The sequence below is a fragment of the Parambassis ranga genome, chromosome 5 (assembly GCF_900634625.1).
Source record: "Parambassis ranga chromosome 5, fParRan2.1, whole genome shotgun sequence".
NCBI classification, from domain to species: domain Eukaryota; kingdom Metazoa; phylum Chordata; class Actinopteri; family Ambassidae; genus Parambassis; species Parambassis ranga.
Window position 1 is genome coordinate 28,953,872 of NC_041026.1, and position 72,089 is coordinate 29,025,960.

The window sequence follows — 72,089 nt, forward strand, 5'->3', positions numbered from 1 at the left end:
AGGTGTAATATTTTTTGTCTCATTGCATCTCATTGTCTTAGAATGGATCTTCTATAATTCAGAGGCCCAGATAAGATGTCCAAGCTCTGCATAGGTTAATATTGTTTTCCTCAATATACTTAAAAAATAGAAAAGAATGGCTCTGACATTAGGCCATCAAATGTTAATTGTACAGCTCTTCTAAAATCTCACCTTCTAATATGGTTAAAGGATTATTATGCTACTCACTCTCACTCACTCAGCATATCATTATCTTGTGCCATCACAGTCAGCTAGCTGTAGAATATTAATGCAGTATGCGTAGCCAGTCATAGAGTGGCTGATACTCATGTAAGAGACTTCAGCAAAGACATAACATTAAGATAGCGAATGTATACAGTGAAGCTTCAGTAGCCACAGGGTCTTTTGCTGTGGGATGTGTTCAGGTTTTATGAGGACATTCCTGCTACAACAACCCAACAGGTTTCATTTTTAGTGTCATGCTACGATCAATTTGAAGGACTTTTTCAAATCTACAAAAATGTGATGTGAAGCAGCTAATTTCCAATGTGTAACAGCAGCAACGATAGAGCAATGGTGAGGTTTGTAAAGACCAGATCAGAAACCACCCCCTACTCCTCACATAGGGCACTGCGCAGAGTGCGCACCATTATGTAGTGTTGTCGGAATGGGTAGTGAAAATCATTACACCTCATGTAGTACACCCACGTCACGAAACACCTTGTACGACTGATGGTGGCTACATTAGTATTATGTATGTGTTTTGAATTGAGCTCAATATTTGTTTAGCTGGCATGTTTTACTTGTGTAACAGCTAGCAGATTAACAGTGTCCAAAATGTTATTTATTGATTTTACATCAAAATCTCTATATAATGAGTAGACAGTAGTGAGTGAGTGGGTAGCCACTGACTATTTGTCCAAACTAGTGAACATTAGCCAACATAGGCTACCGGTTTTACCAGAAATTATGTGTGTGTATAATGTTTATTCTATTACCCCATAGTCACCAAACTAAATGTTGGACACATTTGTTGAAAGCTACACATCTTACATTGTGTTTTTCAGAAAAATAATTTAGGAGGAAATTCACTTATAGTCTCGTGAGCATCTAGCATTTGAAAGCATCCAAGCTACCTTAGCTAGTAATCGCTGCTAACTGTAATATTTTGGCAAAAGAAAATAAAAATAATACATTTAAATTCAGACCTTTATTTTGATGATGTTCTGATCCAGGAGACAGGAGTTGTGTACCATTCTATTAGCATAACACATCATTTTGTATCTTTTTGGTAAACTCACCATAAAACATACATTTCAAATAAGCACAGGGGGCAAAGGGGCAGTTTTTAGCTTGTCAATATGTCAATATGGATGCTAGGTATTAACCCGAAATATCAGCTATGATTACTTGTAACATATTTGTATCCAGTCCACACACATACATACACAAAGTGGTGAAACTACCCTTTCTACCCCGTCACAACCACAAGTACCATTGGAGTTCTCTGATTGTACAGACATTCCCAATCAGCATGGCTGCCACCACCCACCTCATCTACAGGCCATCACAGTGGCTTAATGAAGGACAGATCCCTGCCGTCACATGGTTAGAGTTACTGTGGGAGGGGGGTCCAGACTGTACCCAGCGTTAAGTCAAAGATATTGCAGGAGAAAGTCTAAGTCTAAGTGGAAGGGTTGGGGGGGGCGCAGAGTGATGTTGATAGAGACAGAAGGAGGAGGCGGGGGGGGGGGGGGGGGGGGGGCGCAGCGTGATGTTGATAGAGACAGAAGGAGGAGGCGGGGGGGGGGGGGGGGGGGGATCTTGTGCCATGTGTTCTGCATTTTGCCGTAATCCCCATTCTAGCCCGGTGTTCCTGCCTCTGCTCCATCTTCAGACCCAATCAGACGATCACTGAAACCTGAGCGGCTGCTCTGGTTCTTCCCGAAAACGACCACGGGAAACACATCCATCTATTCCTGGTTGACACAATGTATGTGTTGAAATATTACACATAAATTGTTTTGTATAGGTGTCAAGGGGTGTAGAAAAGGACCTCTGGGTGTAATGAACCACACAAACACACACATATACACACACACACAAACAGTCAAAATCCTGCACGGTGCACACTGTGGCCACATAATAATGCAGCTGAAAGACACGGGAAATGGACGATTTTATTGAAATATGCGTATGTCTGTCAGCAGGGCTGTGTGTGTGGTGGAATAAGATCCTCACTCTTTCACTTTCCATCTTTCTGTCCTTTCATAATCTTTTCTTTTTCCCTTTTGGGCAGCGATGTATTTGTGCCATTCTCTCTCTCTCACACACACACACACAACACATTTCATATGAAAGAAGCCACAAAAGTCATTTTTCACACAGCATATATTCAGTATTAACATACATTCATAGGCAGTATAGTCTTCAGTGTATAGGGCTTTACAGATCTACAGTATGTCTCTATAATGATAGCACGTTATTATAGGAAAGCTTGGCTTTATGTTGGTGGTACAAGACAACAGTACAGTCCTGACAGTGGCATGGGAAACCATGTATGTGTGTGTGTATGTGTGTGGTTAGGTGTGTGTAACCGTGGGGCAAAAGGGCTCTATGTGCGCTTGGAGAGAAAGTGCTTCAGTCATCATGCGTGATGAACATGCTCGGCAACCCTCTGGCAGACCCCTTTGTGTTTGTGTGTTTACATTGTGTGTGTGTTTTTGCCTGTGCATGCATGTCACTGTGTGTTTACTCGTGTTTGCATTCAGCCAGCAAACATTTGGCAGATGGAGACGTGCAGGAGGCCAATATCAATCCAAATGAGCGCAGAAGATTTTCACAATAAGATGTTCTGAGATAGTTACAGATCTTATTAATTTTGATGTTGAACCTTTATTTTGAAATTTCTAAGTTCCTGTTGTAGATAGCAGCTGTGGTTGAATACAGGTGTTGTGTTTGCTGTGTTTGTTAGTCTGATGCCCATCAGCTGCCAGTGCTAAGGGTCTACAAAAAAAGACAGGAAGGCACTGACAGTGGCTTTCACCTGTCCATCATCGTGCTGCCTCTGACAGGAAGACGGTGAGCGTGTGTGAGCGGAGCAGCATCAGGGCATTGCAGGGAGGCAAAGTATATGACTCAACGGCATCTGAACCTCAGCGCAGCCATGTATGCTTGAAAAGCAAATCACAGAAAGTCTGCCTTCCTCATTGTTGTTGGAGCCTGTGCTATGACTGACTCTTCCCTTTTTTGACATCCAGCACTCCCATGTGAGTCCCCGAAGCAGCAGCAGCGGCAGCAGCAGCAAGGCCAGAGGGTGAGAGACCCTCCTCCTGACCCCATTTCAACCCTTTAACCCCAACCCCAGCCATGGGTCAACTTTGTCCCTTATTAGCTCCACTCTTCTTTTCTCCTCCTTCAAGGACCGCCCCTGTCAATCTCCTCAGTCTCAACAAATAAGTTAAACATTACAAAAATATGAAGCATCAATGACAAACCAAATAATAGGGAGGGAGACAGGAAGTGAAAGACACTCTCTACTTGAGGAGCCTCTGTAGCTTTGAGGGCCTAATCTACTGTTCCATTATGGTGGCATGATATGAAAAGGATGACACACAGCCACTCAGTTTGTTTCTATTGACCAGTAGTAGGAGGGTTGGGGTGGTTTCAAGCAGGAAAAGAGGGAGCAACACAATGTCTCCTTGCTCCTTTTGGCTTTGTTTGAGCAGGAGTGTGGGGCATTTGTTTTGTTCATCTGAAGTGTCCTCTGTGCCCTCACATCCATCACCGACAAGTGTGTATCTCCACCTTTTTGCGGCACTGTTTGCATTTGACGTAACAGCACCAGTGGAACTTACAGCTGCACCTGTCCACCACTTCCACCTCCTCTGTCTGGAAGCCACGGCCACAGCACATCAACTCGCAGCCATCAATGGCCTTCGAGGTTCTGTTACACTGGCGGCCCACTGTGCCCAGCATACCTGGAGTGCGTGGGTCATAGTCACAGAAATCTGGGCTAGGGTCAAGGTAAACAAGATCTTCATCCGTATGAGGTTTGAATTGGGAATTGCGAGGTACCAGGACTTTGGTTGAGCCCATCTTGCGCTGCTCCACCTCAGTCGCACCATCAAACTTCTCCTTGATGATGTTCCCCACTTTGCGAAAGGGTGGCATGGCTTTCCAGCAGGTCTTCACCTCACAGGAGCCTGACACACCATGACATTTGCACTCCACTCGCATGTGGGATAGGATGGCCTACAGAGACGCAAAACCATATATACTTTGGTCAACTGACAGAACATTAATGACGGACAAACAGATCAATGTTTGGGGAGGCCTTATTCTTAGACTGGAGGCTTGCCTTAACTGACTTGTGACTTCACATTGAACTTGTCTACATAGGGCTTGTTTTAGATATGTAAGGCTAGACCCAGAGTCCTTCAAATGACTAATGACCTGTCAGTACCTAATACTGAAGGAGTGACTTGTCTCTCTGTAAAGGCTTGACTTTATCTTCCTGGCTTTGCTTTTCTTCTTGACTTGCATTTGTCTTAAAACTTTGGAGGCTTGATTTTTACTTGTGTTTCTTGACTTGATGTTGGATTTGCATGTAGTTTGACTAAAACTTATCTTCAATGATTTTGAAAACTAGACATAAGACGTTTTTAATGATGTGATGTTAAATAAGGTCTTAATAAGACTTGAGTTGTTTCCGATTACCAAAGATTTGAGTTGAGTCCTTCTTGAATGGCTTGACTAGTTTTAAACCAGAAGAGACTTGATTTTGGCTTTTTCAAATGATTGAAGACTTTACTTTTATTTGTCTTTAAACTCTTGAGGCTTGGACGTGTCTCTTACCACTTGGAGTTTGCTTTGATGGACTTTTGAATTGGTGTGAGATTTGTTGTCCCCAGTAAAAGTTGAAGCTTGTTTGGGGCTTATCTTAAATAATATTAGACCTGATCAGGAGTTATTTCAAATAACTAAAGATCTTCTTGGCCCTCCAAGGACTTAAGATGTGATTTGATGATTTGAACTGGACCTGTCTTCTTTGACTTAAAACTTGATTGGGATTTATCTCAAAGACTGAGAGACTTTAGCTAGAATTCGGCAGATGACCAGATGCACACATCAAAGGACGTGAGTAGGGTCTCTCTTTGATTATCTGACTTGGGCTTGTCTCCAAATACTTAAAAGTTAGTTTGGACTTATCTCAAAGAATACAATCCTTGACATAGAGTTCCTCTGTGTGACTAGAGGTTTGCCTGGACTTTGAAAGACTTGAGACTTGACTTAGGCCTGTCTTTAAAATATCAACTTTGGCTTGTGACTGCAGAAGACTTGGTCGTGGCTTTTCCCTGATGATCAAAAACCTAAATTTGTCATGTCAGTCTTGATCCTTACATGTCTTGAATGGTTTTGAGACTTGGACCTTTCTCCACTCAAATGAAACATGAATTTATTTCCAGTGACCTGACACTTCAGTTGGACTAGTCTCAACAGATTTTAAACTAGACCTGTCTGGATTGTTTAAAGGCTTGATTTGACCTACTGTAATCTGCACTTTAAACCAAAGAGAAGCAAGTTACCTTTCTCCCAGCCTCATTGTTGTGCAGGTTCATGAGAGCCCGACTGGAGGACTGGCCTTTGCTCCTTTCCCTCACATCCACAAAGGACTGTGAGAAGGCCACTCCATACGCAATGTTATCACTGCAGCCAGACCACTGGAACCCTAAGACCAGACATGAAGATAGAGACAGGAAGTAGTTATCTGCAGTGGACATAACACAATAAAATAATGGGACATTATATAGTTTTTAATTTTGAATTAAGAGGTGCTGGATCCATTGGCTCTTGTGTTTCCTTTCCATGTGTGTGTTTGTGTGAACGAGAGAGAGAGAGAGAGAGAGAGGGAGACCTACCCTCTGGACTGACTCCATGTACGTTGTGGTCACAGCCACATTTTTCCAGCTCTCCGCTGCTGCAGGCCCTTGTGACCGCAAACGCCACACTGGCTGCTGAGATGGCATACACAAAGGCAGCCTCACGAGTGCCTAACACACATACACAAACACACAACACAGTCACATTGTTTCATTGTGTAAATGAAAAGAGCTTCTTATTCTGAATTGTAAAAGAAGCATGTGTATAAGCAGAAAAAGCCTAAAGGAAGGAGCCCAGACTTTAACACATAAGCGCCAATACAAATGGAAACAAGCTCCAACATTTCACTGTATATTAAAAGTGATATCGACAATATTTAGGAGTCATATTTGATATATAAATGCAGGCAGAATGGCTTACCTTGGGTGACCACTTTGCCAAACACAGGCATGGTCTCCAGAGTGGAGCAGTTCCATCGACGGTTCCGAAACTGGTACTGACACTCATCAATGGCTAGCTGGGCTCCACGACGCACCGCATCCATCACCTCCACGCTGCGCTTACAGATCTGAACCTGAAGCAGACATGATAGCTGTGTTAGCCACATTGTACAAAACAACAGTGTCTACGGCTCTCATTTCAGAATGGTTGCCTGCTTGGAAATAGAGCAGTGTAAGGACGGGGTCCCACTGTGCCACTGTATTTGTGCTGCACCACATCTTTGTTCTGTCTTCAGCATGATTTAGGTCCCACTGGGACAACTTGGTGTTGTGTATAGCAGGGTTAGCATGCTAATAATTGCTAGATTTTGTAATGTACAGTAAGTGGACAGGAACCATTAATCCTCATAGTGGTGCAAGTTAGCCTGTTGTACAATTGTGTGTACCAGATTGATTTACCAATCTATCCAAAAGTCATAGTCATAAACTTTCAGTCAGAACCACCCGCCAGATAACAAAGACTGAAAGATGTTATGTCCCCATGTACTCAGTAAATGTTTCACTTGATAAGTCTTATAAGCCCAAATGTAAACAATCAATATGGCTGTGATTTCCATATAAGCATCCTCAGAAGTACCTGTCTCTGGATGAGGCCTCGTAACCTCTCGCACGTCTCCTCATCCCTGATGCTCCCCACTGACGACAGCTTGGCCAGGTACCTGACAGAAAGACACAACAAAGCTTTTTTAGCACTGTTCTCCAAAGGAACACAAATCTGACACAAGAAGAAGAAGCAGTGGACTATAAAGTGGTTCAGGCATGATCATCACAAAACAGAGTCAAATTGTAGTCATTAATTATCAGGTGAAGCAGGTCTGCTGTGGGAAGAGTTCACTCTGGTGACGTTGTGGGAATGTTTTGGATTAAGCGGGGACATTGAGAGGAGGGAAAGTGGCTTATCAAACATACCACCTCCAGGCCAGACAGGTCAGGGAGATATACAATACACACACACACACAAACACACGTAGTCGAAGATGTGTGAGAAAATGGCAGTCTGAATGCCCTGTGACAGCCACTTCTACCCTGGGTCTCATATCTCAAGTCCCAGCTGCAGGGCACAGGAATAGGCTTTTCTCATAACAAGCCCCCGATGTGTACTGTCAGGTGTTGTAAGACGTCACTTAAACACATGTTGAGTCTAAAATCATTTGTTTTTTTAAAACAAAATGGTGGCATTGATCTAAAGTTCCACAGAAGCATTACACCAAAAGCACCTCAAAACACAGACTAAAACAAAAAAAGTTTAGAAAAGTTTCTTTACACTGTAAAAGAAATGGAAAACTTTTTTTAATATGTTTTTTCAGACCTTATGCTAAGCTAGGCTAACTGGCATATGCCCTTTTACAAATCTTATGATCTTATGACATCTACCTATAAAAGAAAGCAAACATTTCTGCAAAGATGAACTGGTTCACTCAAGGATGTTAGCTAAACATGATATCATTAAACAGGCTAACAGATATTAAGCATATTGATATTTTAAACTTTGTATTGTATTGTGAATTCTAAGGGTGACATGTAAGGACTTTGCTCTGAGAGGAGTAAATGTCAAACGGCCCTTAATGCAGCTAAATTCCAACAGGAATAGTAGGTTATTATTGTGTATCAGTTCACATGTATTTCCTTAACGTTGCTGGAGCTTGTTTTATGAGGCTTGTGTTATGAGTTCCCAAGATCACACATACCTCCCTAAAGCCCTGTTTGCCCATCTCAATCAAGCCATGGTACACCACCAGACTGCAGAGACATCTGCTGTCAGATCACTGGCAGGCGTCTGATACACACACACACACCCACGCTACTAAAACCTTATAACACTCTGATTATTTATGTTAATAGCTGCCTTTAAGCTTTTTCAAAAGTCTAGGAATGTGTTGAATATATTGTGTAATAGCTGTAATATAATTAGGATCCTGGTCTCCCTTCACCCTTTTATCTTCACCTCTTTAGCAGTTCAGATAACATCCCTCTCTTCCTCTTTGCATCTTTAATGGACCTTCCTCTTGTCTTTCCATCCAGACAGTGTCCATATTAAACACTCATCGCCCTGATAACCCTGCTCCGTGCCACTCCGCCACAACTCAGCCACATCCGCTCACATCCACTCCTCACAGCTGACCTCACTCTCAGAAAGTCAGCAGTCCCATCCTTCGTCTGAGCCTCTCCAGAGGTGTGGTGTGGGTAATGTTGTTCAGCATCTTTGATCTAATTACAAAAGGATCAACCTTTGATGAGCCTATTATGTCTCGACAAGTTAGTGAATTGAATGTGGAGCGTGCTTAGCATTTAGCAGCTACAGCGCTACAGGAGGAGCCTAAAATAGAGCAAAGGAAAGTGAATAAAAGACTTAAGCAAACATATCTATCCTGTTGTTTGCTAATATGATCTCCATGAACACATTTCCAGGTTTTCCTGAAGCCACCAAGTGGCCTGAAACTGTAATAAAGCTGTTTATTATTATAATATTTATTATATATTTTAGCCAGTAAGAGAGCCAGAAAGGAATAGAGATATAAGATATGAAGAGTCATTTTAGATATGAATTTCTGAATTAAACTAAACAGCTGGACCAGTTTTCTGTGAAGTTAATTCTCTTTCCAAACACTATACAGGTTCGACCCCGTTCCACAGTGTGGATAGAGTCCAGCTCAGCTCTGCCCTGCTCTGATTTGCTGGAGTGCATTTGTGGGTCTTTCATCAAAGCCATGTGCGGTGTTTGATCCCCTTTTTGTTCCTTAGCGTAGCCTTGGGCAGGGTGCTACGTTTAGATCGAGGCTTCCAGCTGGGAGACTATCAGACAGCAATAATAGTAATAATAAAAATAAAAACAACCAACGGAGAAAACACGAGACGCCAGTGGGAAGCTGCTCCTCTGACAAGCAGTGCCACACACACAACACAAACAGCTGGATGGCATCACAGTGGCCTGACATTCACCCTGGAAACGTTTAATAAACACTGGATAAGCTGTTATTCAGGTAATTTTTTTGGAGATGTGTGTTTGTGAGAGAGAAAAGTTCATCACTGGCCTTGAGAGAGTGTGTGTTTTCATCGCTGTTTCTATCTGTTCGTTCTGCTGTACCCTCTGCTTCCCACAGATGAGGTTAACAAAACACCTCTACAGAGAAGGCAACCCATAGGACAGAGTAGCACACACACACACACACCGTGGTCCCACATCCTCTCCCTCTCTTCCCTCTCTGTCTGTTCGGCCTCTGGTGGTTGCGTGCTTAAATCCCAGTGGCCTAAGCCCAGTGGAGCCAGTGATGTTGTGAAGGCTGCGACATGTAATGCAACACAAACACACAGCGGCCTGTGAACGCAGCGCTGTCCAGGTGGAATGCTGGACAGCATGGACCTTATTAACAGCCTCATGTAAGGCTGAAGATAAGAGACACACTTGTTTATGAAAATATAATGCACAAATGACCTTTCATACACTTTCACAATACAAAACAAACATATTGTATAAGCGGATTTTATGCAATAAATATTAAATAATCAAAATGTGTAATGAATTAAGCCAAAAATCATGATGCTCTTTTTATAGAGCATGCATTTGGCTACATTTGCTAGTGTAACAGTAGTTAATGGACCTCTGAAATGATGCTAGAATGATGATGTAAGATGAGCATGTTAACTTCCTGACAGGTACTGATACCAGTACTACTAGTAGTTTCTGGACTTTGATACTCAGTGGTACCATTTTTGGAGTTAGTACCCTCTAGGCGCCGTGTTTGCTATCACAAGCAAAAATGTTGAGCTAACATTAAGCAAATTGTGAGAAAAGTAAGTTACCAGTGACAGTTAGTTATAGATGTTGATGAAGTTGTAAAATTCAATTCTGAAGCAGGACAATCAGTCCACACATACACACACAAGCTGAATGTTCTCAGTCACAACAAGAACAAGGCCTCTTGGTGTACTTTTACTTCTTAAAAACATTGGCACAGCATTGCATATTCCATTGTTAATGAAGAAATGATAAGTTGGATTTAAAAAAAGAGCTACAGATGTCTCTCGCTGCCGTCTGTTCTTTCATTCATAGCTGTTAAAACCACCGTCTGTCACTTGAGTGGAGTCAGCTAAAATAAGGGGCAGAGGCAGAGACAGCAGAGAACTGCAGGGTGGAGTTAGGGATTTTAAAGCTGTGTGACAGTGCTGCACTTCACACAAACACAAGTGACACAAACTCTCTGCACCTCCCATACTCCAATGTGTATTTATATGAAAATATCCCAGTGTTTGCCTTTCCAGTGCTGAGCACACAGTGACAGGTAAATATAGCATGAATGGGAAATGCAAGGAGGAGCCAGAAGAAGAGAAGACTCTTCTCCACCGAGGCTCGGCGTGCTGCTCTCAGCGTGCTGCTCTCGACGTGGCCGAAGCAGCGCTGCAGTTGGTTACAGCTTTAACACATGGAAACATTTTCCTTGCAGTGTTGAAGTGAGATAGAGCAATTAACCTGTGCACTGCCAGTGGAGTGTGTGCTATTCACCTGAGCTAACCCCTCTGCAGTGGACACACACAGTTTGTAAAGCAGATAGTGACCTGTGGAGGGCACTGTTCTCTCAGTTTGCCCTCATTCACTGAAGTACAGTTCATCACTACACTCCCCCCATCCACACTTCTAAACGTGCCTGTAAACAATATCACTAATACCTACAATCCATTTGTATAAGGTGAACACAGACCTATATATATGGGATGATTAGTGCCAAAACTATTGTGAATGAAGTTTTGATGATATACATGTCCAGATTTTCACTTGTACAGTTGTGGATATAAATTTTTACATAATTTATTTTTGATAAAACATTTACATGCAGTGATACCAGTGAAATGTATGTATATTTATTTAACTTCAACTTATTAAAGATGTCATTTATTTTAATTAAATGTAACTTTACTGTTCACCCTAAAATATCAATTTTCTAATAGTTCCTGTATTTTCCACATGGAAAAAAATAAGAATATAGTGTAAAACAAAAGCTTACACATAATAAATCACTGCATTATTGCACATTACTTGACAAATGTAGCTCTCAGCATAAGTTCAGTCATGAAGACTTTTTTCACATCATCCACCACATCTCTATCCTCTTCCCTCTCCCTCTTCACCATCCTCGCAATCTCTCTCTTTCACTGCACTGCACTCCCTCTAGTGTCCTCCCACATAGTTAGGTGTTTAATAGATGGCACCTTCCTCACCAATCAGCTGTCAATCTGTCCCTCTCCTGCCCAATCATAGCTTAGCAAGTAATTTAAAAGCCTCTCTCTCTTCTCCACCTGTCTCCTGATCGAATCCTGCAACCCTCCTTCACCCCAAGCACCTCCCAATCCATGCATTTCAAGGACTCCTCAGTGAGGACCACACCACATCATTTTACTTAAACTGCAGAGGTCAGAAAAGGAACCTCTTGTCATGAGCCAGGGTTTTGGCTCCTTGTCTGGTTATTATATTGTTTATTTTGTTATTTAGTTTTCAGTGTATTTCGTCTTTCTCTGCTCCTCCTCAGTCCTTCCCTCTCTCCTTCTGTTCCTCCTCCCTGATTGCCAGCTCCTCCCTAATTGTCTTCACCTGTGCTGTCTCTTCCCTATTTAAGTCTTGTGCTCCTCTTTGTCTTTGTCAGTTCATTGTGTGTGTTTGTCACTCCCCGTACCATGGACTTCTTCTCCCTTCCGTCCTGCCTTTCTCCCGTCCTCCCATGGACTTCTTCTCCTCGGTTTGTTGTATTGCTTGTATTTTTAGTTGCTCAGTCGTAGTTTAGTTTGGTCTTTCTTGTACCCTGGACTGTGTTTTTGGCTTTATTAAAGCTCACCTTTTGTTTAACTCACCATTGTCTGCATTTGGGTCCAATTTCTGCATGTCTCATAACACCTCTTTTCTGACTATGTAACATCATCATTTTTTTTTTTACTTATGAGGTTTATCATCTCCATCAAATATACTCCCAAGACACTCCATCTGCTTTTTGCTACATTAGCACTCCACTATTAAAAAACACTTTCAGACAAATAGAAGGCAGTTATTACACATGCCTTTCTCTCAAAAATGACTCATCCATTCATTTCAGAGCTCATCCATCAAGGAGGTCTGTCTGTTTTTTAGAGATGGATAGCAGGGCAGTAAGTCAGTATGATTCAATAGCACCACAATGTGTAGATTTTAAAGCAGATACACAGCTTTAATGACAAAGGAGCTTAGCCAAAGTTCTATTAGGAACACCTTCTCTCTGTGCTAGTCAGCTCTTCTTCACCAGTCGTTTTCTGCATCATTATTTAATGCAGCCAATCACCTCTTAGCTGGCTTTAATCTGTTGTCAGCTGTTCAATCAGTCTTTCACAACCCTCCTCCATACCAGTCTCCAGTCCTCAATGCCAGAGTAAGCCCTCATCTCCCCTGACCTCCAACCCTTTTCCTTCACCACCAGGTCCAGACCCTTAGAGTTCCTTCTTTCTGCCTCTCCTCCTATCTGTAAGCTCATCACACCAAAACACTAAAGCACATTTTATCTTTGTATTAAAAATGAATAAACACAACAGTGTTCACTCATTTTCAAGCCGCTCCTGATTGAACTAAGGCTTTGCAATGGGAGGGATTCTGGCAGGTATAGTTGGCTGAAAGGATTAGCGATGTGCACCTACTGAATAATGTCACCTGCAGGTTATTGAGGAGCCGTTTAGAGTCCCTGTGAGAGAATCTGGTGGTGGCCAATGTTGGCAGTGTCACGTTCCACCTAAACTCCAAATACAGGCAAAGAGCTGGAGCGTGAAGTGGAGCTGAGGTGGACCTGGTAGTCATGAAAACAGGAGACTTGCACTGTGAGTTGGTACCAGCCTGCCACTCTAAGGCATGCCCACTTTTGGACTCACTTTTGGAACCAGCTCCTAAAGGCTGCAGGATGAACTGCAATGTTTAGATACTTTTGCATGGGCTTCATGTCTGAGTGTATAAGTGTAGAGAGTATCAGAGTTAAAGAAATCCTAAAAAATAGTACTCAGATCCTTTAAAACACTCTTTCCTTCTACATTTATTAAGAATCCAAACCATAATGAATGTCTAACCACATCTAAGTACTGCTATGTGCCCTTCATGCTTACTTTGGGAATAATAGACTGTGGTTAAACCTCACTACATTTCTATTTGCAGGGTCAAACCAGGAATTAGCCTGCATCGCACACACACGTTCATGTTATACTTGACATATATAAAGTATAAGACTGTCAATCAACCGATATTTGAACTTAAAAAAACATTTGTGTTTTTAGGAATGACAGCCTGTATTTGCTCAAGTAATGAATGTAAAAAATGGATGGAAAATATGATGGATATCTCAAATACAAAATAACATCAAAATGAAAAAAACACTGCTGACAGACAGGAGCTAGGTTTAGGAAGTGGGTGGTTATTGTATTAAGGCTGAGGTGGCTTTCATTTTGAGTCATAATACTCCAAATAGTGATGTGATTACAGACAAGGACAATACCCACCAGGAGGAGACTGAGAGGAGAGAGAAAAAGAGAAAAATCCAAAGCGAACTAGTGAAGAAAAACACAAAAAAAAGTGGAGGAGATGAGAGGTGATGAGTCCAATTAACACTGCTCAGCCTGCAGCTCACTGTGCAGACGTGTGTGTGTGTGTCTACACGTGTGTCTGGGTGTATTTATATGCTGCTGGCTCCACTAGAGCTCATTTCCCCCTAAAAATAACATGCTCTGCCAACACCACAACCCTCACACACATACACACAAAAACACACTTTTACACACATTTAGGGAAAGAGGCTAGTAAAAGCCATGAAATTAACCTCCTGCCTGGTGTTAGTGCCACGGCCCTAAAAAGACCAGGAGCCAATCTGTGTGTGTGTATGTGTCTGAGCATGTGTGTGTATTGTTCAGATGTGAAACAATAGCTGTGAACAGCTGATTATTTCTAAATGGAGCACACAGCTGATTCCTGTTCTCTGTACCTGTGTCTGTTTCTGTGTTTAGGTAGCTGGCTGGCTGGTTAGCTATTTGCTAAACGGAGCGCAGACTGTAGCACCGGAGGCGGCTTGATGGTTTTGTGTAGTAAGGTTTGGCAGACAAAGATGATAGGCATGCATGATCGTATCAGCTCGTGAACAAGCAAGTCTCTATCTGTCTGTAAAACATCATCCATTCAAGGATTCAGACTTTTTATTCTCTGTGCTTTTTTTTTACACTTTCTTTCAATTCTGAACATCTCAACATTTCTGTTCAATTAAAATGTAACAATGAGAAAAGTACAATTGAATAATGGTGATTTAAATCATTATTTACATTTCTACATTGATGCTAGCTTTGGAAAAGCTGATTTTTGAGCTAAATGCTAACATGCTTTATGGTTGCTGGACAACCTGAGAATAAATGTTATGTAGTATGTTATGTAGAATTTTATATAATTTATAAGAAAAGCTGTGTTTTTATGACTGACAACAGAATCAGAATGAGAATTTGTAATTTACTTACTGTACTTCTGATTTGATGTGACTTGAAAACTCTGGCAAAAGAATTTCCACTGGGATGAATAAAGTTTTATCTTATCTGATCTTGTAACAATGAATGTTACATATATAGTGATTAGAAGTAGGTATACATAGTATCATTATGATAATAAAGTGTATGTAATTCCTTTGTAAAAAGAAAAGGGCATGGATTGGATAAGTATTTTACAAAATGCAGAGAATCATCATATTTTGCCTGACTTGTCCTGATGTACCAGTTCTTTATTCTGTACCACTAAGCATTTAGGTAATAGGCATTAGCCTCATTAACTCCTGAAATGTGTTAACTCATCCTCATCTGGAAAACATAACATGAGGTCCATATTTCTTGAAAATGCAACATGTGTATATTTCTCTGGTTCCATCGCTATGTGTTCATGGAGGCGGGGACTCGTAAAGGTAGCTGAAAATGGCGACTGCAGAAAAAGTAAGGCTTTTCCTTGTAAAATGTGTTTAATGTTATAAATTCAAATGTTTTAAGATGATCTTTACCTTACCCTGTTTTAATGCCAAACCTTAATGTGTAGTTTCTAATGACCAACTCCAACCACGAGTGAAAACAAACCGGCTCAGGGTGTCAGGTGGACTAGAACCCCAGACTTCTCTGTGAGGATAACTTACCCTACCTCCTAATGCAGACTTTGGCGGCTGTATCAGTCCCATGATCGGATGATGTCACGCACTTCGTCCGTTCTGTTAGCATAACCATAACCATGTGTTGTATTTAAAGAATGTATTATCAACCAAATGTGGCTTTTTTCCATAAGGGCATGTAGAAAATATCTCAGCTTGCTTTGTATCACTTATTTGTAGTCAGCTTGTCTGAGTATGTTGACTACAAACTAAAGCTAAGGGGACAAAAGTGGCTACAATCGGCACATATACCTTCCAGTAGTGTAGAAAAAAAACAGGACGGTAGGTATTACAGACACATTTCAGTTAGGAGTTGATGTCAAACATAATGTTTTACATTTTTTTCTGGAGAGTCAAAGTCAAATTTGTTTTTATTTTCACATTCAGTTTGGACAGATAAGAAGATAAGCCTGCTTGTTAAATTGACATCATTCATGAGCAGCGTGCAGGTTTAGACATGCACCATTAACTGCTCCGGCTTACTGTTTACACAGTTAACACGTGTGTGTGTGTGTGTGTGTGTAACCTGTGTGTTGTACATAAAGTTGTATAAATAAGTCTCTGTGTATGTTACGCTGAATTTAAAGTGTGACTCTAAACCACCAGTCATCGCTGCTGAACAGAGATCCTTACCCACTTTTAAAATGCTTTCAATTTATAACATTAAAATGAGATACATCAGGCTGAAACTGATTAGTTCAGAGTTTATATGACTCTAAAGAGTATTGCCATCTATCCCGTGACAACAAGTCACATGTAAGCCCATTGTTCTGCATGATTTTAATATTTTTTAATTTGATCTGAAATTCAGTCATCCATTCGCTGCTCAGGAGCACCTCTGTGGGTGAGTGCCCCCCCCCCCCCCCCCCATGATGGATCAGCTAGGTGTATCACTTGTGTGTCAGAGGCCACAGTGTTTCCTTGTCAGCCCTGAGCTGTAATCTGCTCATAGTGAGCATTTTCCCTGAGGACCAGAGCGCACACTGATAATTGTGCACACTCTGGTGACAAGAAGGCTCCAAATAACATGCCACAGCTTTACAGCATTCATGCTCATGTATGTGTGTGTGAGAGCAAAAGAAGTGTGAGGCGCCAGCATGTACTGCAACACCAAGGTCTCTGCTTTCTCTGGTTACCCATCAGTTGCCATCACTTTAGCACCTCACCACGGTTATCCATGTTCACACACAGAATTGGAGCATCTCTCTAAATCACTAACACAAGCAGTGACATGGGGTAACAACAGCAACACAATGTAATAACTTTGTTTGTTGGTTGGATAATTAGGCTATACATTTTTTGCTTATCTATAGTATTTCCAAAGTGTTAAGTAAGTAGAAATAACCTCAACAATATTACAGGAACTTAACTGAAAACCGTGACCTCAGAACTGCGATACAAACCGAACCATCTGTGGAAAGTTCTGAATGAGTGTCCATCCAGCAGCAGCTGGGATTCCATTCAAAACCAAAAATACCAATGTCAAAGTGGTGCTGGAGGAAGAGTCATCACCAAAGTCACCATGTTGAGATCTGTACTATGCATCCATTCAATCCATCTGATTCTAGTCAGAATATTTCAATAAAATGACAGCCTCATATACCCTTTGAGAAAAAAATCCATGATTTACTGAAGTCAGTAAATTTCACCATCTGTGGACCATGAGCGTCTGTCAGGAACGTCACATTAAGGTTGAAATATTTTGAAAGATTTTGGCATGGACCAAAAATCCATGCTAAATACCTTAGGTCTATTCAACATTATTTTATACTCACATATGTAAGGATGACAGCAGATCTACAGATATATACAAACTATAGCAATACATAAAATCCTAAAGGAAGGCTGGGACTGACTGTGTCTGTGAGTGTAACATCAGCAGTATAAACATAAGATCTATTTTGCTTATCTTCTTCAGAGGCTAATAAAATGTCATTCAAATCTCTACAGACATTCATGGTTAGCAGAAGACTGAGATGTGTTGTCATGCTTGGTACAGTTGTTCATGTTACAGCCATTATTGATTGGTACTGTCTAACGCTACCATCATTAGTTGGTCATCATTATTTAGCATTAGCATTTGTATCTAAGATGTGTTGCAGCTCCTCCAGTTTAAGGGCTGAAATATGGATGCCTCATGCTACATTTACCTGGTAAGGACGGGGTGTGTATAAGACTTGTCATTAGCCTCACAAAGCTGTACTTTGTTAGAACTGCTGCTCCTCTGCATTGAGAGGAGCCAGTTGAGGTGGTCTGAATAGTCACTAGATGCCTCCCTGGTGAGAATTTTATCTCATGGCAGGCCTGGGACCCCTTGGCATCCCCCTGGATGAGTTGGTGAAGGTGGCTATAGGAAGAGGGAGGTCTGGGTTTCCCTAGTTAGACTACTGCCGTAGCGACCCTAAATAGGTGGTGGAAAATGGATGGATGAAGATAACTAATAAAGTCAGCATGCTAAAACCCTAGCTGCAGAGTGCACAGTTGCTTGATGCCACTTGATGTACCACTGGATGGACTAAAGCGTATCATCTTTTCTGTCTGAATAGTGACCTCTTGATCTATGGATATGTACATACATACTGTACCTGTTTTACATGTTTTCTTGTTGTCACAGTTTGATGTAATCTATGCAGAGCAGCTAACTGAAGGTGACGCTATGCACAATAGAATTCTATGTCAAGAGAGGAGATGCTGCTGTATTATGAGAAGTATTGTTGCTATGTGTCAGGTGTGTTCAGACCAATAGGATGAAGAACTTAGACCTCAACACTCCATACCAAGCATTAAAATGCTTCTCCCTAGATTTACTGTAGTTATTTTTGTTGGATACAGATTGAACATTAAAGTGTGTGAGTTATTGCATTCTACTGTGTGTGCATTAGTATGTGACTGTGTGTGTGTGTAAATGGCTACTGTTCCTCTACAGTCAGTGTGGTAATTACTGAGTGTGTGCCACTGTTACAAGAGATGCCAGCTCACATTCACACACACAGAGCAGTGTGCAGGTGCAGCAGAACCCTTTAGAGCAGGGTAAGAGGAGGAAGAGGAGGAGGAGGAGGAGAATGTGATGATGGACAAATTAATGAAAAGTCAAATCTTAGCCAATGAGACACTAACCATGCAGAATGAGAAATTTGGCAAACTAATTACACCCTAGCTAATAGGCTGGCAGGTCAGCTAAACAGTCTGCTTCAGGCTGAATGTGAGGGAAGAACATCTAGAGGCACGGTGGCCTCTGTGAAGTCAGGACAACAAGAATGTGATCAAATGTGTAAATATAACTTCTGCATCTTCATCCTCAGTTGGCCCCCTCTACTGTAACTTTTTAGGTAGTTATACTTCCAAAGATTAAACCAAATGAAAAAGCATTTGAATTATTGATTAATGCTGTTTGATACAATGTTATAGTTCTGTACAAATATAAACAACAATGATGTTTATATGTTTATACAAAGTTTAGAATGTGCTATTAAGTTGTGTTGTGGGCAGTGTAAGATAAAGGTTGAGTTTGCTATTCAATTACAGTAAAGATAATTCAGCAGATAATACAGCATCTGCTGCTGTAGTTTTGAGGCTGCTTCACTTCCTTTATAAGAAAAATCTGTTATTAATCCTTTTATTCATGCCTTAAAATATACAAATATTAGGTAGCCAATCTTGATTTTATGCACTTATTCCCAGCTTTGTCTCTATTGGCAGCTATATAAACAGTCAAATTCATGTTCATGTAAAGGCCATGTGACCAGGCAGCATTACATGATTTTTTTTTTATTTTTTTTTTATTTTAGATACTGTATTAATCCCAGAGGGAAATTCGTTACGGCTGCTGCACAAGCAGTGAACCACCAACCTTCCGGTTATTGGACAACCCTGCTATCCCACTGCGCCACTGTTGCCCCATGATGATGACGATACATAATGTGCATGTGACTCCTCTGCTGTAATTATGAATTTTGTGCCAAATTTATATCACTCAAAATGTACAGTGTTTGTGTTCCCTCCTGTCATCACTGTATGTGTATGTGCAGGTTCTATGAAATCTGCCTAAGGTCTTCAGAATCAACAGAACAGTCTCCCGTATGCTGTAAGTGAACGGAAACAGCCAGTTGCAATAGCTAATCAGATCTCGAGTCAGTGACACCAAGGCCAGCTAGAAGGTCTTACGCTGAGTTGAGCATGAACGAGTCCTGTGATTGGATAGGCACTCTGTAAAATGAACTAAACCTGGAGATCCGATTGCTACCAACAGCTATAGCGATGGGTTTAATCCATTCATAGATCCATTTTAATCCATGATGGCTGAGGGAGGAGCAGAGATAGATGTGGTTGCAGATATACTCGCCACGCCATTTTCAAGAAAGACTTTTCACTAAAAGCTGAATCTTGTGAGAAGAGGTCGGCCAACCCCTGTGCTAGTTAGCCTTTCCCAGCAAAGGGAAGGACTGGCCTGTCTGGCTGTGACATCCCTGTGTCCACTGCTTCTGCTGAGCCGTCATTCACGGCATTAAAGCCTATTAAAACTTATGCCAGAAACACGACCGGGCAGAAAGAGAAAAGGACTTATTGATGGAACCAAACCACACAGATAAACTGGACAACAGAGCCATTAAAGTCTTCATGAGAAAAGAAAGGCTGATGGATATGTGTGATCTTAGATTTCAACTGCTATTTGTGAATGCGCGCTTATTGGTTGTGAATTCTCAAGCCATGGTGTCATATTGATGTTATTATGAGGTGTATTCATTTAGATAGGACTATGGCCTCATCCACACAGACACAAAAATTACCATAACACAAAAGTTGTGTATATTGTTTAGGCCTTTACATCCACACGGATAACTTTGGAAAGCGAGTCCCTGAGTGGTCAAGTTTGAAAACCACTGAGCTTGTTTGTGTTTTTACAGCAAAATCTTCTGCTCCTCTGCTAACACAGCGAGCAGCAAGTGGACAATAACTAAGACGTTTTAGATCCATGTTATTCTGTTCACATTGCACAAGTCTTGTGTGCATGCCCCGTGTCTTCTTCTCTGTTTTTTATGGTAACATTACAGCGCCACTCACAGGCCTGGCATATGTACTACAGCGTTTTTGTGTGGATTAGTGCGAATACACGTATTTATTAAAATGATGCCATCTTTAGGAAAACTTTTTGGAAATGGAAACAATTTCATCTCCGTGTGGATGGGGCCTAAGAGGGATGTCATTGAAACACATACTGATCACTGCAAAGACAGTGCAGTTATTAGGTCAGGTTGCGATCTTTACAAATGATTGCCATTCAGAAATACAGTAAAAGTCAAAGCAGCGGTGTGTGGTCATTGATTTATGGATAAAACAATGTTCCTCACCATAACATGATAATATCGGTGCACAAATATGCAACATGCCTTGATAGAAAGCTCAGATTCTGGTCTTTCCTGTGATACGTCTTCTGTGCAGCAAATAGTTTGTGTGTAATTAATCTCCGAGTAACATGAGAGGGGATGAACACACTGCCGTGTGCCAATTGATATGAATAAATGCAAGATTTCACAACAACACTTGCACCTCTGAAGATATTCGACAGAGAAGACGGGGTGTCAATTTAAACAAATTCCAACACATTCTGATCAGCTTTAGGGGCTACTATTACACTGCTATGACAGCTGATTTGTGGAATGACTGATCTAATTGCAGTGCTATGTAAACATTAGTTGACGGGCTGCAGAGAAAAAAGTCCCTCATTTTCCTCCAGCCTTGTCTGCCTCAGTGCCCCATCACATTCACACTGCTGTGTGTGTTAGAAATCGTCAGGTATTAGATCACATTTCTACGGACACACGGTTACAGCCGGAGCTGAACTTCCCTGTGGTCGAGGAATCCACATCACTACATTAAAATGTAAATTGAAATGATAAAATCAATATGTCGGCTGATCTGATCTCACTGTCTCCTGACATAAAATATGTAAGTGATGAAAGTAAATAAACATAAACAACAACCAGTCCTGATGACCTGAGTCATACAGTATGACCCTGCAATATTCTAACTCCTTCCAACGTAGTGACCCTTTCTGGGGCACCAAGGACTCACATACAGTCTGCCCCCCCCCCCCCCACCCCCCCCCCCCCACCCCCCCCCCCCCCCCCCCCACACACACACACACACACAGATTTGACTGAAGTGTAATCCCATGGAGCAGACTGGCAGCTCGGCAGCCTGCCTGTACATGCCTGCTCTGCGCTGCTGTCACCACGCCTTCAGCCCCAAACAACACAATTAACCCTGCACTCAGTGACAGAGTTCAAGGCTGTTTGGCAGTGTTTTTAATGTGACTTAGTCTGATGAGTCTGTCAACAGTCAGAGGTCGGCCGTCTGCACAAGTATCTGGATAAATAGAAATATTACAGGAGGTGAATGGTGAAAATGAGCAGCCTCGCTGTGAGAACACCAGTCACATAATCAGCGTGCCATCCAAGCCTCTGTCATTCTGTGTGTGTGTGAGGGAAGCACGGAAGTTACCCCTGCTAGTAAACGTCTGAACTGAAGGTATAAGAGGAATGAATGGCAGCAGAAAATGGAGCGGAGCCTTTTGCAGAGGAATGCAGAAACCCACCTAACCACCTCCCACAGGCTGCCGGGAGAGCAGGCACACACATGCGACCCGACCGACCGGCCCCCAGGAAGAGGTGGCACAGTGCAGTCTCAGCCGCAGACTTGCTGTAACACCCCAACACCACCTCCCCAAGCGGAAAATACATATGACCTTCTAGTGACTTTTAGGGTCAGATTTGGTACTTTTTTTGCAGGATTCAGGCTGTCATATATCTATTAAATGGTGCAAATGGATTCTGATTATGAAAAATATTTATATAAAAAATTTTCAAATAATTACAATTTTAATTTACAGGATTTTAAAGATGCAGGTTAGGTTTTTGTACAAAAAAATGTTTCTATAAATAAATCAAATTTAAAATATTGGATTCACAGTGTAGTCTACCTTACATATATTATCATATCAATAAATATTTTGAAGTATATTTTTTTAATAAGAATGTTTTCCTTTTGCCTTCTGTGTACTGGTCTTAATGGGGGGTTGCAGCAGTGTTGGTGAGTTATTAAGCCATAAGAGAAAGCGAGAGATGGTTAAAAAGTAACCTGGACGGAAAAGTGAAACAGATGGAAGATGAGGTGATGATGAGGAGTAAATAAGGAGAAAGAGCAGGTGTGGATTTGACATATCGTGTTGGCGTCCACTCTGTGAGACAAAGTTTTATTAATGTGAAAAAGTCCAACTTACAGCCAGTTACTCGCGTTGGCCGAGAGGAGCGCACAGCAGAGCATCAGGACGCACCGCAAAACATATTCCTCGGTCATCATGAGAAGAGAGGGCGTGAAGGTCTGTGTGATCTGAAATAATCCCGAGCACAATGAGGTTAGGTAGCTGGAAAAAAAGAAGCAGCAGAGTCCGTGGAAGGATGTTAATCCATCGTCCCGCATCCAGCTGCACATTCACCGGGGAGACACGCAGCTTCACGCCCTCTCTCTCGTCCCCTCTCTCTGTCACCGTGAGCTCAGAAGGAACGGGGAGAGAGGATGCTTTTTATAAGTAGAGTTAAAACTCAGGGCACGCTCCACGCTTCTTCTTAACTTTTGCCCTCCACCTCAGCTGCGCGTTAACGCGGCGCCAGGATAGCGCGTGGAGAGGCGGACAAAAAAAACGCAAAAAAGAGCCGGTGGTTCTTCTTCCTTCTTCTCTGCACTTTCAGGCTTATCACCCGTTCCGTTCTCAGACAAGTTGGACTCTACCGCAAGCTCTCCTCGACATGCAGACATACACACACACACTAAACTGAGCGTAAATGCGCACCTCACTCTCTCCGTGCGTCTGGCTGAAGACTGACAGTGTGCGCTGCCTTTAGTTGAGGGGCGGTGCGAGGATATAGAGGTATGGCAGTGAGATGGGAGTTTTTTGGGGATGAAGGAGGCGGGTTCAGTGCGCTGTTAAGGTACTGTGTGTGTGTGTGCTTTAGAGGTCTCCCGGGAGGATGCAATAGCACAGCCATTCACTAATGCCCTCCCCAGCCACCCTCAGCTCCTGTCCAACACACACACACACACACACACACACCTCAAACCGCACGCACTTCTTGGCAGCGCCTCGCTCTCCTGTCACACACTCAACCAAATATTCTGCGGTCAACAGGCTATTTAAAGCTTGGCTGCAAAATGTCTGCGTTTGAAAGCAGAAAATCCCAATAATATGACAAATGTCAGCTCCACACTATTGATTGATGAAAACGTTGTAGGAGGATAATAAGGTGAGGCAGCCATTCTGGCCACTGAGAGCTGGATATGACTCACCTGATCCTGGCGAAGAAGAAGAAGAAGAAGAACGAAGTGAAGGACTGTAAGATGATATTCAAATTATCTACATAAAAAAAACATTAAGGGTCGGGGGAGCAGACCTGTCTTATTTTATGAATCATACCTGCCAGGGTCCATCGCTTTTAAAAGACCACACAAATTGTATTTTTAATAGCAGTGAGCAAGTGTCCAAAAATACCAAACATGTCAGGCTGAATTATGGCAGGAAAGTGTTTTTAAAAAATGTAATGTACATATAATGTATTTTTTATGTACAACGATGAATGAGAAACAGGCAGCATGTTCAAACATTGTTTTGTTTACTATCAGAAATGTAGTCATATGGCTTGCCATTGATTTTATGTAACTTTCCAGCAGGTGGAGAATGATGATAAATTAGTGCTGATGAGACTTGTTAAGTCAAGTACAAATAGTAACAAATACTGCAGGCTACAAAGCAACAACAGCTAGGTGCAGATTTCACTGCATGTCTAATGGTAGCTTGGTCCAATTACAACAGCCAATTAACTCTCAGTAATGGTGAGAAATGGCAATGGGTGGAGTGTTGATACAGCTAGCTAGCTTTTCTTCAACTTTATTGTATGAGGATTATTTCCAGGATTACAATATTTTAACATAATAAAAAAATGCTACTAGAGTTAATCAATCCACAATAACAGCTTTGTCCGAACAAATTCAACTTGATTTGTGTTTAAACCCACAAATTAGTTTTTAAAATTGCAGCAAAGAAGTGTTTCCTTGTGTGTCAGGATGAATTCTGGATTGAATGTGCCTAAAATGATTCAGATATTTCCACTTCACAGAATGGTGTGCATGTTCCACTCTACAGACTTGTATAGATAACTTGCACTATAGATCAATTGACAGACAAACTTTAATTTACTATGATGAACAGGAGAGTGACATCAGAAGTGTCTCAGTCACAACACACAGATCCTTCAGACTTCAACAGCAGCAACACATGGGCTCAGCCTTAAGCCTGTGTGTGTGTGTGTCGTCTAATCTCATTTCACTTACTGGGTTTTAGGGAGCTAAGAATACACCCTGCTGGGACGAGATGCTGAAGCCCCGCCACCAGCTGTGTGCAGTGTGGCTCCTGGCTGCCACACGGTGCAGAGTTCAGTAAGAGGAGAGAGTTGTCCCGAGTTTGGATACTGAAAGATAAGATAAATGTGTATCGATCTCTGCAGGGAGATTTTGCTTACAGCAGCCAAACTAAATGAATTCAGCTGTGAAAAAATGAGCCCAAAAAAACTACTAGTCTCAGCTACACACTGAAAACAGTTACTGACAAACTGCTCTGAAGTTCTCTCCTCATGTGAGTGGAAAGTCTGCAGGTTCTTCAGAAAGAGAAAGCCACAGAACAGGGGCTGGTGTGGGAACCTGCTGACCTACATTCTGGGCCTGATGGTTCCTTTGCTGAAGCATTTCACAGTGAGACTGATGCCACCTGCAGCGAGCTCAGGGGAGTGTGGAAGACCTCACGGAGACAACATGAGAGCTGGATGCTTCGCTCATATGACAATGATGTTCGTGATGCATCCCAATGCATCCAGGTCAATCCCCCCCCCCCCCCCCCCCCGCCCCGAGGTCACCTGCAGCCGCTCTGCTGCTGACTGCCCAACAGAGGGGGGCAGCGAGTAGAGAAGTCAGCAATGTTGAGCAGGAAATTCTTACGTTATCACAAGACTGAGGTAAAACTGTACTAAATGTTATTACTTTAATTGAAATTAAACAATGTTTCCCCCTTTTGTGCACTGACTACAGAAATAAAGGATTTTCAAATGACAATTTATTTACTAGAAGCATCCACCACTTAAGTTAACAGTAAGCATCTGCATAATTATACATTTATCATAAATAAATATATAATATATATATATAATATATATTCAGACTTTGATCTCAGAATTCTAACTTTTTCTTTCTTTAAAAATAATATCAGAATCATTCTGATTTGAATTTCAGAATTATGAGGGGAAACGATTCCAGAACTCTGAAATTAAAATTAGAATAATGAAATAAATATCAATAAAAATTGAATAAAATTGTTAGATTGAAGTCTAACTTTTTTCAAAGAATAAAGAATTCTATATCAATCTCAAAATAAGAAAGAGTTCAAAATCCTGCAAAAAAGTTCAGATTCTGGTTAATTTAATTTTATTACATTTTAATCTTAATTTCAAAAATTAAGAGAATAACAAGCCGAAAAAAAACATGTTTGACTCCAAGAAAAAAAATTCCTAAAAGAACAGTCAGAAGTATATTGATTGTATTCTTGTAAAAGTCTAAATTCCGGGAAAAAAATGCTTGGAATTATGAGAAAAAAAAGTCAGATTTCTGAAACTGCAATTAGAAAAGTGTCTCTCAGATTTCAAAGTTTCAAAGTTCTTAGACTAGGCAGACAAATCGTTAAAATAAAGACAGAATTCTGATTTTAATTTTAGAATTATAAGGAAAAAGTCAGATTTCTAAAAAAAGAAAGAAGTTATAGCCCTATCGATCATCTATTTTTTTTTCAATTCAATTCAATTGAATTCAACTTTATTTATATAGCACTTTTTATAATCAGAATTGTCTCAAGGCGCTTCACAGGGACCCAGAGCCTGAACCCCCTAAGAGCAACAGTGGCAAGGAAAAACTCAATGATTCAGAAAATATGACACTAATAACTTTTTTCTCCAAACACAAAGATGAGTCTAAGAATATTGCACACCCCTAATGTGTTTGTATGTATGTCGATTTTACCATCCCCCATTCACTGCAAATGTAACCCACTGTAAGCTAGCAGCAGGATATGTGCTGCTGGCCAAATAGCTTTCTATGCTAGCCTAGAATGATGAAGACACAAAAAAATATTTTTAATTTAAACTCAGTCCACCCGGTGTTTATTGGACATGCTACTCCACCACAAATTACCAGTATGCCTTAAAATAAAACAAATATCACCTGTCAATCATCCATTTTAATAAGTGCTTTTTTGAGCTCCTGCTGTGTCCTTAAATGCGCATTGCTGCTCACAATCAGGACCAAAATCTAATTTACGCAAAACACACAAGCATGCGAGAGCTCACGCCAACACTAAGCAGTTTCAACCCACCGCTTCCTCTTTAGCCCTGTGTGTGTGTGTTTGTGTGTGTGTGCTTTTATTGTAACTAACTCCCATTCAGTTTGTTGAAGTGAGATCGCTGCAAGCATGTGCCACCACTGAGGGAGACACAAGCTGACTGCCTGTGAAAGAAACCATTATCCCCCACGGAGTCCCAGACATCTGGGCTCGCTACACACAGCATGCTGGCAGCCCACACACACACACACACACATGCACACACATCTGCGTATGAAATGTGTGTGACAGTGAGAGGGAGAGGACAGGCATGGACACATGCAGCACAGTGAAAAGGGGGTCATATAAGTAAAAGGTCTGAGTCAGGACGTATTACCCTAACAACCTCCACTGTCTCTATAGCAACAGGAGCTGGCACACACGCCCGGCACAAAGGCATTCTGGGAAAGCACAGGTTTTATATTGCCCCTGGCTTTACACTCCTGTGCCATCACCCCGGTAACACTAATGCTGCTCGGCCCTCTAACATTTACTCATAGCAACACACACACACACAGTGGCACACAAATCAACTGTTGCACGCACACCCACACAAATATAGTGGCCTCAGGAGAAGTTTTGACTATAGTCTAACAAGTCTCCTCTCTCTCTCTCTCTCTGTTTCCCACCCAGCTTACAACAGAACACAGAGCAATAAAAAGATACTGTAACAACATTTTTGTTTTTATAAAATTCTGTTCATTTGAAGTAGTTTAGACATCTTGTGTTGTTAAAACACACATGTATCTATATACACTGTCAATCAAATAAGCTAAATATTTTCTTTTAAAGCCTTGAGCTGTAATAGTCATTTCAAGTCAAATGCTATTACCATGCTGTATATGCTCTAGTCCTGGTAATCAACTTGGAGTGCGAGACCCCTTCAAGGGGCCACTGAGGATCACAGGACAGTTTCTGACAGAGGCCTTTTCTGCTCTGAGGTTCTTAGGTTAAATAACAGATTTAATACAATCTTTCCATTGTATTATTTTGTAATAGTAAATAAGCCTAATTTATTCATACCGTTTATGGTAAACAAATTAGGCTTTCTAAGTTTTTGTCCGGCAACTACTGACTGAAAAACTTCTGTCCTTAAACTGCCCTTGTGTGTTGTTAGTTTGGTTCCATGTTGACAGGTTATATGCAGACACACCAAAATGCATTTGAATGAAGCACGATTGTAATATTTTCTGCAAAGAACTAGAAATACAATACAAAGCTGCAGAGTGAAAATGTCCAATCGTCTTTCAGAGGAAGCATAGACGAAAGATGATTGGACATCAGGTAACAGGTACCCTTATAAAGACCATCGACTTATACTGAAGGCTATTAAAATAAAGCCGGAAACTAAAAGAGCTTCGACACTAATTAGAAAAAACTGAGGGAAACACACTAGAAATATGAATTTATCTTCCATCTACACTGATTTGTGTTCACAGTTGCATGCCAACAGGAAGTAAGAAGTAGGAGAGTAGGATGTTTAGTGAGCATCCTGTGAGTTATTTTGAAATGGCACTGAAACTGGGAGAGACAACACATATGTTTGTGTTTGGACACACGCTAGAGATAAAATATGTCCCTGTGTTCAGATCAATGCCGTTTAATATTGACCAGTAAAATCAATGATGACATCATCTTCCTTGTCTCTGCACTCTGACTTGTAAGTCATTCATTATACTGATGAAGAAAAATAAACAAAACTGCTAATGAGAGGGTAGCATAATCAGTCAGTTTTTTATTTTACTGTTTATTTGCCTTGACTAATAATCTCAATCTATGATGTGCTGCTTTGTTGCAGTTTTATTGTATTTTTCTAACTCCCCATGAGCCCACTGCACTTTCACCTGTTGCAGTGACTGAACGCCCCCATCGGGAATCTAAGTTGTGTGTTTAATTGCTGTCCTATAATAACACAGCTATAATTGCTGGTTTACACATCACTTCCTGTCACACAGATAAATCAGATTTAAATAGACCTGAATTTTCTTACGCTTCTCTTCCTCTTTCTCTATCTAGTGTATAGTTACTGATTAGCCTGGGTTGTTGTGTCCTCTGACCCCCAAAGGGTCCCAGCCATAACAGAAAGGTCAGAGGTCGAATGCCCTTTGACCTCCCCTCCTCCCCTCCCTCACTTTGTTATCCATCCTCCTTTTCAGTTCATCCTCTTTTCACCTTCTACTTAGAGGTGGATGTATTTTTTGGTAAAAGAGCTGTAGAGAGGCACAATGAGGTAGAAGAGGATGATGTCCGAGGTGTGTGTAAGTGTGTGAGTGTTAGGTATCACGAGGTCTGTTAGGGGTTAGGCCAGTAAATGAACAGCTGAGAGTGGTGATTTAGTCTGTATAAAAGCAGCACAACTGTCATAACAAAGACACTCTGACACCAGGCCAACCGGAGACAAAGAGGAGTCACCAGCCCCCAGGAGGCCCCAAAGACCCCTTTGGACACACACATACACAATTACACAGACAATGGGTAGTCATCAGGAGTCTCGCAGAGGCCTTGCAAAGGTCCAGAGGCCAGATTGAGTTTGGTTGAAAGGACCTGAGAGGTGTTCATTACAAAGCCTGGCAGGCATCACAGGACCGTATGCCACCACGGACACCCTGGATGATGCTTTCAACAGCAAGTGTAACCAAGGAAAAGATGCCATGATACAAACTCAACAGCCAATAATAAGGTAGCAATGAGTAGAGAAGGAGCTGTACAAGTAGGCATACTTCTTTCTAACTCAATTTGTAAGTTGTACAGTTAAATCTGAGCCCTTGTGGAGCCACTAGCGACCTACCGGCCAATCAGAAAATAGAATTTCTTGTTGCTGGGTGAGGTCTGAGTTTCAGCTGCAAGCAAGCCCACCATGAACATGCAGCTCATGCATCCTATGCTCTGAATGCAAGTTGTAGACGAGCTGGAGGTGGAAGAGATCCTGGAGCGTATCCCATCTGTCAATGAATGAAAAGCAGGGTACACCTTAGACAGGTCGCTAGTCTATTACAGGGCTAACATGGAAAGACAGACAACCACTCACACTCATACCTACACCCAATTTAGAATCCAGAATTAAGAGTCCCCCCTAGAGTCTGCAGGTACAGGACAGTGTGACACACTTACCTGCACATTTGCTTGACAAATGACCTCTTTACTGAGCCTTTCTTCAGAGTCAGTGGTTATATTGGTTTTGCAGAAAATGTACAACCGCTGCCCCTCCAGCAACTGGCCTAACACGTACAGGTTTAAGCAAACCTGTGAGGCACAGGTCTAACCTTCATGTGCTATTACAATGCAATGCTTCAAATTGTTGTCATGGATGCAAAAGTTTGTGTCTTTCAACCATGACCACATTGTTTCTAGATCCATGAATCAATCAATATTTTGTATCAATAATCAATCAAATGTCTATTGATAGATAGACAAAGCAAATAAACATTGCATCATGATAAGCATTTCAGAATCATTGGTTCATTCTTAGCACGCTCATCAGTCCTGTGTCCAGGAGCAGCAGCTATTTTTGGTGAAATATCTCTGCTAAACATACTGTACACTACATGCCCTGACAGGTGAGCAACAGATGTTTCCTTTCAGTTTTTTTCCCTTAAGTAAAAATTGCCAAAAAATCCCCAAAAAACCTTAATGATGTGGACTTTCTTTTGCAAATTTGTACTATTTGTGGTCAAAAATATAATTCATCAATGACCATCTATAGTCAGTGTAATCAGAAAGAGACATTTTTGTCAGGTATGCAGATATTTTTCTTAGGGGAGAAACAGGGCAATGGTCTCTGAAGGGTTCAGGACAAAAAAAATTCTATGGCAGTGCATCCTGTAAACATGATTTACGTCATGCAGTGCTGTCAGTTTAAGGCCGAACGTGGCCCCTCCATCCTATTAGGCTCTGATTAATCAGCCTTTTCTTCAGAGTCGAGGAGCGTGATGAGGAGAGGTATTGAGCCCTGTGTCAGACCCCCCATCCCCCCACCCCAACTTCTTTCCTCCACCCTGCTACCCATCCACCTGCTGTGGCTTTGTCTGTGGCTTTGGAAGAGCTTTGGCTTTCAGCAAAAAGCCAACACTGACCACACACTTCAACACGACACATACACACACACTCAAGCGTGGCTCAAAGGGTGGGGAAAAAAATAGCCGCCACAGAGCGCTGCTCTTCTCTGTGTGGAAATGCCACCGGAACAGGGTTTGGACCATGAAGGCTTTAACATTCCCTTGAAAGTCATACTGCTGATATTTTCTGAGTTATGATTGCAGGCAAGGTGAGACAAGTTTCACTGCAGGTTTTATAGGCTTCAGAGCGGAATTCTCCCACACCACAGTGGAATGATGTCTCTGCTCAGACATCCGATACAAAAATAATCAAGACACGGTGCTGCATAGTTGGGTGGAAACTGATCAGATTATAATTAGAGTTTGAAAATGACTTTGTCTCTTTAAGAACAAGCACAAAGAAGGTCTGGAGGCAATCTAGCTCCTTTATTTACAGGTTCTGAGTACTCTCTAATTTGACCTCTCAGCTTTCCATTTGTGACAATGCTAATTTGTATTTACAGTTCTACAAAATAAAGGTGTAATGTCATTGTATGAATATTTCAACAAGAGCGGATGAGATTATCGCTTTAGAAATGACGTGAACAAGGCAGAATATCTTGAAAAGGTGGATCTGAGTTGATCCCATCAGGGTGGCAAGCTGTGAAGAAAGAGTCCTATATGCTCTCTGCTAAGAGGATTTTATTAAGAAGAAAAACAATAGCTGTACGGTGGACACAAAGCGTAACTCAGGAAAGTGCTTAAGAACACAGATTAAAGGAGTTTCTTAACTCTTATCCACATTTTTTCTTCATCAGTGCACTCATGTGTACCACAGACCAAACAAAAAATCACTACAGATACAAACCAGTCTAAATCAAACCCGGAAGAACACACTCTATAGTATTGTCATGTCTTTTTATTATTAGCCTTTTAAGCTAATTGCCTAAAAGGTGGTAAATTGTCACTAATATAGGTACAGCTGAACATATTTAATGAATGATGTAATGATAGTGATGCAGTGATAACCAAAGGTAGTTATACTTTTATTATGCTATTAATGGGCATCACCCACTCTAAGAATCATTTATAATGAGTCACTGTGTGAAATAATATTAGTTTTAGTGATCCCAGCCTTTCACTTCCACCCCGTCTTGATTCAATGAGAGAGAGGCCCTGGAGCCTCAGGAGGTGTGGTTTTAGCACTGGTTGGCCCTCTCTTTCCCCACATTTACTGGCTGTGACTTCTTCTGTTTTTAGTGACAGAAGCCACAACTATGTGTGTGTTTATATCTCGGCATCCCTCAGCAGCAAACAGCTTCTCACTAACGGGAAGAAAGTGCGGCGCAGGAAGCCCGTCTGTCAGTGCTGAAAGTTTCACTTTCCATTTGCACGTTGACAGGAGAATACAGAGTGCAGTAACTGTGTCAATGCACCTTTTGAGGAACTCATTTCCCACTACCTGTGTTTCACCTGAAAAAGCAAAAAAGTCCAAACTGAGCTGGACCGCCCATAAAAGTTCCAGCTTCCTGAAAGTTCCTGGGCATTGGCTCTTGGAAAATTCATGTTTCTAAAAAACACATTATGTTCAGAGATATTTGTGAACCAAGTTCCTGTACATTATCAGAGCCCTTCCTGCAGATGACAGGAAACCAAATAGTTGTCTTCAATAAATAAATAGTTGTCAGCAGTGATGGTTTGACCAAGTATTCCAGACATCAACCACAGCAGCAGCGTGAAAACAACGACGACAGCTCCAGCCTCTTGCCACGGGTATCCCTTCCCCTGTGTCATTTTGGCCCCACACATAAACGCACACATAAACAGGCACACTCACAGCTGAATTCAATTTAGTTCATTCTTCTGTTTTTTTGAGGGTACTGAACCGCGACACCTCTTGCTGTTACCGCCGCACAACCAGCCAGGGATTTACGACTGTGCTCCTCTTTGGCTCCCCACGTTACACTGCACACACACACACACACACATGCTCTAGCTAAACAACACAAAAATTCCACCCTGCAAAGATTGTTAGATATCAAATAAGCTGCAATAATCCTTGTTGCTCATAAGGTGATATGATACATTAACTCAATAAATCAATAAATAAATCAATTCAACTCTTATTGTGTAGCCTACTTATTTTTCTGTTTCCTTACTAGCTCTTCTTTCTTTGTTCCTTACTGTATTTTTTTAGGGTGGCCTATGTACATCTTTGTACATACTTTTACCTCCTTGAAAACAGTCTAACACTCTAACCCTGGGATCATACAGAGTTTGATCACAGGCTTGTTCCATTCTCAGAACCACCTCAAGTCCTAACAGGAGTGTCCGGAAACGATTCCATCCCATGCCTGTCCAGCTGAGTTAACGAAACTATAAATTTACCTGAAAATGCCAAGTTTGCATGAGAGTCACAAGATCACACAGTAATTTGCATGTTTAAGGAAAACAACAAAGAAGCTTCTTCATTTGAGGCACCACACCTATGCATTACCACTAGTATAATATAACAAAAAAGGCTGAACAACAACATAGACTTGGTGCAATCAAAGTGGATGGTCATTGGGACATATCTATATGATATGGATTGCACTGGCTGTGATCAGCACCAGCGCTGACGGACTGCAGCACACCCAGTGGAACCAAGAGGCAAGAGAGGTCTTATGAAAGAAATGTACACAAAGGGATACCCTTAAACAGCCCAGCAGAGCTAGGCCAGACCAGACCTGAGCACTACACAAAGGCAGTAAATGTAGACTATTCAAACTACTGCTGATTTTTTTTAATTATACAAAATGCATTTAAAAAAAGGGTTGACAGTCTTGTGCATAATGATGTTTGCATAATAAAGTGTTGTGCATCCATGCAATACTGGCAGTAGTCAGCTCCCCCTCATCAGCTATGCCCCCATGCCCCCCCACATCTCCTAACTTACCGCTGGACTCTGAGGTTTTCCTCTGCACACCTCTGTTGTCTCTGTGCTGGACTATCAGATGGCAGACAGGGATTTGGAGTTGGGATCTTTGCTGTGTGAGGTCAAAGCTCTGCTATTTCCAGTCGGAATCACAGTTCCGCAGAAAACCACAGCGTCAACCTCGCAATCCCCAATTACCAGCACACACATATGTGAACCCGCGCGCACACACACAAAGCACCAAAAGACAGCAAGGTAATGCAGTGAGGTATGGACAAGACACACAAAGGGAAGAATTGCCTGAAATGCCATTTACAATCAACTTAAAATCATCAGGAGTTAACAAGAGCAGAGACCTTTGTGCTTGAATAAGCAGAACTATGATACTATGATACCAAAAAAAAGAGCAATACTCAGTTCAGGTGATACCGATTAGCAGCCTTTTTAACAGCATACTATATATCATTCACATGTCACGTACACAGTCATGATTAGGATACCACAATAAGCATATCAACGAAAGCTCTGGCCTAAACAGTAAACTTTACGATACAAACTGTTTCATTGTATGTTGCAGATCCATTGGCTGCACTGCCATTCCCCTTTCTCTTAACATAATATAATATATACAATATATTAAGAAATTCCATAGAGCTTCTTGTGAGCAATTATTGTAGGAAGATTCAATTTTAGGGTCCCTTAACTGTCCCCTCCAAGATTACATTATATGGGGAGAACAAATAGTTAATTAATTCGTTATAATTGTTTATTCAACAGCAAAGGCCCCAAAATTATTTGTTCAAGTTCAAAGTCGTTGAGTAATACAATTTCCAACACCATGAATTTAACCATGAGTTGGGGTGTTATTTTCCGTACATAGCATTATTGACCAAATGTGGCCTTTTTCATAAGAGTGTGTAGTTCTGTGGGTACTGTGAGAAATAGATTTTACAAAAAGTTGTATGTGGTTCTGGTGATTGTTTTTTATAGTTACCACGGACAAATCTTCTGTGATGTCACCTATATGTTTCTGAAGTGCAATTTTGAAAATCAGCGTGCAAGTGAGTCCGCCTAAATCCATGTTCTTGATCTGCTCCAAAGAATTCTGGCCTTAGAGCCTGTAGTAGAAATTGACAAGCTGATACATACATGGAAGCGATCTGCCTGAGGGATGCGGCTACACATTAGCATCAATTAGAACTGTTAACTTAGCTGCCCCTGGAATCGATCTATCAATCACGCTCAAACTCATGTCAAACTCACGGCCTTAAGTTGTTTGCAGTGACACAGCATCTCCTTCCAGCCTGTAGACTACAGGACACAGCCACTGTGTTCAGGCCAGATGCCTCTCCCTGCCTTCAGCTGACCCATCTCCATGGTGTGATTAAGAAATAAAAGCTGGGAAAGACAACAAATAACTTTTCTGGTACATGCCTTCAGATATACTCACACATGCAGCACAGCCACACACACACACACAAGTGTGCTCTGCCATAAAACCACTGGGCTCCAGAGACAAAAGCCTTGTCATGCTCTGGTGGGGTCCTGTCACTAATCCACACAGCTTTAGGGGTTGCAGACAGCAGACACACACACGATGTGTAGATGTATGTGAAAGAGAAATTTGACACACACGGTGCTTGGATTTGTGAACACATACTTTCACGCACTCTCTCTCTCACGCACAGACACAGACAGTGGTGTTGTGTAGCCGGCTGGCTGGGTGTTAAGGCCAAGCAGAGCTACTGGCGACAGGTTGGAGAGAGGAGATGGCTCACTAAGCCTAATCACACAGGGGAATGCTGTCTGGGGCACCTGACCATCAGACATTTCACAGTGTCTGTTTGTGTATTTGCTTGCTTACTTACATGTAGTTTTGTATGTGTGTGTGTGTGTGTGAACTCCGGGCAAGGGCAGTCATAATTGGGGCTTATCGCCCTGATCGGGGCAAAAGGAGAGGTGCCAGTGCAGGATTGGGGGGCGTCTGACCGGAGCTGCGGTTGAATGGGTGATGTGGGGGGGGGGGGGGGGGGGGGGGGGGGGGTTGTAATGAGTCATCCAGATTCTTACGGGCAAAGCCTCACACAGCCGGAGAACATATTCCATACACTGAACACAGTCCATCCCATAAAACTCAGCATCAATTACTTTAATCCACAGATCAAAGATAGCACAAAATGTTTGATGTTCATCTGTTCTGGTCATCTGTTCATATTCTCTGGAACCTGCTAAGGCCAGATCCCGGCTCCAGCTGATATGTCCGGTTTGCTCTTAGTATATCAAATTGCCAACACATTGGAATGATAGTGGATTTTATCAGCAAATAAAATACAGCCCAACCTGACCTCGGTGGGTCTGAGCCAATTTATGTGAGGCTGTTTAAAACTTTGGTGTGTGTGTCTGTGTGAAGCCACAGAGGAGTTTGTAAAATTGTCTTGAGTTAAGTGTCTTTGCCAGATGTCAGGAATATAGGTGTGTTGCAAAGCACCATCAGAGGTTCAACTATACACAAAATATTACAATAAGGTAGTTAGATCATTGTGATAATTACCAGAGATGTGGTCTGGGACATACTTTTAACAACGTGTTTACACAACTCCAACTATTGTGTTTAATATTCAGGTGGACCCAAATGCAGACACAAGATGGCCAAACAGTCCAAGGGAAAGTGAGCTTTAATAAAGCCCACAAAGTACCAACTTTATCTCCTTGCTGTAAAAATACTTCATGCACTAAGCAGAGTGAATTCACAATCAAAATCAGTCCTCTTTACAAAAATGAATATTTGAATCTGTTATTGAAGTCTTGACAGAGATGGAAGTTGTGAGATTTTGGAAGTGCAGCAACACCCCACACTCCATTGATTTAGAAGAATCCCTTTGAACACAGGTTGGTATTGTTGTTATCAGAGGTGTGAGAGGAGTTTTCAGTGGTGTCCAACATCTGCAACCTTTTTAGCAGACTCACTTTACAAAAGGGTTTGTCATGGGGTAGACCTGAGAGGAGTTTAAAAACAAAAGCCTAAAAGGACTTCTAAATGAAGATAATAGATGTTGCTTGATTGGAGAAAGCATTCCTTTGAATACACCTAGTCCTTTATATTGCTAACACTAAACATGACAGGGTCTGGCAAAAAGCAATAATTGGAGTGAAGTACATGGAGGCTCACATTCCTGGTGGATTCCTTCATTCAGTTTCTAGTTCTCCAAAATGAGTGGAAAACTGTATGCAAATGTATCAAGGAGAGTCTGTGCCTGACAAGGAGCTCTCGAGACTCTTTTGCTTCAAATTCTGCTAAATAACGGATGGAATTCAGCTGTCACCGGTCATGGTCATGTATTATCACCATCCAAGGTATCTCACAAACACCTTGATGAACTTTCCCTAAATTCGCCAACAAAGTCCACTTGAACTCAAGGCTAAACTGATAAGAATATAGTGTTAAAAGGTCCAAACTTGCAAACTAGCCTGGTCAGTGAAGGCAATCATTTTAGTTTATATATTTAATTTTGAGCTTTTCTTTTTTAGAACATGTTTTTTCTAATTGCCTTGTGGAGCATGTGGCTTTCTTTAAACATAACACAGTGATGTTCAGCATCTGAAAAACCTTGCATTTTCTGTTCCAACGTGACTTCCTGGATTCCTGGATCCTAGACCCGGTGGTACCTTAAGCAATATCCCCCACTAACACAGCCCCTGTGAAGCGTTAAACAAAGGGCTATTTTCAGTCTGAATGCCCACAACTCCCGATCTACCTCATCCCTTGTTTCAGTCAGAAAAAACATAGCATGAACCCCATGAAACCATACATCCCTCAACAATGCACCGATATAACCCTACAGCTTGTTTACGCTAATGTATAACAGCACTATAATTGCTGGTGCATTTTCATGCCTACCCTTTGACCTTTTATACAGGCTTCGCCCTTTGGCCTCAGCTTCTCCATCTTACAGTACTATCAACACCCCAAACCCAAAGGAGCAGCCATTATTGTTCTGCCCTGTGGTTCAAGTATGTCGTTGCTTCATCCTGCTTCCAATATGGTTATGATTAATCACTCTACCAGTAATCGGAGTGCCCTTCTTCCCCTCTGTTCCCTCTCTCTTCTTCCATGGGCTCCAGATTACTGTCTGATGTTGGGGCATGAGACAATAGGATCCAGATGCGTGATCGATGGAGGACGGACGATGTTCATAAGCAGCAAGGCATTGTGGTTTAGAGTTACAGATGTACAGTCCTGTCCGCTGGTCTGCCTCGTGGCTGCACGGGTGATTAATGGGACTTTACTGGCAGCGAGAGAGACCTGTTTCCGCTCTGACACAGATACAGAAAAATGTTGTGTACAGTGCAATGCTGATGCATGGATTGCTTTGCACACATCTGTAAGCGCAGAAACCCCCTGTGTGCCCCACTGTCAAAATGATGGGTTCCAATGGGTCAGTGGGTCGGCAGATTGGATGTGATGGAGGGAAGATGATGAGGAGAAAGGCAGCCAGGATGAAAGAATGATGGCATGTAGGACACAGGGTGGGTATATGACTGCTGGTTAGGTCACTGCAAATTGTCTTGTAAGTCACATGATCGGCAGGCAGGGAGATATCGTCATGTAAATCATCATCTGGAAAGAATAACTGAGGCGCACATTCATGCTTAAACAATGCACTCACAAGGAAAATCGCCACAAATCAATAAGTGATAACTGCCTAATGCTGTCATTCCTCTACATCTTCTCCATATACCAATGCCTGAGTATCATCTCTCATGTCTCGTTTTTCTCGAAAAGAGAAAAAAAAGCGCATCAGAGCAGAGCCCCGCCGACTCTCTGGCCGCCATACAGGGCCGTATGGCATAGCTGCGAGGTCATATGCTGAGCAGATGTGGCTTGTGTGGAATCTCTGGGTGGCTCTGCATGCTATCTGATGATAAGCAGAGAATCAGATCTGATCGCAGCTGACTCAGTTATCTTTCCATTTGCAATGAATCTGTCTGATTTGTTTAGTAGTCTGTGTTTTTCAAATATGCAACAAACAAATGCATCCTATGTAGAAAACATGTACTGCACTGAGAAGCATGTGTGTCGGCCTTCAGAGAAATATATATTGAGTCTGTTAGCCACACAACTCTATGGCATCTATTCTATTTTGTATATAGTTTTTGAGTCTAAATTTGAAGACGTTTCCTAAGGAATTACACCTGAAACATGTCTTCGCCTAATTGAGATGGGCGTAAATACACAGAGACTTTAACCTCATGTCTTCTGCAACACACATTTCTCCAAATTTGAAGGCCCTCTCCTGAAATCTTCACATTTTATTGCTTCTTCTGGTAAATTCTTGTACTGTGCATTCCTTTAGACTTAATTGTTAGGTCACCTGGCCAGCTACCTAAATTCTTTTTCTATTCTATACAAAGAGAGACTTATCATACAACAAATGTTGTTGATCTGAATGCCTGTGATGTACTTCTGTAAAGTCAACACACAAAGTTATCATTATATGCTTCAAATTGCAAAAATTATTTAATAAACAGTAGTTTGAAACATGCAAACATGAAGTTTTTCAGGCCATTTCCCACTGGTTTGTCATAATACATAGATTGATTAATCATGGTCAATCAATCAATAACCCCAACAATCATGAGCTGTACATCTAGTAGACTAGACACCTTTATAACTAGAAACAAACAGGCACATTCTGTCCATGTACCTTTGGTCCAATAATGTGACTAAATAAATATATTGAATTGTGTTAGAAGTAATATCAATAGTCTCTCATTAGGCTCTTCTTCCTGCATTCGTTTTTAACTTGCAACTGAGTTCACAACTTTTTTTCTTTCAGCTTCACACTCACTCACACACACACACACACACACTCAAATGCTTCCCCACAGTTTACCAAAGGTATCAGTCTAAGTGTCAGGGATTAAAAATACAAAAGCTTAAATCAACACAACGTGATTAAAATCTCAGTGTGAGGAAGGCAACCAGGTTTAACACTAAAACCACAGCCACTCCCAAATGTGAGTTCACTACCAAGGTCTCTCTTTGTCTACTGAACGGCTGCATAGTGGCTTCATAGTGTTTTTTTCCCCTACATTTGACTGGGTCTGGCATGGTATTGTGGCTCTGGGGTGATTTACAATATACACAATATGATACAATATTATATTACTCAAGTAATGTAATTAAAGTGAGATTCTGCAGCTGAAAAACTGGAATTTGTATTTTGGCAGGTTGAAACTGGTGAATGACTACACAAAGATGCCCTCATTCCATCAAGGTGGTAAAACACCCAGAATGCACTCTTACCTTCTGTCTGTCATTTTTGATATCCTCTGTCACTTATCAAAACACACTAAAACTGTTCAGACCACATAACAAATTAAGATAGAGTATTGAGCAAAACATTAACATGTGCAGGCAACATGCTATTGTGTGAGTTCTAAACAGTGTGAAGAGTGTGAATGAATATAAATACATTGTAATATAGTGCCCCAAATATAAAGGAATTTGAAAAATTCATTACACATGCATCTGACTAGTACAGTAGTGAAAAACATCCCTCCACCCTGCATTTGGACCACTCAATATTCTTATCATCTGGTTCTTATTAACTCTTATTAACTGTGTTTCCATCTGCTTTAAACTTGTTTGTTGATTATAACTTGACTAATGAATGTGTATCATTAAGCATCAACAGAAATATTCCACAGAAAATCTGGCTATGTAAATAACTCTCAATCTGCACTAATTATGGCAACTTGCTATAATTACAGAATAAAACTGGGTGCAACATACTTAATGAGCTTATTATCAGTGTGGAAGAAGTAAAACCACACTGTTAAAAAAAAGCAGACACTTTTTAGCATTGTTCCACCACTATGATCCACACTGATAGTTTGAATTTCACTCTAGTACACTGTTATGTATGTATGTAGCAGGATACAGTACAGAAATAAATTATCTTCCTAATGAACTGTACTTATGCTGTCCAGAGGAAATGTCATATTAACTACTGCAACTCCATCAAATTATTAAATTATATATATATATATTACTTATATAATGAAATAGTTATATACACTCAACAAAAATATAAACGCAACACTTTTGTTTTTGCTCCCATGTTTCATGAGATGGACTTGAAGATCTAAACTTCATTCCAGATACACAATATTACCATTCCTCTCAAACATTGTTCACAAATCTGTCTAAATGTGTGATAGTGAGCACTTCTGCTTTGCTGAGATAATCCATCCCACCTCACAGGTGTGCCACATCAAGATGCTGATCTGACATCATGATTAGTGCACAGGTGTACCTCAAACTGCCCACAATAAAAGGCCACCCTGAAATGTGCAGTTTGTTTCTGCTTTATTGGCGGTCTGGGGACTCAGAACCAGTCAGTATCTGGTGTGACCACCATTTGCCTCATGCAGTGCAACACATCCTCTTCGCATAGAGTTTATCAGATTGTCTATTGTGGCCTGTGGAATGTTGGTCCACTCCTCTTCAATGGCTGTGCGAAGTTGCTGGATATTAGTGGGAACTGGTGCACGCTGTCGTATACGCCGGTCAAGCACATCCCAAACATGTTCAATGGGTGACATGTCCGGTGAGTATGCTGGCCATGCAAGAACTGGGACATTTTCAGCTTCCAAGAATTGTGTACAGATCCTTGTAACATGGGGCCGTGCATTATCTTGCTGAAACATGAGGTGATGTTCATGGATGTATGGCACAACAATGGGCCTCAGGATCTCATCACGGTATCTCTGTGCATTCAAAATGCCATCAATAAAATGCACCTGTGTTCTTCGTCCATAACAGATGCCTGCCCATACCATGACCCCACCACCACCATGGGCCACTCGATCCACAACATTGACATCAGCAAAGCGCTCACCCACACGACGCCACACACGCTGTCTGCCATCTGCCCTGAACAATGTAAACCGAGATTCATCCGTGAAGAGAACACCTCTCCAACGTGCTAGACGCCATCGAATGTGAGCATTTGCCCACTCAAGTCTGTTACGGCGACGATCTGGAGTCAGGTTAAGACCCCGATGAGGACGACGAGCATGCAGTTGAGCTTCCCTGAGACGGTTTCTGACAGTTTGTGCAGAAACTGTTTGGTTATGCAAACCAATTGTTTCAGCAGCTGTCTGAGCGGCTGGTCTCAGACGATCTCGGAGGTGAACCTGCTGGATGTGGAGGTCCTGGGCTGGTGTGGTTACTCGTGGTCTGCGGTTGTGAGGCCGGTTGGATGTACTGCCATATTCTCTGAAACGCCTTTGGAGACGGCTTATGGTGGAGAAATGAACATTCAATGCACGAGCAACAGATCTGGTTGACATTCCTGCTGTCAGCATGCCAATTGCACGCTCCCTCAATGCTTGTGGCATCTGTGGCATTTTGCTGTGAGACAAAACTGCACATTTCAGGGTGGCCTTTTATTGTGGTCAGTTTGAGGTACACCTGTGCACTAATCATGATGTCAGATCAGCATCTTGATGTGGCACACCTGTGAGGTGGGATGGATTATCTCAGCAAAGCAGAAGTGCTCACTATCACACATTTAGACAGATTTGTGAACAATGTTTGAGAGGAATGGTAATATTGTGTATCTGGAATGAAGTTTAGATCTTCAAGTCCATCTCATGAAACATGGGAGCAAAAACAAAAGTGTTGCGTTTATATTTTTGTTGAGTGTATATAGATAATCTATTGTCAGCATAGTCCAGTAGATGTGTCACAGATTTAGGCCCTGTTCACACTGCAGAAAGTCAATCCAGCTAGAGTAGGATTGAATCTGCATAGCCTTTGAGTTGGATACGTTCAGACCTATTTCCAAAAACATACGTGTCCGTGCTCGATCCAGCTTAACCCGGCTTGTATGTTGTCCTCCAAACCGCTAGGTGGCACCTCGTGATATACAGAGTCCGTTCAGGCCATGGACCATGTGCATGCGCGCATGCATCATGCTTTTTTATTGTTTCGTGTCGCTCGTACTTTAGTTTTTTTTCCGGTACAAACAGCAGTTTATTCCTTTGTAGCCCTGTCGAAAATAAACTCGGGGCAAAGCTGTCATAGTTTGACGGTTGTTTAGATACGGCTTTTGTATGTGATCCGGACACTGCCCCTGTGAATTGGAAGTATCACGTCGCTAGCTGGATTCGCTTTCAGACCTGAGCCACATTTGAGCCAACGGGGTACGGGCACAACAATGACATTTTCAGCTCTTGCTGCCACATTCTTGTGCTAATTGTTAACATTTAGACCACATTTCGATATACTAAACTTCTCTGCATCACCAGATATGTTCTGGCATCATGAGCAAGCATTTTACCTAAATCCTTGCTGTACCAAAACATAAATAAACCATATGTAGTTGCCTTTATTATATGCCTTTAATGTCTGTCTGTTTTCCATACATGCCATTTATGTATGTACATGTTCACACAAACCACATCTGTAATGCATGAATGATTATTTACATAGCAGAGCACATGTACGACATATGCAAATCGTTAAGTTGTGGTTCATTTTTAGGTTATATAACCACTGTTCCTACTGTGGAAGGTTAGCATACATTCGTGGCATACAAGTTTCTATGTTGCAGCTTATTTATTTAAAAAAACTGCATATGACATGTATAGTGATTAGCCTAAATATTGTTTCGCCCACACAACTGATCCACTATTAATGTAATAGCTGCTGACTCAGATTACAGAAAGTGTTCTGTGTCCACATTGACAATTATCACACGCTTTGTTTTCCTATGTGTGTGTGTTGCTATACATCCATTCTTTGGATGTGTTTAAGCATTAATAAAAAATATTGTACAGGCTAGAAGGAGATCTTTACACTTTTCTTGGGTGTTCAACACAATTTTTGAAGTTAGTTTCACTTGCTAATGCTAAAAATAAGACACATAAACTATGTTAAAAGCACTTTTATGTATTGTAGTTGGTGTTCATGAAGAGGTGAGTTGGTGTCTGTGACTGTGTGTGGCTTGGCTGAGTGTGTGTTTTGGCTTGTGTGCGGCCTCAGGCATGGTGGGGGGCACTGGAGGGTGCTCAGTGTATGTTTTGGGGTCACTGTGAGGGTCCCAGATGGAATTACCACCTCACTGGACACACACATACACACACATACAAGGAGTTTTACTGGTCTCAGCTCATCCTGACTATCAGTCCATAACTTGTTCCTGGTATGACTCATATCTATCACGCTGTTCTGACACTGCACTTCCATCACCTCCTCAATGTGACTGCATGTTTGTGTGTGAATCCTGCCACCCAGGATGGAGGCTGTAGTCTAAAGAATCTGCCTTAGGCTTAGTGTGTGTGCATCCAGTGTGTGTTTATGTGTATCTCTCTGTGTTAACCTTCCCACTGCAGATGTAAAATTGCACTGGTGTGTGGGTGGGTCAGTGTTGTGATGTTTCTACGGTGTCTGTGTTAAGACGATTTTATCTGTGCAGTTGTGTGTAACTGGTGGTGTGTGTGTGTTTTGTAGCTGCGGGGCAGCTTAAGGATGACTGATGTGTTGTGAGTGGTGCTGAGGGACACCTGAGACAGCATGAGGATCAGATGGGACATCACTCCGTCAGTGAAGTGTTAATATAATCACACACACAGACACACACACACCGATCTCAGAGAAGAACAGGAAGCAATGGGGTGAGATGACAGCAAGCAAGGGAGGGGCAAGAGAGAGTGAGAGGAATGGTTGGATGTGCGTCGGGTCGAAATGTGTGTGTTAGGCAGGTGAAAAATGAGGAAGCTGTTTTGTAGACAAAGCAAGCGTAATTAGTACCACACACAGACACACACACAGCTTCTGAGAAGGATGTGCATATATTTAGCAGGGATCAGTGAGGCTGCCATGTTATTCTCACTTTACCACTCATGCACTCAATTCTTCAATAATGATTAGATATTTTATGAATGAAACTACCAGCAATGACTTGTGTGTCATATGCACATTGTTTTGTTGCAGAAAAATCTATTGACAAAATACTATAAATTAGAATAAACTATTGCTGGTGGCTGGATGCCCATTGTAATCCATTGGTGAACTCAAACTGGGCATTACAGGATTACTTTGGGCATTTTTGTTTGTTTTGTTTGTGTTGTTAACCAGGAGCAAGGACCGATGGCTGCGCATCTGGACACTTGGATAATTTCACACATTTTGGTGGGCCATTTTTTAAGCAGGCAGCCGAGTGGTGTAGCGGTTAGCACAACAAGAACATCTGTTGTTTGAATCAGGCTGAGGCCTTTCTGTGTGGGTCTGCACATTCTGTCTGTGCCAGCGTGGTGGTAGACTGGTATTGAACCAACATGCACCACTGCTGCTTCACAGCAAGAAGGCTACCATTTCCAGCCAGCATAGCAATGAGTCCCTTTTTCACTTAACTGCTAGATTTAACATCCACGATGTTTTGATGCAATATAATCTTTACTGGTAAACAGGTTTTGGTCTTTCCCCCCAAAAAACTTGACTTGACTGTTGAGTAAAGGTTTACTTTATCTAAGTACAGTCAACCTATTGTGTGTATAGTGTGATCAGATCTAGCTCTTCAGCAGTCTAAACTTTTGACTCATCAAAATATGATGGTAAACATTTTGGGCAGGTATGTTATCAGATGATGCTTCCTAAAAATAACTACCAACTCAAAATATTTACATTTAGAGGCAGATAAGTTGACTAAAAATCACTGTGCCTTGGTCTGCATAAAAGATAAAGAAGTATGTCTGGAGTCTGGAGACAAAGTTAAAGTTTAAGCGACTGTTATGCTACCAACATGACAGAGCCTCAGATAGAAAGTCAAAATGGCACCTTAGAATCCTCTGGGTGATGTGAAAGTGATGAACCAAGACATTTGACTTTAACATTCAAGATTACGGAGATACATGGATTTTAAAAATGTCAAGTGGGCAAAGTTAAGCTTTTAGTAGCTCTAGTGTTAATACTTGAAACTAACTGGTTTGAGTCTAGCAGGAGCCTTTCTGTTCTGAGTTAGCCTGTTCTCCCTGTGCCTGTGTGGGGTTTCTTCAGGTTCCTGTTGGCAACCTGTCCAGGTTGTACACCTCCTCGTGAGCCACTGACAGCTGGGATTGTCTCCAGTCCCCTGTGACCCTCTAATACAGGACTAAAGTGGTTCTTCATTCAAAGAGACCAAATATGTTTTTATTCCAGGCTGGTTTAACAGGGAACACAATGGTAGCATTCTAGATGAAAGTCTGACGTTATAGCCAACATACACCACTTGATCCACCTTTGCCCTTTTTGCCTCCATTTGTACTCATGTATGTCAACCTATCCGATGTGAGGACATGTTGGAAACAACCAAGTAAGCCTGCCTAATCACACAATCATTTGTTACAGACTTATACAAATAGTTGAGTCAGCCTATAACCAGTGATGTCTCAGAGAGTTCCCTCAGCCACCATTCCCTCCTGATGGCAACAGTGTTTTTTTGTGGACTGTGTTATTGTGACAACAGTCCCCAGGCATAATAAATGTCAGACAGCCTGAATCAGAGCAGGAGAAAGGGGAGGGAGGGGAACAAATTCTCTACAAATTGGCTCCTGTTCAGGACACAGAGGCCCTCTGATGACAGACCGTCAGCCTCACAGGCCAACAGGTAGATAGACCGACATTTAATGCCACTTTCTCCACACCTTCTTCTCGGTTTTCTTTTGTTTGCTTGCTGCTGTTCCATCATAATCGTAAACACATTCCTGCTGTTGTCAGGTTTACCACAATCTCTCCTTCTCCCACCTCCCTGCATCCCGGCCCGGTTGTGGTGATACTGCAGTGACACAGGCCCATTCACAGGCAGACACCTGACACTGAGCTGTAGCTCTCACACACGGATTAACACAGGCATTCTTCCATCCATCCTTTCATCCCTCACATATGATTCCTCCTTCCTTCCTTACCCCGACTCCTACTTTTCTTCCATGTTCTTTTTGCTTTCCTTCCATCGTTCATTTACAATTTACCTCCTCCATTTTTATTCCTTCCCTCCATACCTCCTCAACTGTATTTCATGCCCCATCCTTGCTTTTTATTCTTTCCTTTTTGAATCCTTACTTTTCTTATCTTGGTGTATTTTTTCCCCCATATCCTTTGTGGTTGATTTATGCAGGAGCTACAGTACTTACTGGTTACATAAGAGGTACCATGAGCAAGCTAAATGGGGTAGCAATTATCTGACTGAACTAATAATTCAGTCATTATTACTTCACATCATGATTATTTTATTTGTGACTTATTGTTTATTGAACACACGCCTCCCTTTCTCCACTCATTCTGACTCACTAGCTTCCTTCCTTTGGTCCTCCCTCATTCCCTCACATCTTCCATGTTAACTCATTTTACTGTGCCTTTGCTTCTCTTTCTTAAAGTCTTAAGATATGGTCACTGCATTTTCAGTATCTTCCTCCCTTCTTTCCCTCCCTAGTTGTTCTCTCATTTCCACCACCTTCCCTTACTTATCCGTCTTTGTTCCACCCTCTCGCCCACTCACTCCCTTCCTTCCTTTCACCTCCCATTTATATCTCTCTCATTCCCTTTTCCTCTTCATTCCCCTCCCTCTTTCCTCCTCCATCCTTTCCTTTCCTTTCAATCATTTCCTTCCTTCACCCATACTCAGCTTCCCTATTTTAGTTTTAAGTAGCTTCCTTGCTAAATCTTTTCATCCCTCTTTCCCATCCAGTCCCTCCCCCAATACATATTACTGTGGAAATTAGATGGTTTACGAGGAGAATTAGGTTTCATAACACACCATCTTCCTGACCCTAGTCACATTAACTACAACAGCCCCGCTGGGCGTTTGCATAAACACATGCACACACACTCCAGCGGGTCCAATAAGAAAGGGAAGTGTGCTTGGATGCAGCTCAACAGCAAACCCACCTTAAACTCTCCCCTCTGAATCCTATAACAAGTTATATCTCACATCCATGTTGGCCAGTTGAAAATAATTACTCCAATTCACACATCCGTTTTTCCCATCTACACACAAAAGCCCCGGCTGGAGCAGCTGCTATTTCTTGCTCTAAACTTTTATATGTGTATTTAGAAAAAATGAAAAAACGGTGCATAATTGTTGGATTCCAACAATTGCAATAGAGCAGGAAAGACTTTAATCAGCAATATTTTTGTAGCTTTACAACAGTACAAACATAAAGTATCAAGTGCAGAGAAATTAAGCCTAAATGCCACAGATTGCAGTTCCATGTCTGGCCACTTGAGGGCTGGCTCAAAAAGCAAGGCAAGTTCCATAAACCTCCATATTAAAATGTACACCTTTACAGCAGAAATAAACATGTTTACAGCCTGGAACAAAAACTAATTTGATCTCTTTTAATAAAACCCTTTTCATGTTATCTGTGCAGGAGTAAGTTTAATACACACACTCCTTTATTTATAATAGGGTTATGCATAATTAAAATCATGACCTACGGAGCTCTGAGGCCCTGATAAAGAAAGACATCAAATCAGCATGTAATGATATGAAAGGACAAAAAATGCCATAATGGAAATTGAGCAGCTTTTAGAACGCTGTCAGGACCTGGAAGTGGGTCAGTGGGAGCACACCTGACAGATGCAGCTACTGGAAATGTGGATTGACTTTCTCAGTCTCATCACTTCTGTGTGCGTCTGTCATCACCCAAGCCTTCTGCTGCGATCCTATCTCTCAATTACAGCACCCAGCACATTCCTGTCAACCACACACATGGATGCATGCACACACGCACCTGCACGTTAAATTCAAAACATCTCAATATGAAGGGGGGGCCGACTCTCATAACTGCTCCATAACATTACTCTCGGCCGTGACTTAATGGGACATATTCTTGCTGAAAGCACAAATAACATTTGATTGCAGACAATGAGAAATTCCTTTCGCCGCCTTCTATATTCCATACATTTAAACGCTACCACACACACACACACACCTGTCATATTCACACACTCCTTTCTCACACTGGCAGGAAACACTCGCTCAGTTCGACAAATGAATCTCCAACACTCATAAAGAGTTTTGAAATTCTTACTCACTGACTCATGTTAGTCTAAGAAATGTCACATACACACGCAGGCACACACATTCACACAGACCTCAAAAACACGTGCACACCCAGGGGCCATTTTGAAGAGTGAGAGCCCTCCAAACTGTAATAACACACAGCTACTCCAAGTGAATTATTACAATATCCAGAAATGTGTGTGTGTGTGTGAGCAGACAGAGCTGCGAGTGTGTGTGCATGCCACTCAGTATGAATCAATCATAAAAAGGAGTTGACAGGGATATTGTGGGAATAGTGGACACCTTTAACTCTGGTAAAACTAAGCAAAAAGTTTTAATAATACCACATAAAACACACACAAATCCATGTTATAACAATAACAACTTGCCTATAGTCAGGTAAGTCCCACACAATCCATTCTAGCCACTGTAACTGCCAGAAATCAAGATAATGCCTTGAGGCCAAGTGGTCAAAGTACTCGTCAGCTCATCCACCACAGATACCCTGAAATACCCACAGATTCTGTACTGTATAAAGAGGCTGCTCTGTGCACAACCCAACCAATCTAACCAAAAGTGGACATGCACATAGTTTGAATCTTCTTCATTGACAAGATAAAATCAAGACTAAACTTCCAAGATCCTTCTCCTCACTTACAAGGCTCTACATGGACTAGCTCCATTATATCTACAGGACTTGATAGTACCATATGTTCCTAATACAACATTTAGATCTCAGAGTGCAGGTTTACTTGTAGTTCCTAGGATTCATAAAAATAGAATGGGAGGATGAGCTTTTAGCTATCAGGCACCACTACTATGGAACCAGCTTGGCTTCAGGAGGCAGACACCACCGCCACCTTTAAGACCAGACGTAAAACCTTTCTGTTTAGTAAGGTGTATAACTACAAACTATACTGTGTAGGGCCAGTAGGCATGGTTACATTAATGTGTTGATATGGCTAGGTAGAATAGGGCCAATTAACTTTTAGTCTTTATCATAGCTGTCCTGTTATAGGCCTACGCTCTTGGAGGTACACAAAAATGATCCACTGAGCAGTTCTCTGTCTCCCTCAACTCCTCTTAACTCTCCTCTCTTCCCATAAGGCTGATTCATACCAATGATTCATGTCATTAACCCAAATAAGCTATAATATAAACACAATAGTTTCATCTTGCTTGCCAACATCAACATGATGTTCTTTGTAATGTATGATGTTTGTGGCATGTTTGTTCCTCTCTCTCTCTCTTTTATCCTATCTCTCCTGTCTCCCTCTACTTCTCCTCTCTCTTTTTCATCCTCTCTGTCCTGTATACCTCTTCTTCTCCTCCTCTACCTGGCTGACTGTCAGCACAGGAAGGTTCTCCTTATGAGCCGTATCCTGCTCAAAGTTTCTTCCTGAGTTTTTCCCTGCTACTGTATGTTCTTAGGGCGGTTCGAGCTCTGGGTTTCTGTAAAGCGCCTAGGGACAATTTTGAGTGTAAAAAGCGCAAAATTCAATTCATTTATTGTGTGCTGCTGCCCATCACTTCTGTTCAATGATTAACTCATGTTTGGGGTTGGATATTGAAACACTACTTTGACCAGGTTAGGGTAGGGTTGTAGGATGTTATGCTGGCTGTCACAAAGAAGATTTGTGTCAGTCTGCATTAACATATTAGTATTTCACTGCAGAAAAAAAAACACAGTGCAGACCAAAAAACATTACCCTTTGAAATGCATCAGTTTAAAATTCAGCCATTGTTGTGCACAAAACAATGAATTCAAAATTACGTGAGTATTAAACATTATGAGAGAAGTCCTTGTCTCGCTTAGGGCCTAAAAATTGCAAATCATGATACTGATACATGAGATACACAGTATTTATATAAAATGTGCATTTTCGTCTGTCACTACTACATTTTTTTCTTAAAAACGCTTTTCATGTCATATTGCCACATTAGTGATCTGGCAATACCTCTGGTGTCACCACTGTGTTTCTGATAGCACAGGTACAGATTCTTTTCAGGAATTACTCCATAGTGTATGTTGGGCAATCTCTTGCGACACCAGTGCCATATGTGATCATGCATCCAACATAAACAAAATAGGTAAGTTGGCCACCAACTTCCAGAAAAAAAGGTAAATTATGAGGACTGTAATAAACCTAGTCAGGTCATATGAGACTCATTCACTAGTCTGCACACAATACAGACAGTTGAGCCATTTAATATACACCATTTTATGCTCTAGTTCTCCTGTCAAATTATGTAATTAAAGAACAAAGAGCAATTATTTTTTTTTTACATTAAGACAGGGAAAAATTATAAACACTAAAATAGTTTAGATGAATTAGATGGGAATGAAAAAAAATACTGAATTACACAGGGAGTAATGTAGCTCTGGGTGTCCCATTCAAACATCGTCTACTTTGTAGCTGTTCTCTGTCTTGTTTTTTTCTTCGCTATTCTTTTCTTTTGGCTTTCACTATCCATGCCAGCAGACACACACACACACATCATGGTTTTACATGAGAAAATGTCTCTCCCTCTCTCTCCATTTCTGACCCTGTGCCCCAAACAAATCCTGAATTAATTAAAAAGGGAAATCCCAATGGTCCTCAGGCAGAGACAACACACTCGCTCTTTCTCACACACATACACACACACAGATTGAGTGTCTCCCACTCTTATACGGGAGTAAGGGATTAGTGGAGCTTGTTCAATGATGGGAGTGTTTCCAGGTTGACAGAGAGTGACGGAGCTCAAGCAGCCGTGGTTCAAACATTACCAAGCACTCTTGAAGCTTTTGTTTTGTCATAAAATGTAGAGTAAGGGCCCAGTGATGCAGTGATGCTGTCAGCAAGTTATTAAGATAAAACTACTTAAATTGACATAAGCCTTCATGTATTTAGATTTGTCAAATATACGTCTAAATGCTTTACATTTTCAAGATTTGTAAAATGAAAATGAAAATTTCAATTATGATTTTTCAAAATGGGAACCTCCAAAGTTTGCAAGCTGTAGAATTTTCTGTATTTCTGCATTATGACCCAAAACATCAGCCAGATAAGTCCTAAAATAAGAGGCAGAGAAACCAATCAGACAAATTAAATGAAACTTTTCCACTTTCTCAGTTGGAATAAGGTCAGAACCTTGGCTTTCCCATATTTAAACATACACTTTTTTCTTCAACAATGCGTTTGGTGAATGACTTATGTCATGACTTATGTTTGGGGTTGTTGTCTTGCACTGGCATAATTCAGAATTAATTCAATAATGGCAAGTTGTCCTGGCTCAAATGCCGCAATACAGGCCCAAACCACACCATCGTGATTTACAGATAGGATTAGGTTCTCTACTGTAATGCATTGTTTTCCTGTTTCACACCTAACAATTTTATTTTGGTCTCATCCATCCTTTACACATTATTATTATCGCTCTAATCACATGAGCCTTAATAAAGCATTTACAGGCACACATCATTTCTGGAAAGCAGTGACAGAAAGTCTGAAAAGCAGAGGTGAGCATTAGCATCTATAAAGTCAACCTGCATGCACCAATGTTATTTGTTTTTAGGACTGGAGTTTACTCTCCTTGACCTGTCCACTCTTTATTAATGGTCAGTATACTGTATTTATTTTATTTATTATATATTTATTATTATATCTCTAAGAACCGTCTGCGCCTGCTTATCTCGCCTCTAACCTAACTGGAAATTACTCTTGAATGTCATAGCTGAATTAGGAAAAGTCTGCTCTCTTTTCAAAGAGCCCATTATGAAATGATTTAGAGCTGAAAGAGTCTGTCTGTCCCGCTGACTTGAACCTGGTGATGAGGGATGCTGTGGCAGATTGACTGAGGGTCTGCCTCTGCTATGTTTAGTCAAGATTAAAATAGATCTTGTCGGTGCCACATTAGACTGATTCTTTCAGGGGTAATTATGTAGATAAATGTACCTTGCCTGCTCTATAATGGGATTGTGATTACATGTATACATTTATCATTCACTGGTGCAGATTCATCTTTCTTATATACATTATTATGTCTGCAACTTGTATTGTTTTTGTGCTACATTTTCCAATATCACAGACCAGTATAAGTGTCAGTTAGCTAGGTAGCATTAATCAGCTATGAACACAAACCGCTAATTGAACTTGAGCTAAACAATCAGAACGATTGCTCTCCCGGCACATTTGTTTCTGAGATGTTTGTTTCTGCAATGTTTTCTATGAAAATTACAGAGAACTGCCAGGCTTTGAACTGCTCTAATCAACTTCTCATTTTGTGACAGTGTTTTGAAGTTGTCAGAGATGTTCAGTAAACAAACTCACATCTGTAGAAAATCAGGGAAATGTGGAAACATAACTGGGTGTTGACAGCTGGAGATGGAGAAACCATCTGACAGGCTTGTTGAAGAACCACACTGTCTGACTTCTAATTCTGACAATAAAGAACCATGGTGGTATGTTGTATTAGCTTAGGGTTTATACATGCAAGTTAGGGTGAACATATTGAAGGTTGTTTTTTTAAATTATTTATCTTTCACAGTATAGAAAACAGAAAAGGCATATGTGACATAACACATTATATAGTAAACAAAAAATGTAAACAACATGATATATGTTTACCTTGTCACCTTAGCTTTCATACAGTCTTTGATGTTCTCTCAATCAGCGTCCCGAGGTTGTCACCTGGAGATTTTCCATCCCACATATGCTGAGCACTTGTTTGCCGCTTCACCTTTGTTAGCGGGCCAGATTCTGGTCAGGTGATTGCGAAGTCCAGGTCATCTGAAGCAGCACATCAATCTCAGTCAGTCTTTACAGAGCCTGAAGGTTTGTTTGGTTAACTGATTTTCTGAAAAAGAAAAAAAATGTACACAAATCAGTAAGAGATTTTCTCACAGTGAGTAATGGTTTTTGACCCTGACATTGATGGAAATGATTGACCGACTGGTGTGTATTTTCAGGCCACTAGTTAAATAGTTTTCCTACTGTCTTGTAGACAGGTGTTTTTCATGTAGCATTCCACAAGTCTCCGTCTTGGGTCCAGTGTTATATTCTTTATATACCCTGCCTCTAGGACTAATTATCAGGATATACAGGGGTATTTCACAACAGCGTTATGCTGACATTAAGTTTTACTGCAGTTCTTTAAACTCGATGAGAATGCCAAACTTTAATGGCCTGCTTGAAGCCCCCTAGTGTTTAATCTACTTCTATCTAGATTCAGAAAGGTCTCCTGACAAAGCACAATCAAACATTTACTCAAATGAGCCAAATAACTCAAATTACATATGTAAGAATGTGTCCATGTGCATACGTGTGCTGTTTCAGCATAATGTTTTGAGGGTTTTTCTTGGCTTCATTTTTTTTGCTAAACAAATAAAAACACAGTGAAGCAAGTTATATGTTGCTATTCCTCCTGTATTAGCCTACTACTAGGACCCACTTCTTCTTATTTTAACATTTTATATTATATTATCCAGTTCCGGTCAGACTTCTGGTTCCTGTTGCTGCTTGTGTGGTGGATTGGTAGATCGTGGAGCAACTTACAGTCTATTTACACAGCCTTTTATTGTATTTTTATTGCTATTGCTCCTAGGGGAAGAATAACGTTCTTTGATTGATTGATTGATGAGTACAATACAACTTAATATTTAATCTTCCAAAAACTATGGTTTTAGATGTATCTACATAACCACCTGGGTGTCATCTGAACTCTACTTTAATGGAAGAACACAGTGAATCGTATGTACTGTATGTTGATGCACTTTATTAGTACAGAATTTTGTCCACAACACTAATAAAGCTGGTGTGACAGTGACAGATGGACATACAAAAGCAGACTTGTAATCCATCATCCACAAGTGTTCATCTTCCATTACAGAGTAAGAGGCTGCATCTACACATCACCCACTTACATGTCTCACATGTCCCTGCGACAATCCAACCGGTTAACTTGTGTAGATGTGAAAGTGAGCGTAAGTGCTTGTAAGTGGGTTACAGTATCAGTGGAAGTGTGTGCATCTGAGTGTGCTTTCCTCATGCAAGCACCCCAGTAGGTAATTTACTCTAATAACAAACCTGATGACGCTCCAAAACCATTTCTATTCTGAGAAAATGTGTGTGTGTTGGTCTGAATGCACTAAAAGACTATCAGCAGCCAGCACAGGCGTCTCTCACAGCCTCGCGCTGCAGGATACCATTTGTGCACAGAAGCCCTGCAGTGTCAGTGTGTGTGTGTGTTTGAGGTTTGTGTGTGTTTGTGCCACCACTTTGCCTGATCTAAAAATGGTTGGTAGCTTCTTACAGAAATCCCCAACCAAGCAGTTTCCCTCCGCTCACTGAGACGTATCAAGGTGTTGATGTTGGAATGGAGTGTGTGTGTTGTCTGGTGTGTGTATTTCTGGCTATTTTAAGGGGCCGTGGCAGTAGGCCCACATAAAACTCTGCCTTATCTCCACTCAACATTCCAAGTGGCTAAAATCTCCTCTCGGAAATGAATAATGAAACAGTGCACGTCAGACCCTGTCCAAAACAGTGCTCAGCTACAAACATATAGATAATCCTCTGTCATCATTCAATGACGCCACTGTGTAAACTGTAACTGATTTACTGGAGATTTTCATATCTTTATTACACCTAATTTCCATAATTTAGTCTAGTTTTGTTCTACAGTTGAGTCTGTTGTAAGGAAACATCTGAAAACCATCAGTTTAAAATGACAACTGCTACAGACAAATTATCATTATCTAGTCTTTACTGTTGAGTATTTAAAGTGACTTTAATTGATATGCAACAGTTTTGGCTGCTATTTTTTAAAGAAAAGTGTTCTCAGCACACACTGTTAACAACCGATTAACTGTTATCCAAACTTCTGATCTCAGTTTAAGCGCATAAAACAATGCACCAACACTAGACAAAAACAGCTTCTTATTATAGCATTGATAAATTAAGCAAATATGTTGTATATTTTCATAAACCTAGCATGAAAATATGTCAATTTTAAAACCAGGAACATTATTTAATCACCAAAAAAATGACATAGACAACAACACAATAAGGCAAACCTGGGCAAAGTACGGCCCCCGGGCCAGACCCGGCCCGCTTGCATCTTCAATGCAGCCCACATACATATTAAACAAAGGCAGCAAAAGTCAGCTGTTGAGCATGGCATTACCAGTAACGTCTTCCCAACCCTTCTTGTCTCTTCCACGCTGCTGTACTGCATCAGGTACCCATCTACTTTTTGTAGAGACCGCTTGCACTGTCTACACTTAAAAAATGCTGCACGACTATGCTGAAATGTACGGTAAAGCGTCCGGAAACTCCACAGTGCATTCAGATGTTACTGCGGTGCTGCAGCTAAAATAGTTCATTGTCATCTGTTCTTAAACAGCACACTTCTTGCCCAACTTTCAAAACTTTATTTTAGTTTCTAATGGTCTTTCTTCTGTAAAAATATCTTCACATTATCTGTGCTGCTGTGCGGGAGTGTGTTTTAACATACAACCAACATACACTTAGAGTAGACATGGACACACACAGAGAGGACAGAGGAGCAAGCAGTAAATTACAGCAAAAGACTCTTACGAAGATAAAAATGTAACAAGACCATATTTATAAAGGTAGATACTGTGCCAGTGATCTCCAGTTTATATTACTGTATTATTTATGAAAAGAAAATGTGGCCCTTTGCTTTCTTATGGAATTCTATGTGGCTCTTGCAAAAAAATAACTGTCCACCCCTGCAATAAGGCTTTGTGAGTTCTTTTTGTCTGCTAGTTAATGTTATTAAATCATACAATACCATTTCCACCTGTTGTCTGTTCCATTTGCACCACAGCAGCTGAAATTGATTCACAATCAGTGTTGCTTCCTAACTGGACAGGCTGATTTCACAGAAGTGTGACTGACTTGGAGTTACATTGTGTTCTTTAATACTAAAACAACACAAAGGAAAATGGGAAGACAGACAAAATCAACAAGTGAAAGGGGTGTGGTGATGTGTTGCACTGTAATTGTAATGTAAAAAGTTTAGGTTACTACTTACTACTATATACAATTCAATTCAATTCAATTCAGTTTTATTTATACATTTTACAATCAGAAATTGTCTCAAAGCGCTTCACAGAAACTCAGAGCCTGACCCCCCTTAAGAGCACTGTGGCAAGGAAAAACTCCCTGGATCTCTATATACGTTTATATAAATATATAGAAAATAAATTCACATAGCACATTTTACAATCAGAAATGAAATTATTTAATGTTTAAATAGTATTTGTCAAGATATAATTACATAACCAAATATCAGCAACAACCAAACTGTCATTATCAGTGTGTGTGTCACCACCATTTCTGATCTGTGCTAACAGCAGGGTATCACAGTTTATCAGTTTAACAGTGACACACTGACACTGGAGAATTCTGCATGTTGAATGTAAAAACAAACTCAGAGCAGCATCCACGGATTCCAGCAGAGAATAAAGTGTATCTGTTTCACATAAATCATTAGAGCAAATGTTGGAGTGTCTCTTACACCATCAGCTTCAGAGCAGCTAAATGACTCAGAGATAAAACAAACAAGTGTCACAGGCAGAAGTGCTCTATCTCTGCGTTTAAACATGCGCCGTAAAACTATACTGTTTATGAGTGTGTACTACAAAAGCAAAAAGCTGCACATGCTCAAAACCACAGAGCATCTAACTAAACACTCACACTACACACACACATAAGTGTAAAAACAGACAGTGAAGAGATCCAGCTGTGCAGCGAAGGACAGGACAGGGGAGGAGACATGACACAGCTGGAGCTCAGCACGTATGGGGTTTGACTGAACTAATGTGTTATCACAGTACGAGTCTGATGTGCTCCCAAAGGAGAGAGACAGGTTGAGTGTGTGCCTGAGTCATGCTTTTTGTCATAAGAACACACACACACAAAGACACCAAAGAGTTAAGACTTTTGATTGAGGAAGAAGGATATAATGGCTTGATGATTTACAACTCTACATGTATTCCAAACACTGACTGAAAAGAGAGAGGTCTCACTCTGACCACCTAACATGTCAGTGCATGGACAGGGTCTGACTACGTGCACAGTAATTCAACAGACTTCAGCTGAAGTGCTTTATTGGTAAGTACAGATAATGTGACACTATGTCTTGGTGACCATAGCACCCAAAATATGGTGTTTTATCCTTAAATCTATTCAAGTTTTTTTTTGTACCTAACCAACACTGAACAAGTCTTTTCCGTGTTTACTATTTTGTCTGGTTTGTTTGGAAGGGTTACCAGCCTCTTATGTTGAAAAAGAACGTGGAAGCAAAACACAACAATGTCCTATGGACAGATGAGACCAAAGTGGAGTTGTTTGGTCTTAATGATCACCACCATGTCTCCTGAAAACCAAACACAGCATTTCAGCAGAAACGCCTCATACACACTGTCAAGCACAGTGGTGGAGGGCTGATGATTTTGGCTTGTTTTGCAGCCGAGGACCAGAGTGTTCTAGAGACAAATGTGAGGACAATGACCAAAAGCAGGACCTTACTACCGAAGCAGCTTAATGGAACATCACCAAATTTTTAAAATTTGTTTATTAATCCCTGTACCAAGTCTGCTGTGAAAATAGCCAATGGACAAAATCTGAAAAAAAGATTTTGGTAGTCATGTTTGTATATTTTATGGTACAGTACAAACATGTAATGTGCAGTGTATTTGTTGCTTAGTGTCGATTTACACAGTACCTCGTCTAAACATCTTATGCTCTGCTACACTTTTATACAGGGTAAACATGTTAGCGCTATGCTACACTGAGCTTTTTTTCCGGGCAGCCAACTTAACAGACAGGAAAACACCCCCTGAGATCAGTTACAGAGCTAATATGTACCTGTCACGGGCCCTAATTACTCACACACATTGCAGCTGTCAGTGCTTGCAGTTAGTCCTACAAATCACCAGCTACAAGGCTAGCAGTGTCCAGGGACTGTTGCTAACTGGTAGCAGCCGTGGCCTGCAGCGATGCAGCCATCACACCAGGCAACGTCTTTGACCGCATTAGCGGCCACATTGCGATGGGTGGCGGGCGCATCAGCTTTAGAGATTAAAGCTGATGTTCATTCGTGTTACATCACAGCCATACATCCAGGCTAGCAACGCCTCTGTTTGGACCCGCACGAAGAAACACACGCAGGCTTCAGTTTCACAAAAATATTTGAACCTCCCCCATTAGGGTGAATTTGTGTTCATTTATAATTTCAAAGGTTTTAGCTTACAGCAGATGTCAGTTCTGATTATCTTCAACCTATGTATCATTGTGATATATTGAATGCCTGTTATTTAGCTGTTCAGTTAAAGTAATTACTCCAACACAGATAAAAGGCAATGTGATATGTTGTGAGAAACAATAATTATTTCGGTAAAAAAAAAAATTACACTTGGAAACGTTGTTCCTATTTTAACAGCAGATGCTTGGTGGGTGAGACTGCTCTAAAAGGAACAATATTTCATAAATGTGGCTCATAAATTGAGTCTGCTGCAGCACAAAGATTAAGGGATACTGCATACAGTGAGAAGGGCCTGTGCTTGTATAGCACAGTTGGTAACTTCACGCTATAAATGGAGGAATATTCAGTGAAGGGTAGATTTAGTATAGCCCATTACTACTCATTTTAGAACTATTTTAATAATACTTATATGGAAGGCAGCCACCCAACAAGTCCCCTAGCACTGTAAAATAATTTAGAGAGGTAGGTTACTTGAGTCCTGATAAAAGACACAATTTTTTCCAAATGTAATTCCAAGAAAAGAAAAGAAACTCTTATATTTGGAACAATATGTTGCATTGCTGGTGCTGGATGAAAGGCTAATTTGGGAAATTAGGATTTACCCACTAGGAACCACGTAGGTCTGAAACAGATTTTGCAGTAGTTGAATCACTAGATGTTGAGATATGATAAAAATGGTTCATCCTTTGGGCACCACGAATTGTCAAGATTTTTATCTTCAGTGCGGCATTTCTACTTTTTCCATATAGCAGCTCAATTACGACCACACATGAAAATATGTAATACTTAACATAACCATCATGTTAGGTTCTTCCTCAGACTACGCACTATTGACTGGTATTCTTTAGCAGTAGTTGAGTCGTGTTCGTACAGAACCAGATGCACAAATGGGGAGAGTGTTTGGTCTGTCAAGTCGTGTCCATGGGGGGGTGGACTGCTGATGTTGCACAACACAGCGTCTGCATATGGGACCACTGAGGCAGATGATTACATACACTCCTACACAACAGGCAGTTTCACTCAAACATGGTAAATTCACCAGCTGAAGCTACCACACTGCATCCCGGAATACCAAGATCGATTCATAACAAGCACCTGAATTTTTATGCAGTATTATAAACAAACAGAATAAGCCTCCACATGCTTTTGTTTCCACATTGCATTACTAAGGTACTTTTTGTAGGTACTTTCTATAGTTTTTATAGCAGCTGCTTGGAGGCAGGTGATGTGTGGAAGCTGCACGTGTGCAGCTGAATAAGGAGCAGCTGGGATCAGTGACAGGCCGCCCCCCCCTTCTTTGTCTCCTGCACACTCCAGCTCATGTTCGGGAGTTTGTTGGTACATCTCAGCACTTTACCCAATGTCATTACAGTTAATGAGGCTGAACGCTTAGTGTGTGTGTGTGTTGGATTTAACCCTGGTGTTGTGTAACATGTAGTACAGACAACATGAATAAGGAAGAGACTATAGTTCTTCCTCTGGTTCCTCCTACTGTCCGAAGAGTATGCTAACAGTATAACTACAGGACAGGGTTTACATGTATTTGGTGCTACCTATTAATGTATTTTTACAGAGAAAAAAAACTGCTTTGCTTCCCCAAAAAGTGGTCATCTAAAAGTCTGTACTACAGGGTCATGGGGGAGGGTGGAGCCTATCCCAGCTGGCAATTGGCAGGAGGTGGGGTACACACCACACAGGACGCCAGTCTATCACAGGGTCAAAAATGATAGTAAACGTTAATGTTATTGTTAAGTGCCACTCAGAAAAAATATCTTTGCCACAACAACATTAGTAATAACCTAGTTATGCTCATAAAAGGTCTCACCTTCTACAGGTAGCAAATAATTATAGACTAGACTAGTAAATGAAGTATATTATATAATTATGAATGATCCATAATATTAACAGAATACCGGTGGAGCTTAATTATAAAACATATTTTATTTCCTTATATGTATATTGTTTTTGTTCTTAAGCTAATCTGATCAGCCTCTTTAGCATTTAGCATCACTTCATCTCCCTTCCCACCTTCGGTCCTTTCCTCTCCCTCCCCAATCCTCATCTCCTTCTCTGCCTACATTATTTTCCACCCCTATGTCCTCCTCCTCCTCCTCCTCTCCCTCAGTAAGACTGTGTCCCCTACATGTCTAAGCCTGTGCTCACCGGTGTTTGATGTCAGTTAATTTGCTCCAGTGTTGACAGGCGGATGGCTGCTCAGCATAGCATGTGCGTGTGTGTATATATGTGTGTGTTTACATATGCATTTTCACGTGTGTGCTTGTACGCACTTCTGTATGAATCGGAGAGAAAAGCAGCAAGTTAACTTTTTAGTCAAACACACAGGTACCATATATGTGCATTAAGTTTGTTATAACAGTAGTGCGTTTTGAGTTTGCATGTGTGTATGTGGGTTCCCAAGCCATTTCGCTGTGGTGTAATTGCTGCATCTGAATTCTCTGCCCTGGATTACAGCAATTAACTCCCCCGGGAGTGCCGAGCACTGTGGGAAAAACGTAAGCAGGAGTGTGTCTGTGTACGTGTGTGTGTGTGTGTGTATGTGTTTTAGCCCTGTGGGAAAAGTGTGTTTGCTAAGGACGAAGGCACAATACAGCCTTTTCTCCACCATGGAGTCATATTAAACTCTCTGACCATATACCTACAGTATTATACAGTGTACCTAAGCATGCAGGTATGTAGCAGCAGTGTGGTGACACATGACATTGTTCCTTTTTGAAAAAATAAATAGATCTATATAATAACTACTTGTAAAATAACGTTTAAAGTATTAGAAAAAAAAGTAGTAGTAGCTACAAAGAGTACAAGTACAACATCCACTATTAGCATAAAAGAGAACCTAGGGCTGGGTGATAAATCATTTTTTTCAAATCATTCAAATTTGCTCTTTAGGACAATTTTCATAAAAATCGATTTTAACTTCCACCACCGACGCAGTGGGCTTAGTCCCTCCCCACCTGTATCAGACAGAGACACACTTAAACAACATGGCAGCCGGCAAAGAAGAGCTCGCCCCTAAAAAAGGCAGTTTGGAAGTAGTTTGGTTTTGCCAGAGCCAGAAGCAAGCCTGCCTTTCAAAAACGTTTTAATCATCTATAGTCGCGTTGCTACAATGGTCTTTAATAACATTAGAATAAGATGTCTTTTATAATAAATTATAACAATTTCTACAGTAGCGTGATTGGGTCATTGTTAAAATAGACATGTCAAAGAAATGCCACTACGATTTCACTTCTCACTTCTCTAACACCATTGTTTATGTCTTTCTCTATTGTCATTGTGTTAACACACACCTGAATGTTCCAGAGCAGCAAATCAAAATGTCTGTTTTTATAGAGGTCTGTACACCTGCTGATGATCGCTTCATTAAGGACTGATGGTCAGCAGCACCTGCTGCAGCTCACATAATTAAATCCTATGGAAGCAGTAAGAGGGGACCCAGTATGAACATGTATTGCTGTATTGATGGATCAAACGTATTGATCCATCTTGAGATTTCTACACAAACATGATGTTCTTTCTTTTCTTCTTTATTTTGCTATATTCTGCAACAATGGTGCAGACTATCATTTATTTTCAGCATGTAATAATATTAACGTCCGAGTGGAATGCTTTTGTCTTATATGGTGGGATCATGTTCGCCTGCGTTACCATAAATGGAGTGACTCCTGAATGGGATTTTTGTGAATGGACGCTGTGTTGTCTTTTTGGCCCTGTGTGTCCACACTGTCAAGCCCAGCTGTCCATTTGTAGTGAGCTATAAATTTTATGTGAATATAAAGGGCAGCAGCTCTGAAGCCCACACGACACGGTGGCCATAAAATCCTGCTGCAGAATAGACTCTAAAGACAAATAAAAGATGCCTTGTCCTCAATAAACACACCCATATACTGCCTTTGTCCTGCAGGATTCCCGCTGCTGTAGCCAGGTAACCTGCTTAAGCAGCCATTAGGACAGATGTGTTTTATGAGATATGAGGAAAGCTGTCTTTATCTTAGATCTTTTTAATAAGATCTAATTTAAGAACATAGTGTCCTATAGTACAGAGGCCATCACTCAGAAGCAAAGCTTGAACCGACATAATCTCTCTCTTATTTTTTTTCTCTCACACAGCCTCCGTCATCTGGCAGAGCTCTCATAGCCACGGCAATGCAAGCAGAAGAGCAGGCCACCCACCCGCCTCCAGACCATAGCATCCATCATAAACAACTTCTTGCACAATTTATTAAACAGTGTGAACTGAAATCCCCAGCTCTGAACATTGCAAGAGTCCTTTAGCTGTGCAACAGGAATTGGCTTTGCCACAGGTCGGACACGTCTCAGGCTTGTTCTGTTTCAGTAAACTGGCGTTAGAACTACAAATGACAAATGGATTATTTAGTATTTTAGTGGTTCATAATTTGAGAAAACTCTTCAATAAAGCTTGAGGAGCTTGAAGCATGGCAATTGGACATAGAACTGAACTTCAGAACTGATGAAGCTACTTGGAAGAGCAGTGAAATGTCTTCAAGAAACACAAGGGAAGTTGCCCTGCTTCAAACTCTTGAATTAAAAATGACTGAAAATCTTTATCAGATCATCACATGCATAGGAAAAGGACATAAAGTCGTTTCCCCATTAGATGCTACACCACTGAGAGCGATGACATAATCCAATGGCTTTTGCCCAAATGTAAGGTAAAAGAAGGATTACATGCTAGCTGGACAGTGTTTCCCTGCCTTGGTGGTATTTTGGTTTCTCTGTTGGTTAAATGAGTCATTCTGTCTTGTGGTGTTTCTCCCACCATGAGAAAGTCTCCTTTCCTGGCAGTTCCTCCTCACTGCTCTTCCCTGTCTGACCTGCCTCATCCACCCTCGGCATTCATCCTGTCAAAACAGCCCCACAGACCCCTGCCGGGTCTGAATCATCACTACCTGTGTGAGGCCATTTATAATGTGTGTGTGTGTGTGTGTGTGCGCTTGCCAGGCCATCTGTGTGCCCATGCTGGGCAGTCTAACCCTGTGGCGCCTGGTCCTAATGGATTTGTTTAAAAGGACCTTGACAAACACAGGAGGATAAAGGCTGCTGCTGCCATGTGAGCACAAGTCTGAATGGTTCCCAAATCTCCCCGGACTCCCAGGATGAACATTTGTGGAAGAAATGTGCATGCGCTTACATGTGTGTGTGTGAGTTTCCCAAGCTGTAGGTCTCAGTCATGTGTTGGGACCTTCTGTGACAGCCAGGTAAACATTCACACAAACACACTCTGCATTCACATGCTAGTGTCAGCTGCTGCCACCTATGAATGATGATGTCATTAGAGTTACTAATGACGCTGTAAAGTAATTCAACATTTCCTCTTTTCTTGTTGCCATGTACAGTGCCAGGACTCCAGGCTCTGACTGGCCACATTTTAGCCTGATGTATTAGAGGGTTTGTGGAGCAAAAAAATCTAGGAGGTCACTCTAGGAAACAGTTTCCAAAGGACAGGCACTTTGAAATAAGTACTGAGTCTCAAATCAAGCTTCCTGCTTCAGCTCCACTTGTGTCGGTGCATCCCACAGACTTAAACTGTCTCTTGGAAAACTGCGAGTGACGTCACAGAAACTTCATCCATATTAGTATACTATAAATCGTGCAGGTACAGAATGAAAGAGATCCTAGCTGTTGTCTATCATCTTAGCCAGACCCAAACAAAATACAGCCCATAAGCTAAAACAGGCCCCTGTACCCTTCAAGTACAGCTCACAGACCGGTCCAACTCAAAAAGAAGACAGCCACACAAAACTCAAAGACAGCAGAGATGGGCTGAGTCACATGTTTTAAACTCTCTCCTATTACTGATTTTCAGAACTTTGGAGATAGTGTTTATTTGTTTTAACATTTTTGTTCTCTTTAATAAAGTGGTGAAGGGACAAAAAATAGAAAAATCTGTCTGACAGGAGAGCGTTTTTGACTTGCTGTGGAACCAGGAAGGTTCTCCTTATGAGCTGGGTCCTGCTCAAGGTTTCCTTCTGTTAAAAGGGTTAAAAGAGAAGGGTTTTCCTTGCCACTGCTTCTCTTGGGGGTTCAGGTTCTGAGTCTCTGTGAAGTACTTTGAGACAATTCTGATTGTAAAATGTGCTATACAAATAAATAGAAAAAAACTGAAGTCTAACAACCACTGGATTTTAATAACAATTAACTCTGAACTATTTAACATTCACAAGACAAAGCTTGAGATGAAATGTTGAGTTACTAATGTATCTTTTTTTGAGTCACATTAATCATTTTCTCATGAATTTGTCACACTGCAGGTAAACACATTATTGAGTTCATATCAGTCAGCACAAATGTCTGCAGCAAGAACTTTTGCACGTTTGTTTACAACTCTCCAAATCATGAATAAATGTCAACCCATCCACTTCATTCCCCCTCACCTCTTGTCATCATTGCTTTGCTGAGTTTGTGTACTCTGTAACCTCTCAGTTCATTAGTGATATTTCTCATAGCAGAGATTCTGCAATCAGTCTCTCTGCACAGCAGTACTCGCCAAGCAACACATCCACAGACAAGTCGAGGCTTGAGAGAGTGTGTCAGCATGAGCCTGGGGAGAAGGGCCGCGAAAATATACTTACACCTCAGTCTCTGTGACAAGCATAAATTATCATCTGTTCCTGATTGTTGTATTGCTTCCAAAGGGATTTGTGTCTTCCTCCCTGATCCGGACAAATTGCTCATCCTCCCTACATCCACACAGACCCACAGGCCACTTCTTACACTCTCCATGTAAGCAGTTTGTGCGCCTAATTTGCAGTGCCTGTATCTGATTGCAACTGACATGCAACAAATAAGTTATTTGCTAGTTTACTGCCAACAGAAACATTCCACTCACCTTCCACACACCCTCCTGTTACAGTTTGTTGCAAATGGAGGGCAAGAATGAAGTGTTACAATCTACTGCTACAATATAATACAACATGCTTTATATATAGTACATACATAAAAATATTCAAAAATAAAAAATGGTTACACTCATGTTATTAGATCATTGATATTTCAAGCATAGCTTGTGTAGTTTTAGGCCACAGGAAGTAGTTTTTTTCAGTGGAAAGGCACTAAAATAAAGCTATACTGCACCTGCTCATCATTAAACTGCAAACACAGTTAGTAGCTACCTAAACATTATGGAGCAGCTAATAAATCAAAAACTACAGATTGGAGTTAGTAGTGAAAAATGCAGCTAAAACAAAAAAAAAATCTTATTTCGTACAAACTCTTCAAATGAATGATGTCTGATTGCTTCTTATATGTATATGCATCTATTTGCTAACAAGTTTAACGTCTACATTTAAAAATCAGTGTTGTAAGATGCATTATAAACAAAACTTATAATAAGAAAAAAAAGGGGAACAATGGACAAATCGTGCAAAAGTAAAATGGGGTGTTGCAAGTTTGCAGAACGGAAGCTTTGCACGGACAAACTTTAACATAATGACAGCACACACTGTATCCCTGGCAGATTAAATAAACTGTTTAAACAAATGTTGAATACATGATGAAACAACAACAGAAACATGAAGATTACACAACTACAAACACTTTGTGTTTGGATGAGAGTGACTGCTGACTAAACAGATCAGGCACAAGGATTGATCAAACTTGGACGTTAGCCTGGTCTGGATCAGGTTAGCTTAACAGAATACATTTTCAAGGTACACTAAATTCAAATGCATTAGGTGGACACGGAGATCTGTGTGTTGTATTGGCCTTTCAGTATCTCAGTCAATATGACCTCTACTTAAACTCAGCTCTGCCACCCTTTCAGATCAGTTTTCTCAGTCCTATCTAGTCCTCTTCCTCTACCATCCTTTCCCAGCCATGAGCAGAATACTGTTACCTATTGAGCCAGGTTCTGCTCAAGGCTTCTTCCTGAAGGGGAGTTTTTCCTGTCACTGTTCCTCTAAAGGCTGTTCCATACTCCGCGAGACAAAGAGCAGAGAACGCGCTCCATGGGTGGTAAGAGATACAAAAAAAAGGTCTTTTCCGCACTGAGGTACCATACTCCGCGAGACGCGTGTGTGCAGAACTCCTCATACGGCCCGCCCACTAAACTATAAGGAAAGACTTTACTGAGTTTTTTAACACACCACAAGGACTTGTGCCATGGCAAGAGGGCATTATACAGAGAGGGTGCCTGCAACAGCGTGAGATGTCCGGCGATGAGTTGTGAAAATGCGACATTAAAAGTAACAATAGCAAAGATTCAGTGTTTGTGCCTTTATGACCACATTTGCACATCTACTGTGTTCCAATGTGCCTGCGATACTTCAAACCGTCCGGTGATGAGCTGTGAAGATGCGACATTAAAAGTAACAATAGCAAAGATATACAGACATTGTTAACGAGCCTGTTATGCCCGGGTATGTAGGAGTATATAGAATGGTAATAACAGTCACCATCTGGTATGTGTGAATGGCTGTCTGGGGTTATTGGTGACAAATCACCCTTACTTGCCTTTCTTTCTTTCTTTTATTGCTCATCATGCAAAACCAGTATGGTCTTATCTAAATCTGTTGAATCAGTGCTGTTTATACACCTACATATATACCTGGAGAGGCTCTTGCGCTTCTCCACTTTCATCACGCCCACAATAAATTCAGACCAATCACAGCATGGTTGCCGCACAGCCTTGAAAGACAAAGTCGGCCCAGACCCTGTGCACAGGAGTGCGGATCAGCGGGCGGTCAGAGACAAAAAATGACGTCATTTTGTGGGCGTAACGTCTGCAGGGGGGAAAAATGTCTTTGTCTCGCGGAGTATGGATCCAGCTTTACTGCTTGTATGGGGTTAGCCTAAAAAAATGCTATAATTAGATTATACAGACTCTACTGTCAAGTGTTAAGTTTGTATTAAGCCACTTTATGCTCCTTACATCTGGGATAAGACGATTGATTTTTTTGCCCATGCAAATTCACAAAACAAAAATGTAACATGTATAATGTAATGTAAGAAGGTTCTACATCGTTTTTCCCGAGTACTCCAGCTTCCTCCCACCCTTCCCACTCTAAATTGGCTGTAGATGTGATGTGTTTTGTGACTGGATGATTGTCTAACTATGTTAGCAATGCTATAGACTGGCGACCCGACAAAGGTGAACCCCACCTTAGAGACCTGTACAGTACTGAATTCTCAATTCCGCTTCCGCCCGTTCCTGAAGGCTCTCTGACCACTCCCGACCCTGCTCAAAAAAATAAAGGGGAACACTGAAAGAACACAATATAACTTCAAGTCAGTCACACTTGTGTGAAATCAGCCTGTCCAGTTAGGATCAACACTGATTGTGAATCAATTTCAGCTGCTGTTGTGCAAATGGAACAGACAACAGGTGGAAATGAGAGGCAATTATCAGACAACCCCTATAAAGGAGAGGTTCTGCAGGTGCTGACCACAGACCATTTCTCTGTTCTCATCCTTTCTGCCTGATGTTTTGCTTACTTTTGTCATTTTGTCAGCATTGATCGACTGGCCTGCCACAACAGACTGTCCAGGAGTTGACTGATGCTTTAATCCAGGTCTGGGAGGAGATCCCTCAGGTGAACATCCATTGCCTCATCAGGAGCATGCAGGCATTGTAGGGAGGTCATACAGGCACGTGCAGGCCACACACACTACTGAGCCTCATTCTGACTTGTCTTGAGGAACTTCCACTCCAGTTGGATCAGCCTGTAACGTGATTTTCCACTTTCATTTTGAGTATGGTTCCAAATCCAGACCTACATGGGTTAATAATTTTAATTTACATTGTTCATTTTTATTTTATTTTATTCTTAACATATTCCGCCATGTAATGCATGAAGATTTTGAACTGGAATATTTCATTTATTGATATCTAGGATGCGTTATTGTAGCGTTATTTTTTTGGGCAGTGTATATTCCAACCTGACCACGCGCGGAGTTCCGTACAGAAAGTCTAGTGCAGTCCTAATAAATGATGGGGTTTTTTTTTCACAGGGCACCAATGTATCAGTTTGGATTGGCACACCCCACACACACGCTGACATGCAGTGCATCAGGAGAAGAGCCGAAAGCTTTAAATTACTGTAGTAATAACTGGGCTGTTTGTATGTGTTGTTTTGCTGTAATGTTTGTTAATTTTCGGTTAAAGGGCTGTATAATGTTTTCAATAACATAAAGTAAAATATTTAATATGTTTTATATTCGTTTCTAGCAAACTGGGTATGATTGAGCATTTCCGACCACAATTAAAACATGAGATTTATTTATTATATCATTTTACAACATTGAACAAAGGACCTGAGTTATTAGATTCATACAATCTAGATACGATATTTAAGAGTTAGATTTGAAATGAAGAATCTCAGGAACCAAAATTTTGCCTGGCCACGCAGTCCCGCCCGAGGCACAGGTAATCCTGCACATTCCCGCGAGATTGGTGTCGGGTTCCGTGGGACCTGGGGGAATTCCCACCTGCTGCAGGTCTCTACCCCACCTAAAGCTAAAATAAGCTCTAGCTTCCCCATGACCCTTTAGTACAGGATTTAATTGAATTTGAATTGAATTTGAATTGAATTATTTATATACCACCTTTTACAATCAAAATTGTCTCTTCATGCTATACAGAAACCCAGAACCTCAACCCCTAGCAAGCAGACAGTTGCTCCCTTTGAGTAGGAAGAAACCCTGAGCAGGACCCGGCTCACAAGGGGGAACCGTTCTGCTAATGGGACAGGACAAAGTGTCCATCCAGGAAATTGGATGAATGGATGTTTTTCAAATACCGAGTATTCCGAAAGAGGAACAAAAAGAAATGTTTTTCATTCCAGCAATACACACTGGATTACAACGCAGCAGGTGATGTCACCAGTCATGACAATTGGAACCAATTGGTGGCGGAAAGACAGCAGGATACTCCCTGCTTCCTGTTTCCTGTCAGCAAGGGCAGGGCAAAACATAAGAGCATCGTTATTCTTTCAGCTGTCATAACCATGACTTTGAATTGTATTATATCACAGCTTTAAAATGTTTGAATATGAAACATCTAAAGAAACAATCGTTCAGAAGTGTACAGAACACCAACATTGTTTATTGCGGATTGGTCCCAGAACAGAATTTCAATTGGGTTTAGGTCTAAGGTTTGACTCTGTCATTCCAAAACCTTGAATTTTTTTTCAGACACTCTTGGAAGTTGCTGCTGTGCTTTGGATCGTTGCTCATCTACCAGACAGATGTCCTCACATTTGTCTCTAGAACACTCTATACAGAGGAGTTCATGGCCCACTCAATGACTGCAAGGTGTCCAGGCCCAAATCATCAGACCTCCACCACCATGCTTGACAGTGTGTATGAGGTGTTTCAGCTGAAATGCTGTGTTTGGTTTTCAGGGTTAGGGTTAGGCTAGACATGGTGGTGAACATTAAGACCAAACAACTCCACTTTGGTCTCACCTGTCATTAGGACTTTGTTCCACAAGTGTTTTAGTTTGTACAGAACCACTACAGTCAGATGATTTTTATTTAGTTTTTACACAAAAAATATAGAATTAAAGGACAACTGTATTACAACGAATCTTGAATGATCTAAGCACTAATTTGGCCCGACCCTACCCGAGCTCATGCATAATTGGCCTGAACCCCACCTGTGCTGTCCCATTACCAGCCCAAGCCTGATTTTCAGCTTTGAACTAGAGTTGACTTAAGTAAAAGATTTAAAAAATTCAAAGACACACACAATAAAAAGCAAGTTAAAAAAAAGAAATTTCAAGAATGTGGAGGGGATGATTTTTTGACCCACTTGCCTAGTAGCAGCGCTCTAACTTCAGATGAAAATGGACGATGGGGAAATAGTGGACGCTCCTCCATCACATAAATCGGAGGTCTGGACTCGTTTTGGCTTCCCAGCTAAGAGACAGGACAACGGTGAGAAGATTGACAAAAACTGGAAACTATGTCTGTACAGTAAGCCTTACACCACGGCAAGCACTACTAGCATGTTGTATCATTTGCAATGGCACCACAAGAACAAGCTACTTACACCAACTAATGTTAAACAAAAACAATAGATCTGTGGATGCTCTCATTCATCCAGGTCATAGTCATTTCCAAGAGTTTAAATCGAGGCAACTGACTCAAGGATTGTTTTTTGAAGATATTTCGTCACTCCCCCAAGTGGCTTCTTCCATTCTGCTACTATTCTGGTTAGGAATCTGAGTTTTATGTGTTCAGGACCTCTGTGGGTGGATCTTGCAGGAGCTCACATGACCCTGACATATAAGATCCCTATAGTTGGTTAATGGTCAGTTAACGACCAGAAACTGTGTCTGGGCCATGTGCAGGACTAGTTGATGGCCCATCGTTAGAGTTTGAATGGTAGTGAAGTCTGCTAGGAAGGGATGAAAGGACAGAGTTGTGAACAGGTGGAAGTGGTGGAGGCTAGAGCTCTAGCTTCCTTCCCAGAAACAGCTCCATCTCACTGGTTCAGATATGTGGATGACACATGGGTGAAGATCTGAACTAGTGAAGTGGAGCACTTCACCAAACACATAAATGCAGTGGACAAAAGCATCCAATTCACTCGGGAGGATGTCAAAGACAACAGTCTGGCATTTCTTGACTGGAGGTCATCAGGACCCTACAACACCGGGCACAAACAATACCCACAAAGACAGAAGGTAGAACTAAGGAGCAAAAACAACAGTGCAACAGCTCAGAACTTGTGGCTACCCAAACTGGGCCCTGGTGAAAGCTGGCAAAAGGAAAGAAGAGTAGACAGCCCAACCAGAACAGGACCAGTCACACCGGAA

The 72,089-nt window shown here is 41.2% G+C and overlaps 1 protein-coding gene across 1 annotated transcript; it reads right to left on the reverse strand.

Moving 5' to 3' along the window:
• Positions 1–3,275: 3,275 nt before the first annotated feature.
• wnt4 (wingless-type MMTV integration site family, member 4) lies at positions 3,276–23,397 on the reverse strand. The gene is made up of 6 exons (XM_028405571.1): positions 22,827–23,397; positions 6,961–7,042; positions 6,304–6,457; positions 5,922–6,053; positions 5,589–5,731; positions 3,276–4,254 (listed from the first exon to the last, which is right to left on the reverse strand). Exons 1-6 carry the CDS (start codon positions 23,036–23,038, stop codon positions 3,784–3,786), a joined length of 1,194 nt encoding a protein of 397 aa, XP_028261372.1. The 5' UTR covers positions 23,039–23,397; the 3' UTR covers positions 3,276–3,783.
• Between the last annotated feature and the right edge of the window lie 48,692 nt (positions 23,398–72,089).

Excerpts from the sequence above, each read along its gene's own strand:
- wnt4 (XM_028405571.1), bottom strand. The coding sequence starts at position 23,038 with ATGTGCAGCTGGATGCGGGACGATGGATTAACATCCTTCCACGGACTC. Across the intron at positions 7,043-22,826 it reads GCCAACGCGAGTAACTGGCT|GTACCTGGCCAAGCTGTCGT; the intron begins GTAAGTTGGACT and ends TCTTTCTGTCAG. Across the intron at positions 6,054-6,303 it reads TGGCAAAGTGGTCACCCAAG|GCACTCGTGAGGCTGCCTTT; the intron begins GTAAGCCATTCT and ends TATGTGTGTTAG.